At 55.7% G+C, this 58,707-nt stretch overlaps 4 protein-coding genes and 1 long non-coding RNA gene across 12 annotated transcripts; 2 read left to right on the top strand and 3 right to left on the bottom strand.

Moving 5' to 3' along the window:
- Positions 1–4,321: 4,321 nt before the first annotated feature.
- On the bottom strand, positions 4,322–13,130 carry LOC129127821 (opsin-5-like). Its single transcript, XM_077187501.1, has 6 exons — positions 12,569–13,130; positions 9,980–10,067; positions 8,500–8,662; positions 7,869–7,996; positions 6,491–6,834; positions 4,322–4,842 (listed from the first exon to the last, which is right to left on the bottom strand). The coding sequence occupies exons 2-6, from the start codon at positions 10,065–10,067 to the stop codon at positions 4,324–4,326; spliced, it is 1,242 nt and encodes a 413-aa protein (XP_077043616.1). The 5' UTR covers positions 12,569–13,130; the 3' UTR covers positions 4,322–4,323.
- A 1,387-nt stretch (positions 13,131–14,517) lies between these two features.
- LOC129127813 (uncharacterized) lies at positions 14,518–23,986 on the bottom strand. 7 transcript variants are annotated; one of them, XR_013184572.1, is made up of 4 exons: positions 23,719–23,986; positions 23,501–23,597; positions 16,004–19,504; positions 14,518–14,895 (listed from the first exon to the last, which is right to left on the bottom strand). It is a non-coding gene; the product is annotated as an uncharacterized LOC129127813 (long non-coding RNA). The 7 variants fall into 7 exon arrangements; XR_013184567.1 differs by lacking the exons at positions 23,501–23,597; positions 23,719–23,986 and adding an exon at positions 20,529–21,301 and having other exon boundaries at positions 16,004–16,399; positions 19,219–20,113; XR_013184568.1 differs by lacking the exons at positions 23,501–23,597; positions 23,719–23,986 and adding an exon at positions 21,332–21,643 and having other exon boundaries at positions 16,004–20,113.
- A 131-nt stretch (positions 23,987–24,117) lies between these two features.
- Positions 24,118–32,205, bottom strand: SPATA2 (spermatogenesis associated 2). The gene is made up of 3 exons (XM_054644675.2): positions 31,787–32,205; positions 29,168–29,605; positions 24,118–27,807 (listed from the first exon to the last, which is right to left on the bottom strand). Exons 2-3 carry the CDS (start codon positions 29,483–29,485, stop codon positions 26,554–26,556), a joined length of 1,572 nt encoding a protein of 523 aa, XP_054500650.1. The 5' UTR covers positions 29,486–29,605; positions 31,787–32,205; the 3' UTR covers positions 24,118–26,553.
- Positions 32,206–32,277: 72 nt separating this feature from the next.
- Positions 32,278–37,536, top strand: RNF114 (ring finger protein 114). Of its 2 annotated transcripts, none has more exons than XM_054644677.2 (6): positions 32,278–32,447; positions 33,084–33,234; positions 33,691–33,797; positions 34,300–34,414; positions 35,261–35,368; positions 35,525–37,536. In XM_054644677.2, the coding sequence occupies exons 1-6, from the start codon at positions 32,329–32,331 to the stop codon at positions 35,588–35,590; spliced, it is 666 nt and encodes a 221-aa protein (XP_054500652.2). In that variant the 5' UTR covers positions 32,278–32,328; the 3' UTR covers positions 35,591–37,536. The 2 variants fall into 2 exon arrangements, with proteins under 2 accessions (XP_054500652.2, XP_054500651.2); XM_054644676.2 differs by lacking the exon at positions 32,278–32,447 and adding an exon at positions 32,936–32,958.
- Positions 37,537–40,926: 3,390 nt separating this feature from the next.
- Positions 40,927–43,642, top strand: SNAI1 (snail family transcriptional repressor 1). The gene is made up of 3 exons (XM_054644650.2): positions 40,927–41,015; positions 41,540–42,043; positions 43,213–43,642. Exons 1-3 carry the CDS (start codon positions 40,937–40,939, stop codon positions 43,392–43,394), a joined length of 765 nt encoding a protein of 254 aa, XP_054500625.1. The 5' UTR covers positions 40,927–40,936; the 3' UTR covers positions 43,395–43,642.
- Positions 43,643–58,707: the final 15,065 nt, after the last annotated feature.

Raw genomic sequence — 58,707 nt, 5'->3', positions numbered from 1 at the left:
GCCCCCCGGTCCCTCCCGGCCGTTCCCGGTGCCTCGGCTCGGTCGCGCCGCGTCTGCGCTGTTCGCTGGCGCCCTCTGGCGGCGGCCGGCGGTAGCGAGCGGAGGGAATCGCTCTGAAGCGATGCCGGTGGAGACGGCGGGGATTTAATTTAAACTGGGTTGGGTTTAAAACCAACTATTCTAAAACTTAACATAATATTACGCTTGTCAAAACTTGGACTTAAGTGTGTATTCTGAGAGAGCAAAGCTAACTCACTCATTTTGGAACCAAAAGAGGTTTTTACCATAGTGCCCAATGGTTATATTCATTTATCAATACAAATACTGGCTTTTCTGTCAGTCATTTCACAGTTTGGAGCTGTTCACTTAATATGCTTAGAAAATAAATATTCTTCTTTATTGACTTGCCTGGCAGTTACTTTAGAACATTTCCTATTTTATCAGACCAGTATTAAACCCTAACCCTCTTTCCACAACTCCTCCATCCTAACTTGGATCTGCAAGCCTGTGCCAGAGGAAACTTGATTTCTTAATGTTCTCAGCTAAGCACCCCAGCAGCTGAAGCAGAGGCTGCTGCCTGCAGAGCCCCAGGTGCTGCTGGGGGAGCTCTGGCTGATCCTCCAGGCTGCAGAGATGCTCCTTTGCTTTACCCACCAAAGCACCTCTGGGCTGTTTCCACAGCCTGATTCCAAAGCTGCCACAACCAGGAGTCCTTACCTGCCCTTCAGGAGCTCAGCCTTTGGGAAGCCAGAGCAGAACTCTGACCTGTGCTGATTAAACACCTTTGGGCTTTTCCCCATGCCTGTGTCCCCAGGTGAGCTCACCCACCTGTGGGGCTGCAGTGAAGGCTCAGTGGCACAGGCTGAGGCTGCCCAGCCCTTGAGAGCAATGGGGCCACAGGAGGGGACAGCACAGGACCAGGGGCCTGGGCACCCTCAGCTTCGTGCAGCAGCCAATTCTGGAGGTGCAGAAGGCCCTGACTGCAAAGCATCACTGGGCATTACTGAGGGCAGCTCTGGTTTGAGCTGATGGGATCTTCACCCTTCAGACTGGAGCAGGAGATGGATGAGCTTCGGGGGCCCTGCTGGAGCACAGAGCTGCTGGGGAGGCTGGTCCTGCTCCCAGCCCTGCCCCTGGACAGCACCAGGAAAAGAGCTGAGAGCCCCAGCTGGAAGTATTTTTTACCTTCAATTAACCACCACAGGCAGAAGGAATTAAATCATTTGAGGCAATGAAGCTGGAGCAATGGGGGGTGGGGGAGCTATTTAAAAATCAACTGCACTAAAATATCACCACATTTGCACAACTCAGAGTTAAGACTTCACTTTCCCTCAAACTACACATTAACCTCCATTGCTCAGAACCACTAGAAGAAATTTCTACTGTCTTATTTTCACACTCATTTCTGATTTTGCTGACTTTCCTTGACAGTCACCTTATCCCCCATTTTTCCTTTCCTAGGACAGATGGTGTCCCCACTACCCTGGAGTTGTAGCTGTGCCCTCGGACTCCCGAGTGAGCCAGCACAGAGTGGGAAATGCAGCGCCCACAGTGCAGCCCCCTGGCACCAAGCCTGCCCCAAGGCAGCCTGGCTCTGTTCCTGCTCCAGGGCCAGGCTCTCACTGAGCAGCACTGCAGCCCTCAACTCCCTTCCCTCCACTGCAGCACCACCAAACCCAAAGAAATGGGTTCTTGCAGTCAGGAGCCCCCTTCCAAACCCTGCTGGGCCTCAGCTCCGAGGGCAAAGCCACCACCTCTTCTCAGGCTCAGCCCAGCAGCAGCACCGGGGGAGCTGCCCAAGAGAGAGGGGGTTGTCTCTGATCCTCAGGTAATTAATTGATGGCAGCTGTCAGCACATTCCCAGCTGGGGACATGGCTACATTGGCCCCAGCTGTGCTGTGCCCCAGGGGATGGATCCAGCCTGGCAGAGGAGTCCCTGGGCAGTGCCAGACCCTGGGCTGGTTCCACAGCATATGGAGTTCATTGGAATGGTTGGGGTTTGCTGGGTGCCTGCAAACGCTGGCCCTTGGCAGCAGGAGTGTCTGAGAATGGAGAATAAACACCCCAGCAGTGGGGCTCTCAGTGCTGGGCACACTTACACTGACCTGTGGGATGGAAACACTGATCTGGAGCTTTTCTGGAGTAATAAAGGACCTGAGGGATTGGCAGGTCATTATCTTTCTCCCTGTCTTCTTTAGATGATCTCTAGAGCACTGGATTTTTAGGCAGCAGGGCCAAAGCCATCAGTCAGGGGCTGGCAGGCGGAGCAGGGACCGACCCAGTGCTCTGTCCCCAAGGCTGGCACAGCCCAGTGCCCAGCCTGGCTGGTCAGTCCTTGTCCCTGTCCCTCCCGGGGTGGCCATGCCCTGAGAGCCCCCAGGAGATGGCAGCAGCCCTTCGTGTTTGTGTCCTGCAAGGGGAAATCAGCCCCTGGTCCCTTTCTGGAAGCTGCTCTTGGAGGGCAGTGGCAGGATGGCCCAGGATGGCCCCGGATGGCCCCGGATGGCCCAGGATGGCCCAGGATGGCCCAGGGTGGCCCTGGATGGCCCAGGATGGCCCAGGATGGCCCAGGATGGCCCTGGATGGCCCCGGATGGCCCAGGATGGCCCAGGATGGCCCAGGATGGCCCAGGGTGGCCCTGGATGGCCCAGGATGGCCCCGGATGGCCCCGGATGGCCCCGGATGGCCCAGGATAGCCCAGGATAGCCCAGGATAGCCCAGGATGGCCCTGGATGGCCCAGGATAGCCCTGGATGGCCCTGGATGGCCCAGGATGGCCCAGGATGGCCCTGGATGGCCCTGGATGGCCCAGGATGGCCCAGGATGGCCCTGGATGGCCCTGGATGGCCCAGGATGGCCCAGGATGGCCCAGGAAGGCCCAGGAAGGCCCAGGATGGCCCTGGATGGCCCAGGATAGCCCTGGATGGCCCAGGATGGCCCAGGATAGCCCTGGATGGCCCTGGATGGCCCAGGATGGCCCTGGATGGCCCAGGATGGCCCAGGATGGCCCAGGATAGCCCTGGATGGCCCAGGATGGCCCGGGGGACACGCAGGGGTGTGGCAGGGTCCCGGTGCTGCCAGGCACAGCGTGGCTGTGGCACTGGGCACGAGGGCAGGGGAGGTTTGCTGGTGCCAGCTGCCCAGCCGGTGGGCCGTGCCCCTCTCTGTGTGGCTGCCCTGTGGCACCCAGCCTGGCCCTGCTCTGGCCCCGGCCATGCTCTGCCCCATCCCCATTCCCATTATCCTGGGGCGCAGCTGCCAGCACGGAGCTGAACTGAGTCGGACACTGGTTTTGCATGAGTGAATTTACTTTAGAAATGACAAGTGGAACGTGGTGAATGATCAGTGGAGACACTGCGTGCTCCCCTCGTGTTCCAGAGGGCTGGGGATGGGGCACAGGCAGCTTTCCAGGTGGGGTTATCCTGTGCATGGCTTTGCACCAGGCTCTGGCACAGCTTCTTGTTCCTTTTTGTCCCAGGCTCTGCCCATGGGTGTGCTGCCCTCACTGATCTCCAAAGGCCAGCTACAATCCCTCAGGATGCTGCAGCCCTGGCAGCTGCTGCCCTGTGCAGCTGGCACAAGCTGCCCCACTGTCCCAGCACCAGGGACACCCTGCAGCCACTGTCCCTTCTCCAGGGTGCTGCTCACCCACAGATTTGCTGTTCCCAGCCTGCTGATCATTCCCTGGGACTGCCACTACTCACTCCATGATCACTGTAACCCCAAATCCTTGCTCTAAAGGCAAGCTCCCATTTCTGTCTGTGGGACAGTGGTGGCTTTCACTCCAGTGGAGGGAACAGGGTAGCACAGCTGGCACAGAGAGCAATCCCAGGGACCTGTAGGGAGGTGCTTCCTTACCCCAGGTGAGGTAGCTGTGTGGACAGTCCCACTGTCCAGCAGGACAGGAGGTGGCTGTGGGGGCTGTAGGATCTGGCACTGGAGGTAGATTCCCCTCGGGGCCTCCTGGCCTCCAGCCTGCCTTGCTAGGCTAGGCACAATTTTTAAGACAACCAAGTTCCTACTTGGCCATCAGAGCACCAGCTTGGAAAAACAAGGGCCAAGGGCCCAGAGAGCAAACTGCAGGAGAGACTGTACCCTGGGCTGCACCCTGGGCACCTCTCAGGCACTGGGGTCTATGTGTGTTCTTGCAAGTGCAAACACCAGGCCCAGAGCTGCAGGAGCCAAACCAGAGGGGTTGGTCTGACATCTTCATGTCACTTCAGGTGTGGAACATCTGGGACCCACTGGGCACGGGGGTGAGAGAATGCAGCGCTTGGGTTTGTGTACAACTGCTCTGCTAGGACAGAGCTGGGCAGGGCTGGGCTCAGAGCAGCTCCTTGGTGATGGCCGAGGGCAGGGCCTCCCCTGCCACGCTGGCAGTGCCCAGGCCCGAGCACGTCCGAGTGAGCAGCACCATCACCCGCACCTGCCCCGCGGCTCCGCCGGCCAGCACGGCCAGGGCCCCGCGCTGGGCAGAGCTGCCGGGCAGCCGGGGGGCACTGCAGCACCTGGGGCAGGTACTGAAACACTCAGGACCATCCCTGCAGCTCCTGCAGCCCCGGGCCGGGCCGCGCTGGAGCCCGGTGCCCCGGCAGCCGCAGCACAGGAGGGTGCGCAGGGCCTGCAGGAGAGGACCCCTGTCCCTGGAGAGGAACCCCTGGAAGCTGGGCTTGAGCAGCAGGCACACCAGCGGGTTGTAGAGCGTCGAGGACTTGGCAGAGACGGCCGAAAGCACGAAGGCCAGCACTGGCACCTGGCTGGTGTCCCCGAGCAGGGCCCACAGCGCCAGCACGGCATAGGGAGTCCAGGCAGCCAGGAACCCCAGGCACACAGCGATGCTCAGCTGGAGAAGGAGCAGAGGCAGATGGGGACACCCTGAGCCTCCTGCAGCATTCGGGGGACACTGACACCCCCCAAACACAGCCACATGCAGCAGGACCCTGAGCAGCCCTCACATGCCCAGGGTAAGGTGCTCAGCCTTCTGGACCTGTACTGGAATGTCAGAGAACAGGGCAGCAACTCAGCACAGCCCATGAATAGACCTGGGCTTCAGGCCACTCACGCCCTGCCCCACCTGGGGAATTGGGAACAGCCTCTGCCTGCTGTGGCACATGGGTACAAAGGACACAGTGACCTGGTGGGACCAGCTCAGCTTTTGGCAGCACTGCAAATCCCTCCAGCAACCTGTGTGGCTTGGGGGGCTTGGAAATGGGCTGTGCTCAGTCCCCCTCCCCTGAATGGCTGTGGCTGTTTCCTTTGAAGCCAGGCTTGCAAGTTGTTTTCTTTCATGCTGTGTTTTTAAAAGGTTATTTGGGGTTTTTTTACATATTCTTGGTAAATTATAGTATTAGCTTGTAGTCTGGGGAACAATGACTCATGCAAGCTCCTTTATGATCTTTTCCAATGTAATTTAAAATGAAAACTCCTCCACCTAATGACTTTAAATGAGGAGCAATGTGTTGTTACCCACACTGACACAGACACCTGGAGAATTCATCAGGAGCAGCAGACGCCGGGCAGGAGGGGCCCTGCTCTTCACCTGCCCATGGGCAGTGGGTTGGACAGGGCACCCAGTATCCCCACAGCCTCCCGTTCCCGTTCCCTGAGGAGCAGCCCCGTTCCTGTATCCTGAAGAGCAGCCCCTGTACCCATACCCTGAGAAGCAGCCCCGTTTCCCATTCCCTGAGGAGCAGCCCCGTTTCCCGTTCCCATACCCTGAGGAGCAGCCCCGTTTCCCCATACCCTGAGGAGCAGCCTCATTTCCCATTCCCGTACCCTGAGGAGCAGCCCTGTTCCCATACCCTGAGGAGCAGCCCTGTTTCCCCGTACCCTGAGGAGCAGCCCCATTCCCGTTCCCGTTCCCTGAGGAGCAGCCCTATTTCCCATTCCCCATACCCGGAGGAGCAGCCCCATTTCCCCATACCCTGAGGAGCAGCCCCGTTTCCCCATACCTGGAGGAGCAGCCCCATTTCCCCATACCCGGAGGAGCAGCCCCATTTCCCCATACCCTGAGGAGCAGCCCTATTTCCCATTCCCCATACCCTGAGGAGCAGCCCCATTTCCCCATACCCTGAGGAGCAGCCCTGTTCCTGTACCCTGAGGAGCAGCCCCGTTTCCCCATACCCTGAGGAGCCCCATTCCCGTTCCTGTTCCCTGAGGAGCAGCCCTATTTCCCATTCCCCATACCCGGAGGAGCAGCCCTATTTCCCATTCCCCATACCCGGAGGAGCAGCCCCTGACCCCATACCCGGAGGAGCAGCCCCATTTCCCCATACCCTGAGGAGCAGCCCCATTTCCCCATACCCGGAGGAGCAGCCCCGTTTCCCATTTCCCCATACCCGGAGGAGCAGCCCCGTTTCCCATTTCCCCATACCCGGAGGAGCAGCCCTATTTCCCATTCCCCATACCCTGAGGAGCAGCCCCGTTTCCCCATACCCTGAGGAGCAGCCCCGTTTCCCCATACCTGGAGGAGCAGCCCCATTTCCCCATACCCGGAGGAGCAGCCCGTGCAGGCCGCGCAGGCCGCGGTTCCCGTGCCGGGGGGACGTGTGCCTGTGCCGCCTCAGGGCTCTGTGCGACGCCCACACCGTCCACAGGATCAGCGCGTAGGAGGCCAGGATGAGCAGGCAGGGCAGCAGGTAGCAGCAGATGAGGAGGGCGAGGATGTAGAGCGTGGCCTCCGTGCTGGAGGGCTCCCAGGTGATGCAGCAGGCTGTCCCGTAGGGCTCGGGGCCGTAGCTGCCCCAGCGGGCCAGGGGCGCGGCGGCGAAGGCCAGGGCGTAGGCCCACACGGCCAGCAGCAGCCCCGCAGCGTGGCCGTGCGAGAACCTGCTCCCTGGGGATGGGGAGGCTCCCGTGGGCCACGGGCAGCGGACAGGGAGCTGTCCCCGAGGTACACACTGCCCACAGGAGCCAGAGAGACCCTGGGGTCCACCATGGGGCCAGGCATGGCCCCTGCGGCCTGCTGAGCACTGCCGGCAGCTCCTGTGCTCACTGCACCATGCCAGGGCTCCTCCAGGCCACCCATACCCTGCCAGGGCTCCTCCAGGCCACCCAGACCCTGCCATGGCTCCTCCAGACCACCCATACCCTGCCAGGGCTCCTCCAGGCCACCCAGACCCTGCCATGGCTCCTCCAGACCACCTACACCTTGCCATGGCTCCTCCAGACCACACAGACCCTGCCATGGCTCCTCCAGACCACCTACACCTTGCCATGGCTCCTCCAGACCACACAGACCCTGCCATGGCTCCTCCAGGCCACCCAGACCCTGCCATGGCTCCTCCAAGGCCACCCAGACCCTGCCATGGCTTCTCCAGGCCACCCAGACCCTGCCATGGCTCCTCCAAGGCATCCATGCCCTGCCATGGCCCCTCCAAGGCCACTCACACCCTGCCATGGCTCCTCCAGGCCACTCAGACCCTGCCATGGCTCCTCCAGGTCACCCAGACCCTGCCATGGCCAGAGCTCCTTCAGGAGCCTATGGCTCTCCCACCAGGGAAGCAGCTCTTGCTGCTCTGCCAGTTTGTGGCTTCCCAGCTGCAGTCTGCTCTAGCCTAAGCTCAAGTCTGTGTGTGGACATTCAAAAACCTGCAATCTGCTGTGATACAGCCACACAGATGTGACACTTGGGGACATGGTTTAGTGCTGGACTTGGAAGTGCTGTGGTAACAGCTGGACTCAATGATCTTATAGTATTTTCCAGCCTAAACTTGTTTCTGTGACTCTGTGACTAAATATTGACTGGGAATAGGTTGCCCTGGGGCAAAGCTTTCCCTGAAGAGGTGGATCTGGCTCATTAAAAGGAAAAGGGCCCTGTCAAGGGAGAGGGGTGTGAGTGAGGATCAGATGACACATCCCAGCACCTACCATATGCCGGGTAGCAGACCTTGAGGCAGCAGACCGTGCTGAGCACCGTCAGGCTGGCCAGGCTGCTCAGCCCGAACAGGACCCTGCAGAAGGCGTAGAGCGTGCACACAGCCTGGTCAAAGAGCCACCTGCAAGGAGAGCCTGCCGTGAGCCCGTCCCTCCCGACAGCCCTGCCCCCGGCTGCACTCGAGGCTTCTCCGTGTGGGAGTTTGCCGGCGGCTGCTCCCATTCCTGCAGCAGAGCTGGGCTCGTGTGGGGAGGTTCCAACGGGCTGCACAGGTACCAGCACCTGGCCAGACACATGGGCATGACCTCGCCCCTGAGTTGTTCCCTGAGCACCCCAAAGATGCACATGGGGGGAGCTGCGGGTGCAGGAGCTGCCCTGACCCCCAGCAGCTCCCACCCCTGCAGTGCCAGCTTGGACTGCCACCACCAGAGCCCTTTGGCAGCGGGTCTGTGTGAGGACCTGGAGGGACAGGGAGCACAAAGCACACACTGTGGGATGGCTGGCAGGGAGCTCACGTGTGCCCCTGTGCCACCCTGAGTCCCTCTGCACTGCCAGGCATCTCCTGGCTCCCAGGCAGTCTGCAAACCGGGCCACTGGCCAGTGCAGAGCTGCTCCAGGAGGTACCTGTGTGCAAAGAAGGAGGAGGTGGCCAAGGGGAAGAGCGTCACCGTCATGCTCAGGTCACTGATGGCCAGGTTGACGATGAAGAGCTCGGCAGGTTTCAGCAGGGACCTCTTCTGATGGGCCACCAGCAGCAGCAGGGAGTTCCCAGCCAGGGACATGATGCCTGTGGAGGAGGCAGAGAATGGTGCTGAGTGTGACAGAGCCAGGAAAGGAACCAGGAGCATCCTGAGGTGTTTGGAAGGAAAACTGCAGAAGTCTACAGAGGGCGAGAGGGCTCCAGGCTTCCCTCTCTGGGGTGGGCTGAGCAGGGGAGCCCACGGGACCCACAGAGCTCTGTGAGCACATCTGGAGCTCCTTTACATTGGATTGGATGCCTTCCCCTTCCTAAGATCTTACAGAGGCGTTTGGTGGGAGGGCCGAGATGGGGTGAGACTGCAGAGGGCGCCGGGTGCAGGATCTGGCCACAGTCACTTGCTGCAGCTGGAAGGAGCAAGGGACACTTCCTCCCAGCTAGATAAATAATGGGAGCTCTGTGAGACTGCTCCTCTGATGTGGGGCCAGGGAGCTGGGCCCCTCGGCCTTCCTAATTTCTTCCTGGCAATGTCACTCCTGTGAGTCTGCACTGTCCCATATCATGGTAACAAAATAAACAAGAAGAAAGGCATTATGAAGATCAAGGAAAATCCAGACTAAACAAAAGGAGGCTCTTTGTTTGCTATTAGTGTATTTAAATCAACAGTGGTGATTTAAGTTTTATAATAAGGGCTTTCTCTTTTTCATTACATAATTGTGATTTCATGGAAAAGAGGTTTCAGTGTCCTCAGAAAGGGAATCTTTGCTGCTTTTGGGGCAGTTGAGCAGGATAAGAGTTCCTCCCTAGTGGATTATACTGCAAATTAAATCTCATGGTAAGAACCCGCTTCCAAAGCCACTGAATGGCCAACACTAAGTTCCCCTCAGGGAACAGGACTCCCACATGGAATCTGGGCAAATCCAGAGCTCTGGAGGCTTTGGAGTCACTGGAGAGCAGAGTATTGAGATGTTTATCCTTCTTCCCAGCCTTAGAAGGCATTTTTTCCCACAGAGCAAGTCTCACATCTGTGCTAAGTACACTTTATTAGCTTTTCCAAGTCCTGCTGAAATCAAGGGCCAGCTCAAGCTCCAAGTGCCCTTCAATGGACCTGAAGTGGTACCAGCAGAGCCCTTGCCTGTCTCACCTCCAGTGGCTGTGGGAGCAGTTACCGGAAGCTTCTCTAAGTTATTCAACATTTCAAATATTTAAAACCATAACAGGCACTTGAAATTCACTTGAGAGGGAAACGCAGTCACCAGACCATACTTTTGGGTAACATGGGAAGGTCAGTTTAATTAATCTGCTAATGACTGGACTCTTCTGGAAGCACCAGTGACTGAAAAGGCCTGACTGACTCTGCAGGCAGCTGGGCAGGGACATGGGGATCATGAAGCCATCTTTCCTTACCAAAGACCAAATAGAGAGTGCCAAAAATCAGGTCTTCTCTCTCCGATAAGGTGGACGTGAACACTGAGGTGTTGGATGCATTTCCCATCTGTAAAGCAAGACACACATGGAAGTGAGAGTGAGTTCTGGCTGATGAGGAGTGCCCAGCTCCTTCAGGTCCCCAGAGGCCATGGTGGCACATTCCTGGCCAGCAGGATCCTCTGGCCAGCACTGCCTGCGGCACTGAGCAGCCTGCGATGGGATCAGGCCACTAATGCCACTTGACTGTCATTCCTTCAGCCACAGATTTCACTGATGAGCATCTGCCTTTGCATGGTGGTTCTCTGGGCAAGTCCTGGCCTTGTGTGACTGCAGCAGGCACGGCGTGTTTGGCCCTGCTTGGACACAGGGACTGGCTGCTTGGAGCAGCCCAGAACACCCCTGAGCTGGCAACCCCCAGGGGTGGTGGGTGCCATCAGGACACAGTGCCAGTGCTGGAAGGGGGCTCTGGGCTCCTCTCCTCCCACCCTGGATGCTCAATGCTTCACAGCCCAGTGGAAATGATCTTTACACTCCTGTGCTTTTCAGAGTGTCTGTGTGCAGGGACGGGTGATTTATATCTCCCTGTACAGACCGAGTGACTCTGGACATGAGAATGATGTTCTTCATTAACCTAATTGGAAACAACCTTCATTTAGAGCTGAGCAAATCACTCCTGAATTTCTCATAATGCACAGTTCTCCCCTAGGCCATAGCTGATCTTCCTCAAGAGCCTTTGGAAGCAGCACATGCACATCACCTCTCCAAGAGGCCTTAGCAAAGCATCTGTGTATCCAGAACACAGAGCCAGGGGAAAAGGAGGGACTGTGGCCACACAGCTGCATTGGTGATGAGACAGGGCAAGGCCCAGCATAAACAGTCTGGAAGGAATTGTTCCTGCTCCTCGTCACACATGCAGCGAAGGAGAGAACTGGCAAAGCTTGTAGGATTTGATTTCCTTCAGATCCCTGGCAGGTCTCCATCCTGCAGTACATCAGGGGAGCTGCAAGTGTCCTGTGAGATCAGGCTGGCACAAAGGACCAATAATCACAGGAGAGGAATTTCTATTTCTGACATATTACAATAAACCCTATTTTTATGATTGTGCTTGAGCTGCCTGTGAAGCACACATCTCTCATTCTAATACAGAACTGATGAAAATGCATCTCTTGCTCTGGTCAAGGTGCTGATGTCACTGACACATAGATGATAAATTAGTTTTATAGAAATATGGAGAGCTCTCCCTTTTATGTCCAAAAGTAAATCATAAATTGGATCCTCCCATCAAGGTGCTCTCTCAGGGGGGTGTGTGGTGGGGGATGCCTGCACAGGCACATCCTTCAGTGGAGAGCCACAAACTGCAGAAATATCAGCACAGGTACCAAACACATCCACAGTGATTTCTGACAGAAACAGCTGCAGGAGTTTTCTTCCAACTCCGAAATATTCCAAACACATGACTGTGCTCAGTCAAGACTAAATCTGTGACTCCTCTGGGAGGGATTCAGCCCAGACTGTCCTCGGGGATGCAGCCAGCACTGAGCAGCCCTTCAGCATCAAACTGCTGAGCCACGTAGTCTCTGGGTGCACAGAGCTGCTGAATTTGATTTAAGCTCCATTGCTCAGACGGTGTTCTGAGAAGAGACAGACTGTGAAAGCTCCTTTCCCCTCAATTTAATCAGACTTCAAAATGAGATGAAGTTTTCCAAGCAGCTGCTGTCACAGGTACATTACGAGGAAACCCTTGTATTTTACATCCTAGCCCTAATTCCTGTGTTCACAGGAAGAATCAAACCTAAACCCAAACCCACACCCCACGTCTGTGTCTGGCACCTGGGAGGACACTGGCATGGCTGGACTGGCCTGATCACATGCACTCTGTCTGCATGGAAAACCCTGCTTTCATTTGTGTCATTGTCAGCTTTGCCCTTTTCTCCTCCAGACTTGAACAGTTGCTTTCCTTCAGCAAACGTGCTACAAAGCCAGAGTCTGCCTTGGAGAGGAGGAAGAAACCCGATGAGCCTGGAAACTCTCCTGACCTCCAGACTCTTTCAATAGTCAACGGCAGGAATCAATTTCTGCAATTCCCAGCACAGGGGAAGCTCAGACACTGTTGCCTACCTAGCAAACAGTGCAGGCATTAGAAAGTCACAGAATAGCAGAAGTGCACAGCTCAGGATGGAAATCACAGAGTTCTGCTGTGCCAGGGCTGCCCATCCCCACTGGCTACTGACAGTAAAATCTGCTTTCTGCCTCGGTTACCCACCCGGGACTCCTGCAAGCCCCTTTCAGGGCAGTTCAACCCTGCTCGCACACCCCAAAGCGTGTCACTCGCTCACACACACCACCGGTGCCCGGGGCAGGCCGGGACACACAGCCCGGACCGCCACTGCCGCCCCCGGCTCCGTCCCCACAGCCCCGGGCCACCCGCGGGGCTCCCAGCCCTGCTGCACCCGGGGACACCCGCGGGACCCGTGTGCTGCCCGCACCCGGGGGTGCTCGGGGCTCCGCGTCCCTCCGGGACAGCGCCTCGCCTTCCCCGGAGGAGGAGTCCCCGCGACAGCCGCTTACGGGGCTCCGCTGGGCTCCGCCACTCGCTCAGCACCGCCGGCGACGGACAGCTCCGCTAGGAAACCGCGCTGGACCGTCCGCGCCGCGCTCCGTCCTGTCCGCACCGCTCTGTTCTGTCCGCACCGCTCCGTCCTGTCCGCTCCTGCACCGCTCCGTCCTGCCCGCACCGCGCTGGACCGTCCGCGCCGCGCTCCGTCCTGTCCGCTCCTGCACCGCGCTGGACCGTCCGCGCCGCGCTCTGTTCTGTCTGCTCCTGCACCGCTCCGTTCTGTCCTGCCCGCACCGTTCCGTTCTGTCCGCACCGCTCTGTCCTGTCCGCGCCGCGCTCTGTTCTGTGCTGCCCGCACCGCTCTGTTCTGTCCGCACCGCTCCGTTCTGTCCTGTCCGCGCCGCGCTCTGTTCTGTCCGCTCCTGCACCGCTCTGTCCTGCCCGCACCGCTCTGTCCTGCCCGTCCGCGCCGCTCCGTGTCCCTCCCGCACCGCTCTGTTCTGTTCTGCCCGCACCGCTCTGTCCTGTCCGCACCGCGCTGTTCTGTCCGTACCGCTCCGTGTCCCTCTCGCACCGCTCTGTCCTGCCCGCACCGCGCTCTGTCCCTCCCGCACCGCTCTGTCCCTCCCGCACCGCGCTGTGTCCTGCCCTGCCTCAGCTGGCCAGGCTCAGGGACAAGGGACACCGTCTCCACCGCCGCCCGTCTCTGCTCCGCAGCCCGGTCACCCCTGCCCTGCCCTTGGAGCCACGATTTTCACAGCAAAGGAAACTGAGGCACCAAGAGGGTGTTTTAAAGCAGCACTCCGTGGTGTCAGCATTCCCGGGCTCGTTTTTAGCTCTGCTTGGCCACCCGTCTCCTGTAGCCCGAGGAAAACAGGCTGGTCACTCACTCACCTGTCCCTGCAGACCGGCTGGCCAGGGCAGGACCCCGTGGGGAGCTCTGAGGTGCTCCAGGGACACGCTCAGAGCGACAGTGGGGACAAGGACATGGGGACTGTCACACTGAGTCTGTTGTCAGTCGGAGCTGGGTTTTGTTTTCCACCCAAAGCATTTGATCTGTCTCTGCTTGGCAAAACACGAGTCACAGCCCTCACTTCATTTTGCCAATATCCTCCACACCAAGAGCATTCCCCTGGTTGCCAGTAAGAAATGGGAACAATATCAAAAATCCTAATATTAATTTTTAGAGTTCCAAATACTGCCAGAGCTGCTGGTCAGCTTGGATCCAGGTGCCTAAATTTGCTTCAGAAAGGAAATCCAAAGCTGGAGAAATGCACAGCAATAGCTTTGTGTACCTACATGTGTGAAAGAGAATCATTTATGGACTCACCAGCTATGTAAATAGATGCATACTGAGATTGTCATAAACTGAAAGTTATTTGTTGTTTATGTTCCAGAAATACAAAAGGCCTCAGCCAAGTCTGAGGCCCCATTGTGCAGCCTCTCCACATGGCCAGAGTTAACCCAAAAATCACAACATGCCCAGGGAACGTGGCCCATTTCCTCCCTTTCACCTGGAAGGGACCTGAGGGAAGATGTTCAGTAACACCCACGGGACAGGAGCAGCAGCACTTTCCACTCCACAGCTGCTGCACTTTGTGGGCACACTTGCAGCACTGCATTTAGCATGCTTTTCCTTGCTTTAACATGCTTTTCCTTGGGAACTGACCTCCCTCACAGTGTGCCTTTCCTCAACAACACCTCTCCTACCCAGCGCTCCATCCACCAGCCCTTCTCACCCAGGCTGGGAAGAGGGACTGAAGCCTTTGGGATAATTGAGCTCCCACTTGGTTTGTGTGGCAGGGGAGCTGTCTGACAAGGGCAGGAAGCTCAGGGGAGATGCCATAGAGCAGACACAGACCCCAGTTTGCTGCTTCCCTTTGTGTCTGCAAGAGTTTTCTTAGCAGAGATGGAGGAGCCAGGGGTTATGGAGGTGGTGGGACAGGAAACCAAACCTGCAGGAAATCAGACTCTACACGCTTTATTGTCCATGGACCAGCTTTTTCTTCTTAAGCCTAAGCACAAAGAGAGCTGTGCTCAAGCACAGGCCCATCACCCTTTCAATATTGCTTTTTATGGCAGTGGTCAAGGCACAGAGAGTCTTCAAAGGAGTCCTTTTGACCTGGGAATTAACCAACAGATTGTTTTCTGGAAACCAAAACTGACATGAAGCGTAATTCTTTGCTGTGAATCCTAGAGATGCTGGTGTAGTCTTTGTTATCTCAAGCAACTAAGTTTGTTTTCTAAGTTCTCCCTTCTTCATCCTTCCAGCAGCTGGAACATCTCCTTTAACAATGCCAGGTTCCAGATCCAGGAGCAAGCATTCTAAATTCCACCTCTGAAATGAAGATTATGGACTCTCTTGGTTACAAAGAACTTGAAAACGGAAACAAAAAAACCCACAAACTACTGTGGCTCTCCAAAATGTGTATCTGGACTCTTTTCAGCCAGGGGAAGCTGGCAGGGGGATGAGATGCACATGCACACACAGGTGTGCACATGCCAGACCTTCCAGCTCTGCCCCAGGGCTGCCTCCCCTGCTCCCCAGCTGCTCCGTGGGGATTGGTATCACTCCTGCACCAGGGGAGGCAGGGACAGTGCAGCCCAGCTGCTCCTCAGCGCTTCTGAACTCCAGGTGGTGGGAGAAACCTGAAACTCGTATCCCTCTGCCTTTGAGAAACCACCAGACACAGGACCCTTTCCTGGGAGCACCCCACTGAAATGCTGGCAGCAAACTCTGCAGTGTCAGAGAAAAGAAGATGGGACTTTGAGAAGCACCAAAGTCTGGCTGAGTTTGGACCTCCCGCCCTGTGGCTCTGCCCGTGCTGAGAGGCACTGGCCACTGTGCCTTCTTCAGTTTGAGAGGTCTCTGAGCCAGGCAGCTGCCACTGAAGTGTTGCACATTGCCACCCTTGGCTTCCACTCAGAGCACAAGAGCATTCAATTCTAGAGAGCCAACAGACAGCAGAGGCTCAAAGCACCAATTTCAATTGCATTCATAAAGCAGACAATGTCCTAAGCTTTGGAACAGGCAGAGCTCGACATAATCAATGAGGGCAAAAATATTTCCCTAAAAGCATGCTCCTAACATTTGACCTCAATCACAGCAGATTGAAAGGTGGACTAGGTCAGATTTATTAACACAAAAATGATCACCATAAATAGGCACAGAGGAAGACTCTGAAAACAATTGCCTGAATGTAAAATGATGTTCTCTGTGAAGCCTCCTCCCCTCACAGGACCCTCTGGTTATTTGGCTGGAGCAGGGATGTACCAAAGCAGCCACAGTACATCACACTAATGAAATTAATCTGGAAAGCATTACTCCCAGTTCTATTGCACTGGCTTATCATGAATCATGTCACCTCCCCAGGCCCCTGTTCCCCACCTGCAAGCAGCATTAATAGTATTTATTTCACACTGTGTTAGCAGGTTCTGCTCATTACCTGTCTGTGCACGGCTCTGAAATCTGCATGCAATGGGTTTTTCAGCACGCCAGCCACATTTCCTGCTTTAGTATCTCCCAGGCACATTTTGTACCTGCTAATCCAGCCCATCAGTCTGCTGGGCCTCACTCTCAAGTGACTCACAGGTGTCCGTGTCCATCGCCTCCTGTGTCTGACCTTAAAGGGAAGGGAGAAACCCCACACTTGTCTGACAAGATTTAGGCCCACTGGCTGGTTTTATCAGCCCATATTTCTCCCATTGCTTTGTGCTCTCACCTGATTTTATCATCACTAGATTCTCACCTAGCCCAGCTGAGGCCACACACCCATAATTTCCTGAGCACTCCTGTGCTGAAGAGGCAGTTCAGCATCTTTGCAAGTGGGTCAGGGATGGATCTGCAGGGTGACATTTAGTGAGAAACAATGCTGGGTGATGGCATTCACGTAGGACAGATCCAAGCTACACATGCTGTTGCCCGACTTCCTACCATCTGTACACCAAACTTTCAGCTCTGTGTTAAATAGACACTTATTCCCATGCTTGTATACTTAGCAGGAGGCATGAGGTAACACATATGTTGCTCTTGAGATGCACTTCCCCCCTCACAATTTGTGCTTGTGACTGTAATGGAAATATATATTAAATACACGTATTTCTGTTCGTGTATTTGGCTTTTCAGTGCCACCCACAATTCCCCGTGCCTGCAAATTCTGGCTTCTCACATCCCACTTGTCCTCTCTGCTTTGAATGCTGCCTGTCTCCTAAAGTCCAGCTGGCCATAGCTTAACCCTTAACTTTCAGGATCCTCTCCAGGCTGAGTGAGCCCTGCTCAGCTCCACAGCCTGACAGGGCACTGCAAAGTACCCCTGGTAGCACCTGGGGGCTGGATCCACCTCAGCACAGCTGAGGGTGCTCCCTCTGCACCTTCCCCTGCCACGGAGGGAGCCTCACCTCCTATAGAAACTTCAGGGGACAGACTGAGGGGAGCAGGGAGATGATGGAGTGCCAAGCTGCAGGTCCTGGAGCAGGCTCTGATGCTGGCAATCAAGGGTTGGCCTTGGTGGCTGAGAGCCTGGGGAGCAGAGGGTACAAACCCCAAATGCACCAAGGCAGCACTCAGAGCAGCAAAGGAGCACCCACAGAGCCCGTGGTTGTCCCACTCACAGCAGACACTGACAGCTGCCTTCAGACAGCACTGCAGAGCAAACTCCTGCAGCTCCCAGCCCTTCCAGAGCCAGGATAAGGGTTAGGGCTGGCTGCTGTCAGTGGTGCAGAGGTGCCCGTGTTCCAGAGGTAACCTCAAAGGAGCAGCTGTGCTCAGATCAAAGAGCGCTCGAGTTCAGCCTTTTGCAGCCCAGCACAGCACAGCCTCCCACTGTGGTGCCTCCTCCACGCCACACCACACCACACCCCTGCCTGCTTTCCCAGCAATTCCAAAAGAATGGCACACCTCCAGGCTGCCACCACACACAGGAGCCACCCATTGCACCCGTGAGTCTGATTTTCTGCAAAATCCCTGCATGTGTGCAGCCAGATCCACCAGCCTTCAGCACAGCTCTCCTGGCCCTGCAGAGTGGAGCCAGCTCAGCCTGGCACTGCGAGCCCCACGGCCTCAGCACACACGGGAGCAGAACCCCTCTGGCACCGAGCTGCACACAGCCTGGGCCCTCTCTTAGCACACTACAGAAATCTCTATTTTGCTCAAAACATCGTGGAGAGACACAGGAACCTGCACCAAGCCCTCCTGTCTCCCAGCTCTGCGTGTTTCCCAGCTCTGAGAGCAGCACTGCTGGGAAGGGCTGCATGCCTGATACTCTGGAGTGAGTTCCTTTAATTATTGGTTTATTCTTTTCTAATGTTCAAAGTCTACTTTGAACATATACAGACTCAGTGTCTTACCAAGCTATTTTATTTCCAAGTTATGGAAGATTAACTTCCATTAAAAATGCATCAATTTAGACAGATCTTTAGCTAGACTTTCAAATTATTCCTAATTAATATTCCCTTTGAAATCTATCAACTGTCTTTGCTGCTACCTAGCTTTTCTGCATTAGGTTATGAAACTAGTATTTCAAGGAACAGTCACTTTTGTGTGTAGTAATCAGACACCATTATCAGGCTCAATTTTTAAACCAATTTTTCCTCCTCTTGACTGAAGGACTGTCAGGCCAATAACTTTCTCCCCTTATCTTCCTACTCATTCTACTTCTTGGCACTGGTGTAATTGCTTTCCCACATTTCTTTACTCCATGTCTTGACAGTTTTAAATGAGCCTTCCACACCTGTGGTTTAATCTAGCACGAATTCTGTCCCTCAGTTCCTCTCCCTGTTGCACAGGTCAGGTTTAACCACGTGCACTCAGTGCTCCCCACACAAACCAGGCAGGTTTGGGAGCCTGCCTTGGTTTTGGGAATGAAGCTGTGATTACAAGGCAGTGCCTGGATGACAGGTCCCTAGGGCAGCTCAGGGTCTCAGGCAGGTTTGTAACTGAGCATTTTCCCTAAGCACAGCCCCCCCTGGAACCCCTTTGCTCGCTGGCAGCAGGGGAGCTCTTGACCCACCAGCACAGCTGGGAATCAGGCTCCCCTCAGCAAGGTCCTCGTGGGGCAGAGCTGCTGCCAGTGCTCTGGGCAGGAGGGTGGGCTCTGACCATGCTGCACCTGAGCTGGGGCTCCTCAACAGCACCAGGCAGGTCCAGGCAGTGCCAATGGGGAAACTGGGACGTGACCTTCAGTTTGACAGGGAAGGTGTCTCCTCACAATGAATGAGTCTCATTGCTTTCAAGCTTTGCTGGGGAAAAAAGACAAATTCTAAGTGCCATGGAAATAAAAATACCTGATCAGTTCATTTTACCCTGTCACTCTGAACAGTGCAGTGCTTGTATTTAGGACTACTTCTCACATGTCCATCTGATTTCTGAGCAGAAACCCACAGTGCCAAGCACTGACACAAAAATCACAGCCCTTGGCCATTATTTAGTCATATGGAAAATATTCCACCGAGGAAATAATGTCCTTCACTGGAGAGCCTGAGTGAAAACCTTCAGGCAGAAAAAGCAGAACCAAAGCAGTGTCAAATCCACATTCACTCCAAAGACATGTGAGCATCCTACTTGTGCTTGGTAAAAGTCATTTTGCCAACAGGCTTTGAGCCTGTTGAAAAGCAGGAAGTACAATAAAGGGGAAAAGGATTTTTACATCATGCTCAAACTTACCAGAAGATGCCTACAACCTGCCCTGAGATGCAGACCCCGGAGCAGCCAGGAGACAAATACAGGGATTATACCTGGCCTTGTACAACAGCAGGAGCATTTCTGTTTGATCCTGCCGAGCAGAGAGAGTTCTTGGTGGCACAATCCTGTAGCTTTTGCACTTCTGCAGCTGCGTGTTTCTTCCTAGGGTCTCCCATCTTTCTTTCCCTCAAATCTTGTTAATAGACCTCGCAGCGTTTCAGCACATCTCAAAAATTCTTCCTCAGCTTCTCATTGAGCTGCAAACCCCCTGCAGAGCAAGACCAGACAGACAATAGGTCCCAGAGGTATCTGGGCCATTGCAACATTTAACAGGTTGTAGTTTCAGCTGTGAGCACTGGACCAGGGAGAAAGAATTTAACTCCAGTTGCAGGCAGAAAATCTGCACCAAAGACAAATTTGGGCAGAAAGTTTTTTGGTGTTACCAACGTCTGAATACTGCACCTTCTTTCATTATGAAAGAGAGCTCTTGGAGAGGAGCAGCATTTTATTAAGCAGCACATAATGCTCACTGTAGTACAGACAGCAGCACAGTTATCACGCTCTATTTCACAGCATTAAAAATGAGCTATTCTCCAAGCAGGAGAAATCTTCATATCAAAGATTCAAACACCACAGGTTTCAATGCTGTCAAAAGAGATTATTTGAATTTTTGATATGCCTCTAAGTAGTCCAAGACTTTACGAGTCACAATGGAAAGCGAATCAGACTTTGATTCCTGAAGGAGGCAGAAGTCCTAGGGAAGGCCAAGTGAAGGGAGGTTTGGAAGATCCACGAGGCAGACTCTGCCCAGAGCCCAGCCATGATCCTGGCAGGAGAGAACACATTTCAAATGACTCAGCGCTTCTCCACCTGAATCCTGAAATGCAGGAGTAAGAAAGGGGGAAAAGGGATTTCTGAGACTGACCTTTCAAGCCTGGCCTCTGAAGATGCAAAGCTCTCCCTGGTAGGACAAGGACCAAACTTGCTCTTTGACCCCCCAGTAGTGACCCATTCTAAGCCCCGTTTCTGTTACTGATTTACATGAAGAGTTTTGTGTTCTCAGGCTGAAATTCTCCACTGGAGACCCAGGAGTGGGTGACAGAGTGTAAGAGCTGTAATCCTCTGCTCAGCTCACAGCTCCCCAGCGCCCACAGCCTGTCCCTTGGCACCACAGCTCCCCCAGCACTGCCGCGGGCACGGGAGCGGGGCACAAGGGAGGAAACAGCCCCTCGAACAAGGTACTAAGTTTCCTGAGATCCTTTATCAACACAAGACACAAAATATCAGCTCACCTAGGCGGAGCAGTGCCTGCAACAATGTGTGCAGCAGGAAACACATTCCTGGAGAGGATACTCCTCTGCCCCTAGGCTTCCTCTCCTTGAACGGAGCTCCCTGCCCTTCCTCCCCCCGGCTCTGCTGCTGCAGCAGCAGCAGCTCACAAATCTCCCGGCGGGCTGAGCTGACCCTGCTGCCCCCAGGCTGTGCTCTGGGCCAGCACAAACAGCCACGGGCAGGGACCGGCCCCAGAGAGCCACCCACAGCCGCTGCTGCACGGGACTGCCCGGAGAGCAGGAGCCAGACACCTCCTCTTGTTCCTGCCATTGGAATTACCCCTCAGAGCAGCTGCTGTCCTGGGGTCTGAAGAATGAGTGAATCTGGTCGCTAAGAGGGGTTTTACTTCTCCAGGAGTGAGAGGCAGAGTGTGGGGAACTGAGCCCCTCTCCCCCACTCTCCCCAAAAAAGGAGAAGCAGAACATATGCACACAGCCCACTGATTTCTGCTGAGGTGGCCCTAAGCCAGCACATAAAGCAGGCTGGGAACAGCTCTGAGAGCACATCTCAATTAATACCACGGGAAACAATGCCACAGACGTTTGCAGTTCGAGGGCCAGGAACAAAGTATGGAGCAAAAAGAGCTGGAAATGGCAGTGTCTCCTCAGAGCACAGCCCAAGAACAATAAATGAGCCTTCACCAGCACTTCCCAAGGGTAACTGAGCTCCTGGGGAGGGGTTTCACAGCAGTGCTGAGCTGAGCCCAGGTAAGGCATTAAATTCAAGCACATTGACACAAAGCTACAGAGCAGATCTCACTTACTTTGGGAGAAAGCAGCATTTTTCGCTAAGGAGCTGATGAGCAGTTGTGGGTTGATTTTTCTTTTTCTTTTTTTAAAGCAGGTTGATGATGAAAAATCTCAGAACAGTATGACTATCATGAGAATGATTTCTAAAGCAGGAAGCATGACAGCCCCACACCCACAACAGCAGAAGCAGCTGCTACACACAAGTTGCCAGGGCTGCTCCTGCGCCACTTACAGCCATTGGAACTCTGACACTGCCTTCAGCACAGAGACTTGCACAGTGCAGAGTTAGCTCAAAGCCCAGATAAGACAGGAAAAACAAATGGGAGCTATTACCCAAGTCAGAAGGTATTTCACATCCTCATCTCAAAGCAGGAACTGTGGATGATAAAGCCCAGCCTGAGCAGAAGCTCCAGAATCTTCATCACTCACGTTCAGGATTTGCAGCACTCAGAAAAGATCTCATCAGTAAGAAATATTAATAATTAAAGCAATCTCTAACCTCATGTAAAGTACCCTGCAAAATTACTTCAGTGCCTCCCAGACTCTGAATGCTGGAAGAGAAATTTCTTCTTGATGCCAAGGGGAAAAACAAAATCAGAGCGGGTTGTTTCATTTTTATCTGGAACATTTCCACCTGTCCACCTTTTTCCCGCACAAAGCTTTTCCACATTCACTGCAAGCCTGACAGAGGAGGCTGCTGGGTGTCACGATGACTTTCACAGCCCCTCTGCTCCGTCACAGCAGCAGGAGCCAGAGCTGCTGCTGCCAGCAGAGAGGATGGGGAGCAAAGCCCCTGAGCCTGCTGCTCTTGGGGTGAGGAAACGCAAACGCGGCTCAAAAAGAGCCTCCATGGCCAGAATCATTCTGCCTGCCTCTGGAAAAGCCTGGGCAGCTCTGCCTGGGGAATGGCAGGAGCCAAGGGGCAGTGCCTGCCCTCCTTCAGGATCCCCTACGGGCAGCAGATCCTTTCTCCTCCGGAGGTCAGGGCAGCAAAGCAGCTGGTTCCAAAAAAGCGACAGCTCCCCACCATGCCCAAGCTCCAGAGCCTGTCTCAGTGCTAGCAGCACATGCAGGTTCCCAGAGCCTGTCTCAGTGCAGGCTCCCAGAGCCTGTCTCAGTGCTAGCAGCACTCAGTGCAAGCAGCACTCCGTGCAGGCTCCTAGAGCCTGTCTCAGTGCTGCAGGAGGGCAGCAGGCAGGGAGTGTCTGCTGTGGGCACTGCTCTGCCAGCGCAGAGCCCTGTGCCCGGGGAGCAGCCCCTTGGCACTCACACAGTGAGAGCTGGGCAGCAGCTGCTCCCTGGCTCTCCTACCCTCTCCTCACATGGAGCAGCCTGTTCTGTGGCAGTCTGCAGGGTTTGGGAGGCAAAGGAGCCGCTGCCTCATCAGGGGCCTTAACCCTTTGCCTTCCTCCCGGCACTGTAAGATGTGCTGCATCCTCTTCATCTCCACGTTGCCCCGAGCTGTTTTTTCACAGCGGGGTGCAGGAGTACAAAACCACAAACCAGCTCAGGTACTGATCTCCTGCCCCTACATTTTCAGACTGGCAAGACCAGTTACAGAAAACCTTCTCCAGGGGAATATGATCAACTGTAAAACAGAAAAGTACTTATAATCTTGGACAAACACAGCCACATTCTATGATTTTCAGAAGGAATCACAGAACACCCTTCAGAAATAACAAACAGGGACATTTGCAGCCCAACCCAGTTGCTGCTGAGATACCATGGTAGAGATCATGCTAGAAGGCCTAAAATTCACTCTGATTTCAGAGCCAAACCAGGTACATCAAGAGTCACCTCCTGCTTTTCTCCCAGTCACTCTGTCAGTGTATCAATTCTTACCATGCTCAGGTTAGCTCCTGTTTCTAAACAAATACAGGAAAGGTGAATCTCTTCCCTGAAAAACATTCTACAGCATAGTTAGCAATGTGCACTAAATGCTTGTCACCTACAGTCATCTTAAGGAGCTGTCAGTTCACATCATCAAGTCTAAACTACTTAACCGTGTATGGAACCTTTAAGCTTCTGTTGAAAGCCAAAGCAGCAAACAAGCTTAGAGGTCTGTAACCAGAGATGCCAGGCAGCAGACAGCTCACAGCCTGGTTTTATATGCACTAGAAATATGTCAGCTCAAGAAGCATCATGGTGTGAGGCAAGATTTCCTGCAAGAACATTTGAGTTACCTGGAGCCTGATTTCCACAATCCTCCCCGGTACTTCCAGCAACCACAGCAGACCATGGAACACTTCAGAATGGGCACTTCAGCATTCACCTGACATGCTTTTTACACGAGGAACAAACAAAAAGAATGATCTAGTTTGGAACTTGAGGAGTTCTCCTGCTCCAGAGCTAGCAGGATGCAAAAGGAGCCAGAAGGCCTAATTCAAGTGCCAAAATGTACCTCAGCAGTATCACACATCTTCTGGGAGATGCGGCTTCGCTCGGGAAGCTCGTCAGGCAAGGAGAGCCAAGGCTGGGATCCACAGAGGGAGCTCCACATGGCCCAGAAGCTGCTGGCACCCCACCTGAGCCTGCTGCAGACGGCTGCCAGAGCGGCTCCCATGCTCCAGGAGCACTGAGTCATGCTGCTCAGGCTGCAAACCAAGGGGGATTCGTCTCAGCAGCCCCAGCCCGCACGGAGCCCGCGAGCAGCGGCTCAGGGCATGCAAACGCACCTGGAACAGACAGCCACATGCACACGCCACTTTAAGAAAAGAGTGAAGCCTTTTCTTAAAGGCCTCTTTATTTTTAAATTCCTTCAAAACATAAATTAATTTAAACAAATCAGATGCAAAACACCTGCATTTTAAATTCGCATATATTTTACTGTATCAATCACAGCAACCTCATACAGTAAGATACACAAAAATAGAGCATGGTATCACTTCAATTCAACACAGGCTTGTACTACAGGATTCCATGACATATATACAGAGGACTTCTCTTTTGCAGAGCAGGTAGAGCCCCTACCCTGGTCACCATAAAAATTACGTGGCATCACAGTTTTAGTTATTCACTGTAGTGTGAGGAGCCATATGGAAATTGAACTGGTGAACTAGAAGATACACTGTAGAGCAGCCAAACAGGCATGAAACTGCAGAAGGTGAACAAAACCCAAATAGCCACCAAAATTAAAACCACCCTTAGACTGCATTTTAATAGTAAAATTGTTTTTAAATTCTTCACTATATACATAATGTATCTACATTTGTGTCATATTTATATATATATATATATATTTATAAAAAACATACAAGATTGAAAACCTTAAAATCATTCACTTAAACAATATTAACCCCAACCTTCAGAGTCAGCAAGGCAGTACTTGCCCTTGACATTATGCTCAGCTGCAGTCCCTTGATTCAGAATTTCCCTGATTGTTAAACACACTCTGTTCACTTTGTTTCTTAGTGCAAACTGGACAGTAACTTATTGTTCTCAGCCCTCTGTAAGACCCAGGTTTCATCTTATTTCCATAATGCTTCTGACACCCAGTTATGGCTAAAATTATTTTAGCTATTTTACAACACTAGCCTATGTAATTTTCCCCTCTACCTACCTGAAGCCCCCCCACCCCAAAAAATGTAAGACAAACGATCATTCATGCATGTTCCTGTCACACAGGGAGTGATGGACATTGAAGTTGAGAAGCCTAGACTCTAACAGTGATTAAAAACCCCAAAGTGAATCATTTCAGTGCAAAGTGGACTACAGTTTACATCTCAGCTAGAGTTCTTTACAGATATTTTAAACACATTTAATTCTGCACATCAGATTAGGTTGCCTGATACTTTGTGCTAACTAGCTACAGTTGGAATAAGGGAGTTAGGATTCTTAGGGGTTTTCTTTTAATAAAAAACTAAAGTATTCATAGCCAGGTGGTGTTTGGGGGTCAGACTGTACAGAGCCCAACACAAGGGAGTCCTGACTCTCAGCCAGGGTTCCCAAGTGCTACAGCAGGAGACAAAGGTCATCATCTGATTCACATCCATAACTGATGGGTTCACCTGAACAGGAGTCACAAATGAGCTCTGATTCTAACCAGGCCAGTGCTTTAGTTGCTGGACTACACTACAGATAGATTGGCAGTGAATTTGGGAGCAAGCAGAACATTGATACTTACAATTTCCATAACCACAAAGAAAAAGCGTGCACTGAGAGCAAAATCCTGCAATTCTTAGACAAGACTCCACTCAGATGAGCGCCAGCCTTATCAGAGGGAAACAAAAATGTCAGATTAAAACCCAAGAACTGATCAGAGCCAAGAACATCATTCTGCCACAGTGGCTATAACAAGCTATGAAATACAGTACAAGGAAAAACAAAAAGTCACCTGAACAAATAACCCAGAGAGACTTCATAGTTATAATGATTCTACCACTTTTAAGAACTCAACATATTAAATATTTATTAAAAATAAACTGTTTCCAAATCACCTATTTACAGTACAAAGAACAGTACTTAAACCATGTGCAACAGAAAGAAAACGGACACTCATCTGAGAGGACAACACTCCAGGCATCATCTGAGTGACACAGATACAGGATCACCTCTTTAAAATACCACACAGTGAAACCCAGAAGGATGATATTGGCAACACTGGAAAATAAAGCACATATTGTCCAGATTCAGGTTATATAAGCTCGAGATAAACAACCAGGAGAGAAGGGGAGAAGGAGGAAACAAAGACAAAAGGAAGAGAGGTTACGGTGTTTGCATTTTGGAGATCAAGAAATGCAGACACACATCAAAAAATAGTCCTTGTTGGCAAAACAAGCCATTCTCGTATTTCCTGCACATTTTGAAGTCATACTTTATCAAAAACTGGCAGTGGTTTCATCACTCATAGAAAACAAGAATCTTAATTCTCAGATTTTGTTTTCAAATACTGCCTGGTTTTATTTGGGCAAGATATGATATAATAGGAAGGTATGATGTCACTTTTTAAAAATACAACAGCTGCCAAGTTTTAAGGAAAAATGTGCTCTTCTCCCCCATGTAAGTTAAAAAGCAATGCTCATTTAGGATTTACCTAAATTATAGCAGCATGAAATCTAATGGATCTGCAGCATCTGTGAAGCCACAAAAATCAAGAACTGGCACCTGATCACTGAACCATGGTTCCAAATATCTGGACATGTGATTTTGGCAAGAGGTCAGTGTGGAGTCAGAACATTAGTTAGGATAGCCCTTTCCTCTCCCCCTTCCCCTCCCTTCCCAAAGAGACTCTTCCAGTCTATCTGTAAACCACGTGGGACAGCTGGGACGATTTGTAGTTCAGCTGGTTGTTGGGCAGGAACCTGTGCAGGTCGCTCTTCCTGCAGCAGGGGTCGTAGTAGTAGGCGCTGAGGCAGGAGTCGCACGAGACCTTGGAGCAGAAGGTGCACGTGTTGGCCGCGCCCGAGCGGTTGCAGAAGCCGCAGCGCGAGGTGCCCGAGGGCTTGGGCTTGGAACCGAACTGAGCAGCTCTGTCTTGACTCTGAGTCTGAGATGTGTACTGAGATTTCTCCCTCAGAGCCGAGGCAGGGGCCAAGCCGTCGCTCGGGAGGCCTTTGATGGAGTAGGAGCTCTGCTTCACTGCTGGGTACTCCTGCCTGGAGCCGAAGAGGCTGTCACACTTCTGGCACACAGAAGCGCCACAGGGTATGCCACAGTTCTGGCACTTGGAGGAAGCTGTCTCTTTGGCTAGGTGGGTGCGTTTGTGGTAAACAGGGTTGGCATCGCTTTTTAACAGCCATACATCGGGCTTAATAGCGTCTTGTCTTTTAAAATTTAACACGCTTCTAGAATCAGGGTCAGTATATAAATCTAAGTCCTCTTGCGCAGAAAAATAGGAGCTGTAAGGGACATTTGTTCTTAGCATGCCATTGTGATGAGAGGAAGTTGGCAAGTATTCATCTGAACAGCCGTGAGGGGAGCTGGACATGGTCAGCAGAGAGGGCGAGGGCCGGATGATTTCATCTTTAATGTCATCTTCCGCATCGACCAGAATGGGCTCCTTCCTGAGGCTCAGCGAGCTCATCAGAGGCGGTTTCTTACTCTCCCAGTAGCTGTCATAGGCATCCACTGACTTGGAGGGCTTGCTGACCTTGGGCTTGTAGTAGTCCTTGGAGGCGCGCTCGCTGGCCGATTTCTGGAGCACCATGCGCGCCATGGACGCGTTCAGGCTCTCCTTGCACTCCAGGCGCCGCCGCATGGCCTCCGAGCAGCCCCGCACGTCCTCGCTGCTGCTCTTGCGCTCCTGCACCACGTCCACCTCGGAATAGCCCTTGTCCTTCACCTGCAGGTGGATCTCCAGAAGCTGCTCACACTCCACTTTGGCCAGGAAGAGCTCAAATGAAATCATTTTCACCTGAATGGCGTCAACCTGCTCTTTGAGCTTAAACGTTGTTCCCAGCTCCTGGACATAGCCCATGTAGTTCAGAATCTGCCTCACGTCATCTTCCGTTAGAGCAGACTTCACATAATAAACAAAGGGTCCAGTGTAGGTCTGAGGGGCCCGGGGGAATAAAAGGAAAACTAGGTTACAAATTCAGTGGTGGACGAGATGTTCAGATAATTCAGTGACAGAGACCATATAATTAAATACAACAATAACGACTCTGAACGCACGCAACTGCCTTGGCAAGATGAGCTCCATGTCCGCGTCCCTCCTGCTCAGCAGATGGAAATTCCACATGAGGGAAATTCAAAGTAGGAGAGTTTTCATTCAATTTAAAACCCTGATTAGCATAATGTCCTCCCTGGTGATTTAAATCGCTCTGCTCTGCACTGACATTAACTATAATGCATACCAGACATACTTGAATTTACAGAAAGTGTACCATGAAAGGCAAAAAGGCCAGGATTTGGGAACTATCCCACGCAGGGACAAGCTGGAGCTAACAGGAACTCAGAATTACTGCAGGAGTGCCAAAGTCCAATTCAGCTTTAAATATACTTGAGGTGCACCCTTCTTTGTGTACTGTTACTATGCAGTTTCAAATGTTAGTTTTATTTAATTTAATTCAAAATCTTTGACTAAAAGAGCCCCAAAAGCAGAGACATGAGTTTCTGCAAGCTGAAATCCCCTCAGCATCTGGCACACCTGAAGGATGTGCTTAGCCCAGTCCAGCCTGTTCTGAGTGCAGGCAGGAGCAGTCTGCCCACCACAGGCAAAAGATAAAACACAAAACTCAACTGCAGAGAGCTCCCAATGGGACTGCAGCACCCAATACCAGCAGTGAGATCCCACTTCTCCCTCTGGGAACCTGCCTTGGGTAGATACATTTGAAAGCACCTAAAAATCAAAACATCAGGAACTGAGCACTGACAAGCAGATCAAAGATACTCTGAAAACAACCCCTTTGCAGAAGTTCCTTCACCATTATCATACAACTTGTGGGAACCTCAGCAAAACATCCACTTGAACACGCCCTGGGTTTAATACTTGTGTCCAGTAACAGCTGTGGCAAGACAAATCAAACTCTGAGTCAGCTCAAATCCAGCCTGACCACTCACCATAGTGAAAGCCTCTCCAAGTAGAAATAAAACAGTGCAGGAGGGGAGGCTGAACAACAACCTTAAATAAGCTTTTCTCCTACTCTACACACACTCTAATTGCAGAAAGTGCTTGTACTTCTGCTCTGGGGATACTCTCATCAGCACAAACTTCACTTATTTTACACAGGAACTTTCCTATGGCTTCTGTTTAACTACTGTAATATATAACCATATATATATATATATATATATATATATAAAATGCTGTAAATGGAAAAAAGAGAAGCCGTTAAAGGAAACAAATGAAATGCGTTCACAGAAAGAAAAATAAACCATGTTCTCGTGATGGCTACATAGAAAAGTCTTACCTTAATGTTCTTGAACTCCTTTTTCCAGGGGTACAGAAAGAGATTAATCCCAACTGTCTCAAGCATGTTGAATGCATTATGGAGACAATGTAAACTTGAGGATTTCACAGATCTCAGTGAGTTTTCAGCCATCTCGTAGAATTTGATCAGCCGGAATCGATAAAAGGGATCAATTTTGGGAAGGCAAAGTAAGGCTGCTGCTGCCACTCGCAAGTACTCATCGTTAATAGGACGCTGCTTGTTGTCAGAGGCATTCAGCTTGCACTCGTGGAACTGTACATACTTCCTAAATAAATCGTCTTTATATTTTGTATCCATTGAAATCAGATTTTCCCTCTGCTGGGGGCAGCTACCTCCTCTCGTTCATGGTTGTTTGGCAGCGGGTTGGGTATCTGGCATTACGAGTCTTCAGCAATGGCAGCTGGCCTGGAATAAAGACTGAAAACAAGCACAAGTCATGCCAGGTGCACACACCCCAGACATGCCCTGCCCCTCGGGGCCCTGTAGCACAGCTCACAGAGCTGCAGCTCCCTCACAGCCTCTGCAGGACCCTCGAAAGGCACAGGAGCCACAGAAACGCCACTGTCCTGCTTTCCAACACCATTTCCCACGCGTTTTCCAGGTCCCTGCCCATTTTGTGAAAGCATCTGCTTTTCCCCCTTGCCTCTAGCGGCACAGGACTGTCCCTGGGCTGAGCAGGTTTATTGACTCTGCCTTTCGATTTCTAACATTTCAACTGACATTCCTGCTGCTGGTACCCCAGTGCAGCCAGGGCAGCTCTGCAGCCACTCCAGAGGACCCACAGCCCCAATTCCAGCTGGAAGCTGGCAGCTGCAAACACCACTGGGATCTTTGCAGCAAGGGAGCTACACCTGTCACCTTCAGCTGCGTTATGGGAACTGAGAAAAAACATTCCTGTGCTCCTGTCAGGTATGCTCCTGTTTGCAGGGATAGCTGTTCTTGTGGATATACTGATCTGCATCTCCAGAGCACTGAGCTCACACACTGAGCTGAAATAGCTGGCGACAAAAGAATCTCCCAAATGCTGCTTTACCAGAACCAGGGTAATTCACAGGCCAACAGGCTCCACCTGCAATGCCTCAGGAACCTGTGATCACAAAGCAGACCACAGGCTTTATTTACTACATGAAAAGACAAACCAGCTTTTGACCTGAGGGGAGAGGAGCTGGGAGAACTCAGTGCACTGTTTCAAATGTAGTCAGTCTCAAACAGCATTTCAGAAAAGACTCTTCACCCAGTATTAACTGCAGCTGCTAGAATGCCGATCAACACTCGTGTTAAATAACTTCCCAACTGAAGGGAAGGAGCCAAAACACAAAATACCAACAACCAAGAGGCCAGGGAAACAAACAAACAACAAAATCAACAGCCTGGCAGTTAACATTCCTTGATGAAAGGCAGTGCTCAGTGCCAGCCCCGTGTGGGGAAAGTTAAGCAGCAGTTCTGCTTCTCCTGCAAGGCACACGCGCTCCTGTCAAGAGACAGGCTGTGAATCACAGGAAATGTGGAGTGCTAAATTAACATCTGAGCATAAGGGCCAGGAGCAGCCCCTTCCCTCCCCACGTTCCTCCGCAAGTTGTGCAGGATGAAGTCTGTGGACAAAGACAGCAGAGCCTGTTCCTTGGCAAGGAGAGCTGCACCCGAGAACTGCAGAAAAAGATCTTTGTCTGGCACGTCAGCACAACACCCCCAGGACACGGAGTGATCCTGTGCTGGCAGGGAGCTGCATTCAGCACCACAGCCCTGCCATCCCCACTGCCAGCAGCCACCAAACAAAGCTCCTGGCCACACGCGAGGCAGGCATGGCAGGGTCAGCGAGCCCCAGCTGATGGGAGAGCCTTCATCGAGCTCCCAGAGCCCTGCCAGCCCTGACTGTGCCCCGTGCCTGCCACCCGAGCCAGGGTAGCCAGGGCACAGCACACAGTGCCAGAGCACAGCCTGGCCGCCCTGCTGGGCTGCTCCACCCCGAGCCGCGGGCAGCACGGCCTCCCCGCGCCGCAGCCCACCCAGCAGCAACATCCATGGTTACGGCTCCGGAGAGCTCACGATGCGAGCAGGCACGGATAAATATAGGTATCAGCAGCTCCCCGAATGGCAGAACGCACAGAGGAACGAGGCTGCTTTGCCGCAAGGTGCTCACGCCAAAGGCCAGCGTTTCCCGGAGCTGTAAGAACAGAAACTCCTGACCAGAGCGCAGTGCCGGCTGTGGAGACAAGAGAACGTTTCTAACCGTGACCGTGTCCAGGGCCCAACCTCACCCGAGAGTACCAACTGCTCTGGCCGCGGGGTTGTACAAACCCCGGGCAGCAGCGGGGACCGACAGGGCAAACCCGCCCTGCTCCCGCCGCGCCCGGGGCCGCGCCCGGCCGAACCGCTCCGGGACACGGCGACTGCGAGCGGGGCCGCTCCGTGCCCGGGACACTTGTTGCAGAGCCGGGGCGAGCAGCCCCGGGCACCGCCTGGGCCTCCACGGCGGCACCGGCCCCAGGAGCGCCCACCGCCCCCGGCCGCCCCCGCTGTGCCGCGGCCGCGCCGCCCGCCCGCCCACCCGCCGCGGCCAAGTCCCCGCTCCGCGGCCTGGCCTGTCCCGTCCCTCACCGCTCCGCGCCACCGCCGGGACCCGCCGCCGCTCCACCGGAAGCCTCCGGCGCCCGGGAGGCTGCCCCGCGTCCCGACGCGCTGCCCCGGCAGAGCCGCGCAGGCCCGGCCGGTGCCGCGGACGGAGCGCGCCCGCCCTCACGGCTCGGGCAGGGCCGCGGCGGCGGCAGCGGCGGCCCGGAAGTGAACGGCGGGGCGGGAGCACTTCCGCCGCGTGATGTCATCGGGGCGGGGCGCGAGGGGCGGGGCGGTCCCCGAGGGCCGCGCTCCGGGGAGCGCTGGGAGAGAAGCGGCCGTGGAACGGCTGCGGGGCTGTGACACCACCGGCCGTTAGGGCACCGCCGTGCCCGGAGCGGCGCGGGCACCGCGCGGGGCCCCGCCCGCCGGCAGCTGCCCGGGGATGGCGGCCCCGCCCGCCCGCTGCGCCCCGCCCACAGCCCTGCCGCGCCCACATCGCTCGGTCACGCCCCCAGCGCAGGGCGCGGGGAGGGGCCGGGAGGGCCGCGCGTGCGCAGGGCCGCCCCCTGGCGGCGCGGAGGAAGATGGCGGCGGGCGGGCCGTCGCGGGCCCTGGAGCGGCGGCCGGACCCGCTGTCCCGCCTCACCTGCCCCGTGTGCCTCGAGGTGTTCGACTGCCCGGTGCGCGTCCCCTGCGGACACGTGTGAGCGCCCGCCGCCGGGCCGGGGCGCGGGGGCCGGGGCGGGGGCCGCGGGGCCTCGGGAGAAGCGGCGGCTCGGGCCCCGCCGGGGCTGAGGGCAGGGGCTCCGCACGCTGCTCTGCGCCCCGGCAGCGGGGCTGGGCAGGGCAGGGCAGGGCACGGCAGGCTGGAGCGGCCTTACACCGAGAAAACGAAAGCAAAGCGGGGGAAAGGAAGCCAGTGTTCTTCCACTTTCGCTTTTCGTCTCCCCTGAGAAATGCGGGCATGGAATGGCTGGACAAGGGGCAGCGGCCTCACTCCGTCAGAGGGCAGGCTGAGCTTGGGTGTTGGGATCAAATTGCTCCCTGTGAGGGTGGGCAGGCCCTGGCACAAGTGCCCCGAGTGGCACTGGGTGGGCTTTGAGGGCCTTTGCAGCCCACACTATTCCATGATTCTGTCCAGAAGCCGAGGGCACAGAGCCCTGTCCAACAGCAAACAATTCTGGGTGTGACAGCCTGGGATCTTTCATGCCCAGGTGCCAGCAGCTCTTTCTTCCCTTTCTTTGTATCAGAGTCTCAAGGCTCTGTTCCTCCTTTGGGCAGAGGGCACTGTGGGTGCCCAGAGGGCTGTGTCACCACCTGCTGCTTTTCTTTCTCACAGCTTCTGCACACCGTGCCTGCAGGAGTGCCTGAAGCCCAAGAAGCCAGTGTGTGGGGTGTGCCGCAGCACCCTGTCACCCGGGAGCAGGGCTCTGGACTTGGAAAAGCAAATTGAAACGACAGAAACCACTTGCAACGGCTGCAATAAAAAAGTATGAAAGGGTTTGGAAATTCAGTACACGAGATGTGTCTGCCTAGGGGAAAATAAACTGCTTCCTCCTCAGCTTTCTGCAAAATCAGGTCAAAGTGTTTGTTCTGATATGTGCTGAAGGTGTTTGATATAGACAGCACCCAGATGTTGACATTCTTTCCACAGTTTTTTGTTGTTACCTCTTCAGGATCTGAATTTCAAATGAAAGATTCTGATTTTAAAGTTGCAGTGGGACGTTGCTGCTGTAGCAGGGGTGTATGGTAACATCCCACAGACAGCAGCTACAGCTTAGCTGACCTGTTGTCTCCAAAGTTTTCTGCTTGGCCAGCTGAACTATTTGGAGTTCCTGCTTTAGCCCTTCTGCTGAAAGCTGCTGGGGGTTACATGTTAGCTGCTGCTGTTTAAAGCTGTGTCAGGAGGTTTGGGCTCACCTGCTGTGCTGTTGTTGCCTGCACAGATGTTCCTGTCCAAGATGCGCAGCCACGCCGCCTCCTGCTCCAAGTACCAGAACTACATCATGGAAGGTGTCAAAGCTGTTACTAAAGAGCCCCTCCACAGCACCAGGTAACACCTCTGCTCTGAGATCCTGGGCTTCTCTGCACAAGAAACAATTTTGAAGTAGAAGCAGAATTTACCACTTTGCTCAGTTTGGGTGCTAGTTTTTATGTAGTTAAAAACTGAGCCTTGATCCTGCAGCTGGCTGTGCCCAGGTAAACTCAACTGCTTCTCCTTAGACATCTCTAAGATCAGGGCATTCTGTAGATGCAGCTGGTTTTTAAAATACCTTTAAAATACCTTTTAAAATACCTCCTGATTGTACTCACCCACCAAGGAGGGAAGTGGGAGTTGGTGGCAGTGCATTCTTGTGGGTGGTGCCCTGACAGAAAGGTGATAAATGGCACTCAGAACATTTGCAGAAAAACTGTAATTCAGTCTAAATATTGAGTTGCCTAAAATACTGTTAGGAGTTTACAACCTGATTGTTAAAATTAGCTTGTCTTAACTGGATATGTAAATTATTGCCTTGAATGATCTGTATTTGTAAATGACCTTTTCTCCCCCACAGGAGCTTCCCAAATCGCTTCACCTTCCCGTGCCCGTACTGCAGCGAGAAGAACTTTGATCAAGAAGGGCTGGTTGAACACTGCAAAGCTTTGCACAGCATGGATGCAAAACAAGTGGTAATAAAAAGTCTTGGTGCAAGAATTGCAGTGAAGTCTGCTCTTAAAGCCCTTTGAAACAATGAGTTAGGTGTAATTTCTGCTGTTCAGTCGGTGTGGCTGTGCTGGTCATGCCTCTAAGCCTGGTGTGGTTCTGCTGTCACCTTTCTGTGGCTCTCTGGTCTCCACACCCACTGCAGCTGGGCCACATCCTCTTTTCATCCTTGAAAAATGGCACACATTCAAAGTTAATTAGGGACAGCAAAGCAATAAAATATAATATTTTTTTAAAAGTCAGACATTTAATTTTCTCCTCGTTTTTCCCCTTGTTTTCAGCAAGAAAATATTATAAACCGTTGGGGGAAATGCTTGCAAAAAGTAGTGTATCATTCTAGTAACCTATCTGTGTTACTTCCTCTTATGTAAGAGGAATTGCAAAATATGGAACTGAATTGGAAACTTTCATTTTTCTGGGAAGTTTTTCGGAATTCTAAATTGTTCAGGAAGATAAAGTTCCTTTTTTCTCTGGGAGAGAAGTGAACTTTGCAGAGAAGACCAAGGAAACTTTCCTGCCACTGTGAAATGAAGGCTGAAATCTCCTAAAGCGAGAGGCTTTAATGAGTTCTGATTTTCAGAACGTGGGAGAAGAGTAGGCCATTCCATTTCAGGGATCTAAGACATGAATTAAAATTATTCAGGGTTATCTGAGGCTTTTGCATTCAATGTTCCAGCAAGTTATTGGCCAGCCCTTTGCATACAGAACAGTGACAGCACAAACCCTCAGCTCCCCTCCCCAGGCTGTCCCTGCCCTTCTGCTGTCAGCATTTAGGCACTGAAGCATTGGCCCTAACTGTTTTTCCCTTGAAGGTGTGCCCAATTTGTGCCTCAATGCCGTGGGGGGACCCCAACTACAGGAGTGCAAACTTCATGGAGCACCTGCAGAGACGCCATCGCTTTTCCTACGACACCTTTGTGGTAGGTGTTGGCTCACCCTGCAGCACACCTGGGGCTCCCTGGCTCTGCTGTACAGCCCCAGCCTGCCCTGGCTGCCCAGGGAGCTGCAGCTCTGCAGTGCCACGGGCACTGGCAGCGTGGCTGCTGCAGTGAGAGTGCTGCTGTGCTCTGTTGCAGGATTATGATGCTGATGAGGATGATATGATGGCGCAGGTTTTGATGCGCTCTCTGCGGGATAAGTGATCTAGCCAGAGGATTTACTGCAAACCCAAGCTTCCACAAGGGGGAAATGCCCAGCACCCTTGCACTTCTCCCTGCACATCCCAAGATTAACTCAGGCATCCAGAAGTACAGAAGACTTTAATCCTATCTCAGTTTTGAATCCTGGTTTGATATTTCTGTGCCATTCAGTCTTTTGGTATCATGGTCTCTGACATTCAGCCCTGCCAGCTCCATTTTTCTACTTGCTTAGACTCAGTTTCATTGTAGATCAACACGTGAGAACCAAGGCTTTTTCTTTACCTATGCCTATAGGTTTCTTTGGAGGTCGTGTTTATTTGACTGTCTAAAATCAAAAACATTCCAAATGGAATGGCCTGAACTAGTTAATGAATATCCTCCTAATCTCATTTACATATCTCAAGTGGTTGTGTGTGAGGTGTACTGGTAGCTCTGTTCCCCTTTAGTGAGACTTCAGGTGCTAACTGTAACTGTCAGACCAGCTCTCATTTAAGTGACCTCTGATGCCTGTGATTCCATGTCTCCCAGTGTTTCAATCCTTACAGGCAGCCTCCCAACTGTAGGGAAAACATATCCTCAGTATGAGTGTTCAAACTGCAAACTTTTCCTAGGAAATCTTTGCACTGTGTAAAAACTAGTTCAAAATACTTCAGTTCTATGCATGATGATTACTTTCCTCCATACTCTTACTATAATTTCTAGCCTGGAAAATGATCTTTAGTGTTGGTCTTAGTTAAAATGCATAAGTTTTTTAACTATCTTAGCAAATATTAATCAAAATTGCTGGCTTTATGATTAAATTGGTGGGTTTGAAACTGGTGGCAAATATTAATCAAAATCACTGGCTTTATGATTAAATTGGTGGCTTTGAAACTGGTTTCCTAGTAATTCTAAGCCTTATGCTGATAGGGGAATTCAGAAGGATTTTTTCAATACCTCGGCTTTCTATTTAAACTAAAATTTTCATCTATGTTCTTGGGTTTTCCATCTCTCAAGGCAAGCTGGTGGGAAAATTACAAGTAATTCATAGCGTTGGCATAGCACTTCCTTTCTGCATCACAGATTTTATCAGGTATTTTGAATTCCTGTTCTTCATTGAAATGTTCGTGAAGTGGCTGAAGCTGTACTTGGATTGTTTGCCATCGGGCAGTGTGTGTGTAGAGCCAGGTGTAGCTTCCAAGGAAAAGTAAAATACAGCCCTGAAAGCAGGACAGTTCCAGCCCCTAGTCAGTGGATACTCTGTGTTCAAGCCTACACTTTTACCATGGAGATTCCTTAATTTTAGTGTGATGCTTTCAAGAAGTTCATAGTGGAGCTGCTGAGATCTAAGGCACCTGACCAGAACCTGTAAATCAGTGTTGAGATGTCAAATGCAAGTGTTGTAATTGGAGCAGTGGGCCTGCACCACCCCAGAACTGAGTATTAATTAATTGTTTGAGCAGTAAGCTCCTCCCATTGTGCTCTGCAGACAGCAGCACAGCCTTACCCTGAAAATAATGAAACACACTGCAGCTAAAACCTCATGGTTCAGCCTTGTGTGCAGGCACCTCTGCTGCCCTTGGGGTTTGTGTTTCTGTGCCCTGGTAGGAGCTGTTACACTCCCAGCCTGAGCTGGGGTGGGCACTGGGAGCCCAGTGCTGGGGGCTGGGAGGTGTGGAACCCCCTGGCTGTGTGGGGAGGGAGCTGTGCTTGGGGTGGTTATTGCAGTGCTTGGCCTGCAGAGAGCTGAAGGGCTCGTGGGCTTGGATGGGGATCTCTGGGCTCTGGTCACAGTGCAGTTTGGTGATGCCCATTGCCAGGAATCCAGATTCCTGCTGCTGTTCTAAGTGCACTTCCATGCAACTCTGATAAAATGTTTAAGGAGCAATTAGAAGCTTCCAAGCAATTAATTTGTCATGTTTTTGACTTTTGAAGTTACAAATAAAGGCCATTTAATTTATAAAATCCTACCTTTGTGTCAGCTCTTGTCATTTCTCCCTCACGGTCCTCATGTTTCCTTTGAGCAGGCAGTGTTTGCCCTCTCTGGGTGTGCCCGACTGACTCCTGATGGATTTAAAGGCACTGGTGGGAGGCACCTGTGTGTGCACAGCCTGGCTCATCTCCTTTGGGTGCTGGGAAAGCCTCGGTGGAGCACAAACCAGCTGGGGCTCCCAAGGGCCGTGGGTGTCCCCATTTGGGGCTCCCAAAGGCCCTGGGTGTCCCCAACTGGGGTTCCCAAAGGCCCTGGGTGTCCCTATTTGGGGCTCCCAAAGGCCCTGGGTGTCCCCATTTGGGGCTCCCAAGGCCCTCGGTGTCCCCATTTGGGGCTCCCAAAGGCCCTGGGTGTCCCCATTTGGGGCTCCCAAGGCCCTGGGTGTCCCCGGAAGGGCGCAGTGCTGCTCGCGCCTAGTCAGCAGCTGATCCTGCCGCTGCATTGTGGCGATAATGCAATCGGGCCAGCCCAGAGCTGTGAAATTCCCCGTGTCTGGCACAAGGAGTCAGCCCGAGGAGCGCAATTAGCACAGAGACACACAATGGGAGGAGCCGGGCTTGCAGCTGAGCTGTTCTATCGAATTTGTCTCCAGACAACGACTGGTCTTAATAGCTGTGATAAATTGTTGTCAGCATTAATTTCCTAATGCACAGGCATTGCTCCGTGTGGAATTGTAGCGGTAAATCCCCATGGTCTCCTTAGGCTGGGGGATGAGATCTTGCCAAAGCTTAAGTGCTGTATTCCAGGTCTTCGTGTCACCGGGCTGAAAAGAGAACAGCAAATTTTCTTCCAGGCCTTTGCCCAGCCGTACTGGACACTCACTGGTGAGCCCACCTCACTAGGGATTAACCAACCAAGGCTGTGTCAAGTCATGGAAAAGCAAATGAGGGATGTGTTTGCAGCAAAACAGCTTTGTGTTACAGTTGCATTGGTCTGTGCTTCATTCAACTTCATGGGCAAATTACATTATGCTCTGGGTGGTACAAATGTTGAAACCACTATGAAAACTTTCTTTTCCTTCCTTCTCTTTCCCCAAAGCTCCAGAAAATACTCAGCACTTAGTGAAAAATTGGTGTCGCTGCTACTGGCCTAGATCTCTCTTCTAGTTCTTCTCACGTTTATTCTGTCTTTACAGATGCCGGGGTTTAAAACAATAATTCCGTGGGGGTTCAGGGAGCTGCCTGAGTGCCCGTGCAGTCAGCGAGGGTGCCCTGCCCGGGATGAGCCCGGAGCGGCGGCTGCTCGGAGCTGCCGACGGCAGAGGGAGGTCTTGCATCTCGGAGAGAGCGGGGCTCGCTCCTCCCGGCGCAGGGCTCGGCCCAGCCCCTCCGCCGTGGGCTTCAGGGAGCTCCTGCAGCCCTGCCGTGAGGGTTCACGGCCCGTCCCAGGGCCAGAGCTTCTCTTCTTCCCAGCACGGCCTCCCTTGGCGGGAGGAGTCTGCCCTGCAGCCAGATATTCATGGAGACGTGGGGCCAGGGGAGTAAAAAGAAGTCTTTTCAACAGACTTGTTGCCCTGGAGGTGGTTGAAGTGTATTTGTGAGCTCCTTGGGCCGGTCCTTGTGTGTCCGGGACCGGAGCTGTGCCGCGGGCTGGTGGCAGCTCTGCTCTGAGCGCCCTGGGGCTCAGCTGATGGTGAGGGTGGGACGCTCGAGAAACTCACTGCCACTTCCAGGCCGTGAGGCACTGCCGAGCCGAGCCTCCCCTGCGTCCTGCTCTCTGTGCCCTGTCTCGCTGGCTCACAGGCACAGGTAGGTCAGGTCGCTTTCTCCCTTGATCTCGTTTTTTCCCCTAGCACAGGCAAGTTTCCACACGCAGTGGTTGGAACAGATCCGATTGTGACCATTTCAGAAGGAACAGAAAACCACCTCTCTGCGCCCCTCGTCCCCGCTGTAACCACATCCGCGGCAGGTGGAGCGGCCGGGCCGGGGGAGGCACCTGCACAGCCCCGCCCGGGGAGCGGCGCCCCGAGAACGGCAGCACCCGAGCTTTGTGAGCTGTGTCCCCAAGGCCTTCGGGGGCGCTTTTCCCCCTGAACTTCAGGCTGATCCGGGGATGAGTTTTGCAGATAAACACCTGCTGAAAGCCACGGGCAGTTGGACAGCAAAAGAGGGATGATGCAGCAGCAGAGCACATGGCTGCAGGGGAAGGGTTTGCAAATGCGTCTGGTCCGGGCAGGATGCGCGTGGCTGGCAGGACAGGCTCTCCGAGCTGTTCCTGCCCTGAGGACAGGCTGACGGGGAGCTCAGTCCCTGCCTGCAGCCGTGCCAGTGGAAAGCTTTGCTCCCACTTCTGCATTTCGCGTCGTTGTGGCTAAACAGTAAGACGCGGTCAGCAGGGGCTGGCGCAGCGCTGTGTGATGTGTGACGGCCGAGTCACGAGTGGCCCGGCACATGGCCCTTTTCCGAGTGGCAGGGCCGGAGGAGCGTTCCCAGCAGGACCTGTTCCTCCTGCGGCAGCCGCCAGCAGCTGCCTTGGCCCGGAGCTGAGCGCGGCTCTGCAGCAGGTGGCTGGAGCCGTGCCCTGAGCCCTTCCAGCGGGGAAACCCCCGTGAGCCCGAGGGGAGGCATGAGCTGGGAGCGCAGGCTGCGCCCTCTGACCGCCGCATCTCTGGCCCAGCGCCCGCTGCCCGTGCCTGGGCTCCTTCCCACGGGCACATGGCCCTGGGAGCGGGAAGCCACAGGGAGCGAGTGCCTCAGCGGGGCTGCGTCACCCGCCCTGCCCGGGGAAAAGAGTCAGGGGAAGGCAGCAGGGAAGAGAACTGAGAGCTAGCAGTGGGGATGGCTGCGCTACCCAAAACCTTCCCGGCAGAAAACAAAATGCGTCTGGGCAGGTGCTCCTGACCCCGGCAGCGGGAGGGAGTCACCGAGGGCTGTGCCGGATCCATTCCGCTGCTCCAAAAGTTACTGCCTCTTCCCAGAGGATTATTAACTGTGAAGGGTGCTGCCCCGCAGGGGCACCGCATCCCGTAGCCGTGGGGAAGGGGAAGGACAGGCAGCAGGGGTGCGGGGATCCCCGCCAGGCACAGCGCCTGCCTCCAGCCCGCACGGCCGCTCTGCCCGCGCTGGGCACGGGCTGTGGGTCGGTCCAGGCTTCCGGACCCGCGGGAGCACCGGCCGGACCCGGAGCACCGGGAGCACGGCCCGGGGAAACGCCCGGGCGAGAAGCCGGGAGCGGCCGCTCGTGCTCCGGCACCGTGGGAGCGGCCCCCGGGCTCCGTCCCCGCGGCGGGGCCGACACCTGCCCGTGCCCGCCCCGTCCCTCCCGGCCATTGGCTGCGGCCCCGCGCCCGCCCCGCGCCGCGCCCCCGGCCCCGCGCCCATATCAGCGGGAGCGGCGGCTCCGCGGGCCCGCGGCGGCGGCGGCACCGGGGCTGCAAGATGCCGCGCTCGTTCCTGGTGAAGAAGCACTTCTCGGCCAGCAAGAAGCCCAACTACAGCGAGCTGGAGAGCCAGGCCGGTGCGTGGACGGGACGGGCCGCGCACGTGGGGCGCTCCGCGGGTGGGGCGGGGGCTCCGGCGCGGGATCTCCCTAAGGCTCCACACAGGAGCCGGCAGGGACTGACTGGTTTTTTTCCCGGGTCGCGGATTTGTTTGTTCGTTTCAATTTCGTGCGTCTCGTGGCGCGGGATCCCGTGTCCCGGGATGCTGAGGCGCTCCCCGGTACCCCGGGGATGTCGGTGGCTCCCTCGGGGTGCACATGGGTGCGTGGGGAGCTCCCTGTGCCCGTAGCGGGCGGGAGCGTGGGGGTCTCTTGGCCCCATCCCTCGCGGCCAGGCGGGCAGGGGCGCGGGGTCCCCGTGGTGTGAGGCCGGTCACCTTTGCCCTGGGGCGGGCTGCGGCTCTGGGCTCCCGTGATGGGGCCGGGGTCCCTTTGCTCCTCCGACTCAGGGGTGCGGCGCGGGGCTCCCGAGGGATGCCTGGGGATGGAGCCCCACTGAGCCCGCGGGGGTGGGCCCCGCTGACCGCCGCTGTCTCCCGCAGTTCTGGCCGCCCCGCTGCTCTACGAGACGTGCCCGCTGCCCGTGATCCCCCCGCCCGAGGTGCTCGGCCCCGGAGCCTACTACCCTCCGCTGGTGTGGGACGCGGGGCTGCTGTCCAGCCTGTTCCCGGGCGGCCCGGGCAGCGAGGCTGCGGGCGGCGCCGCGCCCGCCCTGGACCTGACGGCGCTCTCCAGCGAGGAGGATGAAGGCAAGAGCTCGGGGCCCCCCAGCCCGGCCTCGGCCCCCGCCGCCGCCGAGCGCTTCCGCTGTGCCCAGTGCGCCAAGGCGTACTCCACCTTCGCCGGGCTCTCCAAGCACAAGCAATTGCACTGCGACGCCCAGGCCAGGAAATCCTTCAGCTGCAAGTACTGTGAGAAGGAGTACGTGAGCCTGGGGGCTCTCAAGATGCACATCCGGAGCCACACGCTGCCCTGCGTCTGCAAGATGTGCGGGAAGGCCTTCTCCCGGCCCTGGCTGCTGCAGGGCCACATCCGGACGCACACTGGTAACGTCCCCTCCTGTCCCTCTCCCTCCCTCCCTTATCGCCTCCCGCTTCCCTGCTCCGCTGCCCCAGCGAATCGGCGGGCCGGCTGTTATCTGGGAAGATAAGGGCTTCCCAGACCCCCTTGGCACATCTCTCTGAAATGTCCTTTAAATATCCTCCTGGCTGGAACGGAGCGCAGGGTCAAGGCCCAGCCCGTAAATCTGCGCTGCTGCTGCGAGTGCAGGGCCTGCCCGGAGCCGGCCCGCCAGCCACGGCACAGACTTCACCGAAATACGGCCACAAAGGGGGCCGTGAGACTGCTGGAGCCCCCCTCCCGTGCCCAAAGCATTCCCCCGTGCCCGCAGCGAGGGCTCCCCAGCCAGGGCAGAGCTGCCCATGCAGCGCTGGGCGCTGAGCCCCGCTCCGGGCGCTGCCGGGATGTGCCCGGCCCGGCTCGGCTCGGCCCGGGCAGGTGCTGCAGGCGGCACCTGTTGGCTCGGGGCCGGGCGCGCAGCTGCAGCCCACCCCACTGCCGCGGCCCCACAAAGCATCTCCCGAGCATCCTTTGTGGGGCCGTGGGACGGTGTAATTGTGACTTGGCACTGATTTCACACCCTCTTAACGTACTAAAGATGATGGCTGAAGGAAGCCGTGTAGACTTAATTGTGCTTTCCAAATTGAGCATACACATTTGTTTCCTCCGAAAGAGTCTTTCTGGGAGGAATTCGCCCTGGCCAGGCTTTTCAATGCGAGCCGGGCAGGAGAAGGGGGAGCGCAGGGCTCGGCAGAGGAAATAGCTCCACTCACCCTGGGCTGGCGCCTCGCAGCCGCTGCCTGCTATGATATAATTAACACACAGCGCTCGGCTTTCCTGCCGCGCCGCGAGCTCCTCGCTTGGCTCCGCGCAGCAGACCAGGATCATGTCTTCGTTTGTCTGCGCGGCTGCCGTGCTACTTGCAGATGTTTCCAGCATTAATTTTCCGTGGTTCACAGGAAAGGTTTTTCAGGAGCATACAATTCCCAAGCTGGCAGTTCTCCCCCAAGCAATGCGGTACATACCCGAACAATGACAGCCAGCACTTCTTTTCACTGTGCTCTGCACAAACTTTGGCTAATGAATGGCTCCTTCTTTGATATTCCCCATGTGTTGATGCACTGGTTAATTGGGAGCGTTTCTCTTTGTCCCATAGGTGAAAAGCCCTTTTCCTGTACACACTGCAACCGGGCCTTTGCTGACCGCTCTAATCTCCGCGCCCACCTGCAGACCCATTCAGATGTAAAGAAGTACCAGTGCAAAACCTGCTCCCGGACTTTCTCCCGCATGTCGCTGCTCCACAAGCATGAGGAGACAGGCTGCTCCGGCTCTCGCTGAGGACTCCGCTCCCCAGGCCTCTCTCGTCACAAATTCCCATGTTGTAACTAGTTTCTGTAGGAGTTAGTTTCCTCCATGGCCATTGCAGTGTGCGCCGGGCTGGACGCTGCTCCTCTGGCCCTGGACCCTCACACTCCTCACTTGGTGCCTCCAGTGCAATGCAAGAGCCCGACCATGAAGGATGCTGGGTTGGAAGGGACCCGTCAGGATCATCGAGTCCAATTCCTGGCCCTGTGCAGGACACCCCAAGAACCCCACTGTGTGCCCGAGGCCTGGTGGCCGTGACCACTCCTGGCACCCTGGCACTGGGGGTGCAGCCTGCACTCCGTGCCAGGTGTGTGAACTCGGGGGTCACGGTCCTGCCCCAGCCCCTCGGCAGGTGCCCCCCAGCCAGAGGCACTCGGCACCTTGCAGGGCTGGACCTGCACCCTCGAACACTGCCGCCATGTAGCTGGGGGGGTTGGGGGGTTTGGGTTGGATTTGTTGGGTTTTTGTTGTTTTGTTTTTTTGGGTCTTTTGTTTTGTTTTTTTTTTTTTTTTTTTTTTTTTTTTTGTAGCACCATAACCACTTGGTAACTTTTAAGAACCAGTATTTTTTTAACGAAGGGCAAGACACTCCCCCCGTACCCCGAGTGTATATAACCCGCCTGTAGAAGGTGTAACTATGCAATAATACAGTATCCCAGTAGTTGTGAAGCAGCTGCTTCTCCCCAGCACAATGACAATTTGCAATGCCTGCGAGATTAACAGTGTCCATGAAAGGCAGGGGTAGCCATTTCAAACCCCAGCCCTGTTTACAGAGCAGCTATGCACTCAAGCACCTGTTAATATGACTCTTAACAACTGCTTTTCAAGAGAACTGTGACTAATAGCAGGCACTTGTCAGCTGATACAATGGTGGCCTGTCCCAAGGCTGTCCATCGACAGGTGTGTGCCAAAAGCCCTATTTATGGGTATTGACAGGTGCCTCCTGAATGCATCTTTCTTTGGACATTGTTTTCATGGAATCATTACAAAGAGGATGTTTACATTTCAAAGGTACACTGGTATTTATATTTTTGTGCCACGATTTTGTACTGATGAAACTTTTTATATAATGATATACAATTTATTGATATTCAATAAAATCGTTAATTTATTATAGGGTTTTGTGGGTGCTTGGGGTGAACATGCAGCTGGAAGGGGGGAGTGCGGTGCGTCCCCGGCTGCTGGGCTCAGCTCTCCTCCCACCCTCCGGCTGCTCTTGGCCTCTGGCTGCAGGTGCCTCGAAAGTGGCGTTTGCCGGAGGGGATGTGTGGAGAGGAAAAGGCAGTTCCTGCCAGGCAGCTGTGCCCCGGGGCGGGCTGGGCGTGCAGAGATCTCCGGGTTCCCGGTGGAAAGCAGAGCTTGCCGTGTCCCTCCCAGCCCGCTCGGGTGGGCGCTGCTGGAGCCCTGAGCACGGCCTGGGGAGCAGGAGATCTCCAGGTTCTGTGTCCCTCCCAGCCCGCTCGGGTGGGCGCTGCTGGCCCCAGGAGCTGCTGGAGCCCTGAGCACGGCTGGGTGCAGGTTCCTGCTGCGGCACAGGGCTCTGTCCCTCGGGGCTGGCACAGCTCCCCTGGCTCTCGGCAGGAGCGGCACAGGCTCTGTCCCTCGGGGCTGGCACAGCTCCTCTGGCTCTCGGCAGGAGCGGCACAGGCTCTGTCCCTCGGGGCTGGGAGCTCCTCTGGCTCTCGGCAGGAGCCAGGGCCGCCCCCAGCCCCGGGGGTGACCCGGTGTGGGTGGTGCGGCGGCAGAGCTGCTGGCACATCCCATTGTCACCGCAGGGCTCCAGCGCAGGGGGGCTGTCCCCGCCGGGGGGGCACCAAGGGCCAGCCCTGCGGGGCGCTCCAGCGTCTCTGCCTCCAGGATTCCCATGGTGAAACTCCCAGTGCCCCAAAGCACCTGCCCCGCACCTTCCCAGTGCCCCGCACCTTCCCAGTGCCCCAAAGCACCTGCCCCGCACCTTCCCAGTGCCCCGCACCTTCCCAGTGCCCCGCACCTTCCCAGCCTCCCCCAAGCCCGGGGTGCTTCAGAGACCGCAGCCAGGCTTCCTGCCTGCCCACCCCAGGGCCGGGGGTCTCGTCCTGCCCGCATTCCCTCGGTGCCCGCTCCCGGACCTTGCTTCCAGCCGTGAATGAGAGGACACTCGTCCTCCGGCCCCCCTCCCCTGCGGCCCGCAGGCCCCGGCTCCCTGCCTCCCCCAGGAGCTGCTCGGAGCAGGAAGATGTGTGTGGCTGTACAAGCCAGCAGAGCTGCTGCTCGGCCCTTCTTTAATTAAGAGCTCACCCGGCATAAACTGACTTTCCCAGCCGAGTTGGACTCATTACTCGATTATTAAGCAGGGCAGGAAGTTTTGGGTTTGCTCTTGTGTGTGCTTTTCTTCCTTTTCCCAACAGGAAGCGGGGGAGGGGCACTAATTACTTTCAGCTTTCCATCCATAAAATCCTGGAGCCGCAAAAGCAGCTAAACAGTTAAAAAAAAAAAAAAAAGGAAAAAAGAGAGCAGTTTTGGGAAGGGACCACCTGCAGGAGCTGGGAAGGAGGGTCAGGAGTGGGTGCGCTGGGAGCGGCAGCCCCGCAGCCCCGGCCGGGCTGGCTGTGCAGCTCTGACAGCCGCAGCAGGGCCCGCACGGCGCTGTCCCCGCCCCGCGTGCCAGGGCTGTCACCACACGGGGACCCCGACCCTTCCCGTGTCGCTCAGGCTCTCGCTCCATCCCGCGCTGGCCCCGGCCGGCTCCCCCTCCATGGGCTTCAGCTGATATTGGCCAGGCCGGCGGTGAGAGCTGTGAGAAACCTCCTCAGCGAGCTTTGCTGCTCTCCCTTGTGCTCCCGGCTTTGTCCAGCGCCTGGCTGGGACGCCAGGCCTTTAGAGGGAAGGTAAAAACCGGGTGGAGAGCAGCCTAGGCTCGACTGACAAATCCCGCTGGCATTCAAACACAAATGCAGCCTTAAAACACTGGAAAAAAGAAATGCTGCCTGTTCTGAATCACAAAAGCACAGCCCACTGGCGCTCGGGCTGCTGCTGCATCTGCTGCCTGCCCTGCCCAGCCCCGTGTGCCCTGGGGACACAGCTCTCAGGTGATGTCCCGCCCTCGGGCCTCCCCAGGTGCCGCCCAGCTCTGCACCAGCTGCTGTCCCTTGGCAGGGTGATGAATGCGGTCCAGATCACTCCTTTGCTGAGCAGCTGCTCCATTTACTACTGTAAAAGTATTTCTTTTTCTCTACCTGAGGGGTTTGGGGTGAGCAGAGGGTCGAGGACCATGGCCAGGACACGCTTGGGTCCAGCTCCACACATGGTGATCCTGTCCCGCCTTTCTCCGCCCCTGCAGCACTTTGGGGCTCTGTGATGGAGAAACGGCCCCGGGAGCTGGGCCTGAGGGTGAGTGGCAATTTCTTTTTCATTTCTCTTTCTGAAGGAAAGCCGCGGAGCAGCACCCCTGGCCACAAAAAATTCCCACTTTCTTCTCCTGTCACTGCAAACTATCTGATAGAAACGTTCTCACAATTCTGTGATCTCCTGCATCCCCCTCAGCCTCTGCAGGAGCACTCCCAGCATCTGAGAGTGCAGCCCCCGGAGGAGGCAGCCAAAGCTCAGCCCCTCCAAAGTGTAGCAGCCTCATTCTTCTTTTGGCTCTTTCCTTACCTAGAGAAAGCTGAAAAGCAAACAGGAGCTGGGCAGAATGCAGGGAAAGAAAGGCACATTCTGGAAGCCAAGGGCAGGGCAGCCGTTCCTGATTTGGGACAGGGAATGACCAGAGAAGCTGGGATGGCTCACAGGGTGAGCAGCAGGGACCCTGAGGGTCTCCCACTGGCTCTAGCTGGGATGCAGGAGGCCTCAGGAGGTGGGTGAGGTTTTCCCTGCCCCGCCAAGGGCAGCAGGTGCCGTGCAGGACTCAGGCTGTCATCAGGCAGTGCCAGGAAAGCCTCTGTCCATTAACAGCTCTCCAGAAGGAGCAGGCTCACAAACAGACTGCAGGTGTAGCTATTGTTTTCCAGCCTGTGGGTATTGACATGAGCAATAATCTCAAATTAATCTTTAATCGGCTGATGAACTGAGAGCGTGGGGCTGGGGAGGTGCGAGCCTTCCCGTGCAGATAAAGCACAGCAAATGCAGAAGGAAGGGCCTAGGCAGCCCTGGGGAGGCTGGAGGCCTCAAACAGAGGTGAGGTCCCTCCTGGGATGCAGGTGGTCTGGGTGGCAGCACCTCCATGGTCCTGCAGTGCCTGCACTCACCTTTCCAGGCATTGCCTCTCCCAGCCTGTGCCCCCTGGCTGCCCCCAGAGCAGCAGGGCAGGGGCACAGGGTGACTCCCACCTCACCACAGGGGCACAGGGTGATGCCCACCTCACCACAGGGGCAGGGGCACAGGGCGATGCCCTCCTCACCACAGGGGCACAGGGTGATCCCCTCCTCACCACAGGGGCACAGGGCAATGCCCACCTCACCACAGGGGCACAGGGGTGATGCCCTCCTCACCACAGAGGCACAGGGTGATGCCCACCTCACCACAGGGCAGGGGCACAGGGCAATGCCCACCTCACCACAGGGGCACAGGGGCGATGCCCACCTCACCACAGGGGCACAGGGTGATGCCCACCTCACCACAGGGGCACAGGGCAATGCCCACCTCACCACAGGGGCACAGGGTGATGCCCTCCTCACCACAGGGGCACAGGGGTGATGCCCTCCTCACCACAAGAGCACAGGGCGATGCCCACCTCACCACAGGGGCACAGGACAATGCCCACCTCACCACAGGGGCACAGGGTGATGCCCTCCTCACCACAGGGGCACAGGGGTGATGCCCTCCTCACCACAAGAGCACAGGGCGATGCCCACCTCACCACAGGGGCACAGGGGTGATGCCCTCCTCACCACAGGGGCACAGGGTGATGCCCTCCTCACCACAGGGGTACAGGGTGATGCCCACCTCACCACAGGGGCACAGGGGTGATGCCCTCCTCACCACAGGGGCACAGGGCAATGCCCTCCTCACCACAGGGCTGCCCCAGCACAGCAAAGGCCACCTGTCACAGAGCTGCTTCATTATTTCATCACCTGAGGATGGGCACAAGGGCCAGCAGCAGTGACTGCTGTCCTCTCCACCAGCCTGTGCCCGCTCTCCAGCAGCAATGCTGTGCTGTAACTCATTGGAGATGTGCCTAGAAAATCATCAGAAAGTGTTTGAAATCTGGCATAATGCACGTAAGTATGGATCACCTCCTGTTTTACTGGGCTCCCTGGAAGCAATGTGAGGCCTGTTTTACTTTCCCCAGTAAAAAGGCTCACGTTTCACATGGAGGAGATTGGCGGCTCCCGAGCTAATTAGCCCGGGTTTCCCTCCACCTCCGCATTTTCCACGCAGGGTTATGCTGGCGGCGCGGTGTCTGTGGCTGCTCGGGAGCTCGGGGCTGCTCATGGAGCCTCCTCTGCCCCATGCGCTGCCGGCAGAGCGGAGCAGGGCGAGGAATCCGCGGCGTGTTGTGGCACGGAGTCACGGCCGCTGTGAAGAGCTTCAAGGGCCTGCATTATGTCATTACTCAATTAGCCTGCTGGTAATAGCACTTCATTAGAGAGACAGCTCCTATTCACTGGCCTTAATCCACTTTCTAAAGCCAGGGCCAGAGCCATTGATCGCTTTTCCCGCTTTCCTGGTGAGGCAGAGAGTGGTTTTGGAGAGCGGCCCTGTCCGGGCAGAGCGGGAGTGACCCTGCTGCAGTGCCAGGGCAGCGTCTCTGAGGCAGGGGTGGCAGCAGGCAGCCCTGGCAGCTCGGGGATGCTGGGGATGGCAGAGCACCTGCCCCTCTCGGAAATCAGCCCGTTACTGAACAAGGGGAACAAGGGGAACAAGGGGAACAAGGGGAACAAGGGGAACAAGGGGGCTTTGCTGTGAAGCCATTGCGGATGGGCTCTGCCTGCCCAGCCTGAGCTCGCCTCGCTCAAGGGGGGCAGAGGAAAGGCTGCTCGTTTTATTTCTGATTTCTTTCCTCCCCGCCGGCGGTGAGAGCTGCAGTGCTCGGTGACGCCGCAGCTCGGTCGGAAGCGGTGCGGGGCCGGGGGCAGGAAGCGCCGAGTGTCAGGAAAGGATGTCAGGGACCGAGGGACAGCAGGGACAGCAGGGACAGCAGGGACAGCAGGGACGGCAGCGCCGCCGAGCTGCCCCGCCCTGGCGGCTCGGGCTGAGCGGGCAGGAAGCGCCCAGAGCCCTTCCCGTGTCTGTGAGGGCATCTGCTGCCATGCCAGGGGTGCCCGAGCAATGCAGAGGCGCAGGGAGCTCCCAGCCCAGCCCAGGGCAGCCCCACAGTGCTGGGAGATGTTCCCTGTGTCCTGCCCCTCCAGCTGGTTTCAGGGCTGTGGGTCCTGCAGGGACCTGGTCCCCCAAGTCCCCCCACCCCAATGGCCAGAGCATCCTCAGGGGTGGCCTCAACCTGCCACAGCCTCACCCACACAGAGCCACAGCCACCTTCCCCAGGGCATCCATCAGCCAGGTGCCCCCTTCGTGCCCTGCTGCCATGGCAGGAGCAGGGCTCCCCTATCCCATCAAAAACAACCTTTGCTAGACTTGTGGAAGATTCATCTCAAGACAGAAGTTACTTCATGTCAAAAGATGTACTGGGGTAGAAAAGTTTACTGCCCTGGTTACAGCAGCTGTGTGTGTGATCAATATAACCTAAATTTTCCCCCCTAAACCTCAATTCACAGCAATAACCTTCCATCATCAATTCCACAGAGCTGGAGGGCAGCAACGTGGGGCCACACTTGCTGGAAAAATTCACAGTTATTAGTAGCTGTGACTCAGATGAGGGCCTGAATGCAGACACTGGTGGATGGCAAATGGTTTCCTTCATCTGCAGAGCGTCCCGGGAGGCAGAACTGGCGCGTGCCTGTGGGACAGTCCCTGCTGCTGCTGGGGACAAAGGGGGGCTGGCACGTCACACACCGTCACCCACGGAAACCTCAGATCTCCCACCATTTAAACAAACACCTTGTTTTCATTCAAGGCCTTTTGCCATTTCGTGCTGCTGGCTACTTCTGTGCGAAAGGAAATAGCTGTCCCATAAATAAAGGGTGCTGGGAGGGAGGGAGGGAGCCTGGGGGAGGCTGTGAGCGCAGATTCAGGAGCTTTTCCTGGTGTGCCCCAGCCCAGGGCTGCACAGCCCCGGGGCAGAGATGCTCCCTGGTACACAGGGTGTGCCAAGGAACTGCTGGGGCAGCCCCGGCCTCCCCTCCTCACCCCTGCACGCTCCCCCTGCAGCTGGGGGCTGTGCTGAGGGCAGTTCCTGTGTGAGCCCTGGGCTGGGAGAGACCTGCAAAAGCCCCACGTGGCACTGAGGGAGGGAGGGCAGGAGCAGCTGGGTGCTGCAGGTGTCACACTGCCAGCCCTGCTCTGCCATCCCAGCAGGGACAGACACAGCTGAGGGCTCACCCTGCGGCCACCGTCCCGTGCCTGCTTTACACCAAGGAGCTCCTCACAGACCAAAGCGCTCTGAGGTTTTCCTCGAGCAGCTGAAGCGCTCTCAGAGCTGCTGTGAGCCCCCCTGGCCATGGGGACGGGCTGGTCCCCTGCGTGTCACTGCCACCTCCTTGTCACTCACCCTGCAGGGAGGCGCTCATTGGGGTCCCTGGGCCCTCAGCATCCCCAGCACTGAGCTCCCTGGTGGGTTTGCAGCAGAGCCAGGACTGCAGCACACTGGGGTTTAGAGCAGAGGCAGCTCTGCAGCGCTCCCTGCCCCTTGCCAAGGCCAGAAGGGACAGTCTCTCACTCAGTGTCACCCGTCCTTGCAGTGCTGGCACCCTGGTGGGATGCTCACAGTGTGGGAGCTGGGGGCTGACAGTGTGTGGCCTCTCTGGGAGAGCATGAAGATCTTGGATGTCTGTTATCACTGGGGAGCAGGGAAAACACTGTGATTAAACAGAGGGAAAATAATAATGGCTAATGCTTCCAAAAGTAATTTGGGGAGTCTCAATTTAGAAAGCCAAAATTGAGCTCCCTTGAAGAGACAGTTTTCCAGAGGCTTCTCCAAGGCGTCTGGAGGAGTCATCCGTCGTCTGGCACCAGCAGGATTTGCCATTTCTAGGAGCTGTGGCCGGGAAGTGATGGTTGGGATTCCAGCCTGGCGCTGGGGCTGCCTGTCCCCACAGGAGGAGCTGCCCCACCACCAACCCTGCAGCTCTGGGGGGCTCAGGCTGTGCCAGCAGGGCCGGTGCTCCCCGGCCTGGGGATGTTACCATGAGAGAGCTTTCCCAAAATAGTCCCTGGCAGCCCTCCACGCTCTGTGCCGGGCCAAGTGTCTCTGAGCTCGCTCCCAGCTCCCTGCAGCCCCGGGCAGGAGGAGCTGCTCCCCTCTCCCCCTGCACCCCCTGGCCCCTGCTCCCCTCCCTGCCCGGGCAGGGCCCCTCCCTGCTGCTGCTGCTGCTGCTGCTGCCCGGCTCTCCTGAGCCTGTGTACATAAAATTATCACCCTGGCAGGAGCCTGCCCGGGAAGCTGCCCTGGGAGGCTGCAATGGGAAGCAGATGCTCCCTGATTAGACCCACATGGGCAGGGCAGAGCTGCCCCCCAGGCAGGGCCACCGTGCCCGGACCAGGGCCAGGGGACACTGCCCAAGAGGGGTGGCTCAGTCTGGCAGCCAAGGGAGGGAGCAGATGGGCAGGGCTAGGAGGGCTGGGAGCTGCTGCTGTGTGCCCACAGTGATGCTCAGGGAATGGGCTCAATGCTCAGGGAATGGGCTCAGTGCTCAGGGAATGGGCTCAATGCTCAGGGAATGGGCTCAGTGCTCAAGGAATGGGCTCAGTGCTCAGGGAATGGGCTCAATGCTCAGGGAATGGGCTCAATGCTCAGGGGAATGGGCTCAGTGTTCAGGGAGATGGGCTCAGTGCTCAGGGAATGGGCTCAATGCTTAGGGGATGGGCTCAATGCTCAGGGAATGGGCTCAGTGCTCAGGGGATGGGCTCAATGCTCAGGGGATGGGCTCAATGCTCAGGGAATGGGCTCAGTGTTCAGGGAGATGGGCTCAGTGCTCAGGGAATGGGATCAGTGCTCAGGGAATGGGCTCAGTGCTCAGGGGAAAGGCTCAATGCTCAGGGAATGGGCTCAATGCTCAGGGAATGGGCTCAGTGTTCAGGGAATGGGAATGGGCTCAATGCTCAGGGAATGGGCTCAATATTCAGGGAATGGGCTCAGTGCTCAGGGGATGGGCTCAATGCTCAGGGAATGGGCTCAATATTCAGGGAATGGGCTCAGTGCTCAGGGAATGGGCTCAATGCTCAGGGAATGGGCTCAGTGCTCAGGGAATGGGCTCAGTGCTCAGGGAATGGGCTCAATGCTCAGGGAATGGGCTCAATGCTCAGGGAATGGGATCAGTGCTCAGGGAATGGGCTCAGTGCTCAGGGAATGGGCTCAATGCTCAGGGAATGGGCTCAATGCTCAGGGAATGGGCTCAGTGCTCAGAGAATGGGCTCAGTGCTCAGGTGAAAGGCTCAATGCTCAGGGAATGGGCTCAGTGCTCAGGGAATGGGCTCAGTGCTCAGGGAATGGGCTCCTACACCAGCACAGCTCCCTGGGGCAGCACCCCACACTTGTGGGAGCCAAGCTGGACTTTTCAGCTCCATCAGGCTGAGAGAACTGGGTGAGACGAGGGCTGGGAGCAGCAACCCAATGGCTCATGCTGCCAGGGATGACACCCTGGAGGCCAGGAAGGCAAGAAGAGGCATCCCCAGAGCAGCTGCAGCCCAGCATCCCCAGCCAATGCCAATTGCAGCCCATGGTAGCTCCTGGCCCCAGCAGCAGCCGGGCTCCCCGGCACTGCCCCAGTGCCTCAGACACTGCCTCTCCTCCCTGCAGCAAGGGCTGCAGCCCAGTTCCAAAGTGCAGGGCCTGGTGACCTGCAGGGCCCCTGTGCACGGGTGGAGCCGTGGGCTCAGCCTGCAGGGACAGCCCTGCAGAGAGCTCTGTAACCCGAGCACCTTTCCCAGGTAACATCTCGGCCAAGGGGGGCCGTGTGCCAGGGCAGGTCCCAGGGGGCTCCCTGACCCCTCTGAGCACCAGCCCAGGCCCTGGCACAGGGGCGAGGGGCAGACACTCGTTGGTGCTGCCAGCTCTGTTTCTTCTTCTGTTCTTCCCTTTCATGGTTCTGTCCCTGAAGGGGGGAAGTCCTCACTTATCTCCTGCCCTTTCCAGCCTCCCCAGTGTGGTTTCTCCAGCCCTGCAAGAAGGGATGGCCATTTCTGTTTCTTCTCAAGGCATTTTTCCACCCACCCTCTCTGGCCCTGGTGGGAATTGTCAGCTTTGAGATAACGAGAAGGATGGATTGTCGTACAGGATGTTGCACGAAGCCCAAGTGCTATTTGCAGGCAACTTTAATAAGTAATAATAAGGAGAGAGAACTCCAAAGGAAGTAACCTGGTACAGCAGACAAGGCAGATTTATCAAGGCAGGGAGGAAATACTCCCCAGAAATGAATCTGGCATGAGTTCCTGCACACCAGTCCCACGATCCTGTCTGCCACCACAGGCAACTCTTATCTGAAACAGTCCAGTGTTTAAAATAGACTGGAAAATAAATAGTCTTCCAGCACGACTGATCCTCCAGAGCCTGCAGTTCATCCCAGCAGCATTTACAGTTTTCTCTGGAGTGTTTCCGACATGTACTTCAAGACCTTCCAACTCTTTTCTGCTCCCCTGCTTGTGACATTAATGAACCTTTAGGGATTCTTAAAGCACATTTTATGTGGATGTATTTTTAAGCAGGAGAAGGAGAGGGGTTCCCAGCCCGGGGAGGATGCAGAGTGGCTTTGTGAGGCGCTCTCCAAACAGGAATCCATCAAGGGCCGGGGCTGAGTGTGGCTGCGGCAGCTCGCTCGCGTGAAGTTGTTTAATGTTCATTGTTCACAGCTGTGTCACCCTAATAGAGTATTTTATTGTTTTTCCAGTTGTACTTAAACCCATCATTCATTATCCTGCCCAGCCAGCCAGTGCCTCACCTTTCATTGATGACACCAGACAAGAAGCCTGGTCAAAGTTTCCGGTGTCTCCACCACAACTGGGACCGGCTCCCTGCCACCCCAGACCCTGCCAGAGCAGCCTGGCCCCTGTGAGTGACCTGCAGGACAAGGGGGACAGGGCCACCAGGAGCTCTGGCTCCCTGTGGTGCAGCTCACGGGAGCAGGGGCTGTGGAGCAGACCTGGCACGGGGCACTGGGTGTCCCTGGGATGGGACATGAGCCCAGGCAGAGACACCCCGAGGGGCCAGGGTGCCACAAGCCACACACTGGGGCGAGGGGAGGACCAGGCTGGGAGGCAGCAAAGCCCCTGGGGCCATCCCCACCCTCCTGCAGAGAGAGTGCCCGGGGCCACTGCCCTGGCTTGGCTAAAGCAGCAGTGAGCCCTGAGCAGGGCTGCAGAGGCAGAGGGGAGGCCCCAGGAGCCCCAGCTCTGGCAGCACGGGTACCTCACACAGGTAGCCCTCGCTGGCTCTGACCGCCCCCAAATGAAGCTTTTTGGCCAGCAGAGCCACGTCCCCAGGCTGTCCCTGTGAGCCAGGCTGTCCCTGTGTGCCAGGCTGTCCCTGTGTGCCAGGCTGGCCTGTCCCATGTCCCACTCCAAGCCCCCACAATGCCCACAGCCCCATCGGTGACAATCTCATATGGAAACAAACTGAGTGACCAACTGTGTTTTCTGGAAAACAGGCAGGCAGGGAAGGCTTCCTGCTCTGTGTAAGGCCTGACAGACTCTCTACAGTAGTTAAAAGGGACAGCATTAAAGAAAAAGAACTTAAACAACCCCAAAGTGAAGGGCCTGTAATTTATTTACTCCCCTCAATGAATACTGGTTGCAAATCACTGTATAAAAATAACTCCTTTCTCCAACTTTTGATCTCTGATATTCCTGTATTTCCCTGGGGAAAATGTAAATCTATGAACTTATTACTAATGTTTCCTGTCCCTGACAGTGGAGCCAGTTGATATTTTACTTGAGAAGCTGAAGAAAAAAAAAAAAGCAGCATAAACTTAATGACTGCAGACTGTTTCCAATCTTAGTTTCACTTTTCAGATGTAGAGTTTCCATCTTACAACAGGGAGAAGGAGATTTTTAAATAAAACATGATTTAACTTTAGCCAAACTTCCTCCTAGTGTTTATGCTTTTGGCTCGGGGTTTGATCCAGTTAAAGCTGGTTCCCTTTGAAGCAGCCCCGGCTCATCACTGCTCACCATCACCACGGCTTGGAAATTGTCTGTTCCGCTTCTGGATCCCAGAGCCCCGGCCCTGGCTCCTCCTGCCCTGCCCTGCCCTGCTGAGCCTGGGCAGCAGCACCAGCTCCTGCTCACCCCCGGGGGCACAGGCACGCTGGGTGACCCTGCAATGGCACCTGCACCGGCTGGCATCCCCTGGCACTGCTGGGCACCCACCCCGGCCACTGCATGCCCAGCTGGAGAAAAGCAGCTCCATGGCACTGCTGCCCCAGCCACGGTCCTTTTGTAGCCCCAAAGCCATATGCAGGAGTGGCCAGTGGGGAAGTGCAGAGCAGGAACTCAGGGATTCAAAAGATATTTGGAAAGTTTCCAAATTGTCTCGTTTTAGTGTGTTCCCCCCCAAAATGAAACATGTTTCCAGTTCACAGCAGGCTTGGCTTGGAAGTGCAAGCTCTTTAGTGGCAGCTCTGCTGCCCAGGTACAGAAAAATCCCCAGGCTTGTTCAGGTTTTTTCCTATTTCTGGATAGAAAAAAATCCCCAGAAATGTCAGAGCAGAGGAGAGAGCGTCCTGGCAGCAGCAGTGCTGGGAGCTGCAGGCAGGCAGAGCAACCCTGGCGCTGCAAAAACGGCACCTCCAGCATCGGCCTCCTGTGCCCACCCTGCAGGGCTGGGATGGCCCCGGGGCACCCTCAGCTCCTCTCCTGCTCTGTGCCCACCCTGCAGGGCTGGGATGGCCCCGGGGCACCCTCAGCTCCTCTCCTGTGCCCACCCTGCAGAGCTGGGATGGCCCCGGGGCACCCTCAGCTCCTCTCCTGTGCCCACCCTGCAGGGCTGGGATGGCCCTGGGGCACCCTCAGCTCCTCTCCTGTGCCCACCCTGCAGGGCTGGGATGGCCCCGGGGCACCCTCAGCTCCTCTCCTGCTCTGTGCCCACCCTGCAGGGCTGGGATGGCCCCGGGGCGCCCTCAGCTCCTCTCCTGCTCTGTGCCCACCCTGCAGGGCTGGGATGGCCTCAGGGCACCCTCAGCTCCTCTCCTGCTCTGTGCCCACCCTGCAGGGCTGGGATGGCCTCAGGGCACCCTCAGCTCCTCTCCTGCTCTGTGCCCACCCTGCAGGGCTGGGATGGCCTCAGGGCACCCTCAGCTCCTCCCCTTGCTCTGTGCCCACCCTGCAGGGCTGGGATGGCCCCGGGGCGCCCTCAGCTCCTCTCCTGCTCTGTGCCCACCCTGCAGGGCCAGGATGGCCCCGGGGCACCCTCAGCTCCTCTCTCTGTGCCCACCCTGCAGGGCTGGGATGGCCTCAGGGCACCCTCAGCTCCTCCCCTTGCTCTGTGCCCACCCTGCAGGGCCCAGGATGCCCCCAGGGCACCCTCAGCTCCTCCCCTTGCTCTGTGCCCACCCTGCAGGGCTGGGATGGCCCCAGGGCACCCTCAGCTCCTCTCCTGCTCTGTGCCCACCCTGCAGGGCTGGGATGGCCCCGGGGCACCCTCAGCTCCTCTCCTGCTCTGTGCCCACCCTGCAGGGCTGGGATGGCCCCGGGGCGCCCTCAGCTCCTCTCCTGCTCTGTGCCCACCCTGCAGGGCCCTGTTCCTCAGCACTGCCCGCTCAGGGCTGGGAGCTGCCCTGGCCATGGGGAGCTGCCCGTGCAGGGAGCTCAGCTCGGGGGCTGCTCCAGCTTCAGCCAAAACACAGGGAACAAAAGGAACTTTAATGGGGTCTAAGCTGAGCTGTGCACCCTGGAGGATTCCCGGCTGCCTCTGCTGGTGTCAGATAAATAGCCCTGTGACTGCAGTAATGTTTAACATCTCCTCTCATTATCTCTCTGGCATCCCGGGCTCCTGCAGGGATTGCAGCCAGGCCCCAGCTATGTCTTCCCCCAGTCCCATCCCTCTGGCTGGGCTTCAGCAGCACTGGGACAGCCATCCCACTGCTTTTGGGGGCATGGTAGGAGACAGTTGGAAGCACTGTACTTTTATTTTCACTTCCCCTCACAGTGAGCACAGCACAAACCCGCTTCCCAGCCAGGGCCAGCCCATGGGGACAGGGCCACAGCAGGTCCTGGCAGCTCCCTCGGGTCCAGCAGCACCCACAGCCCCTGCCCCACGCCAGCCAAGCTTCCTCCACTGTTCCCCACATGCCTCAATAGGCCAAAGGAGAGAAGGAAAAGCCCTGGGGAGGAAATGGCCCATCCCCAGCAGCCCTCAGTGCACATTTCCTCTGCCCAGTGGCCAGGAAGGGCTCGAGTGGGCAGTGGGGCCATCTCCATGCTGAGTCCTGCAGCTCTGGCTCCCATTCCTGTTTTCCAGTGCTTTGACATGCCGTGGTGCATGGAACACATCAGCTACCCAGGGCTTCCAACACCCTTTGTACCTTACCCACCTGGATCTGCAGTGGGAATGGCCAGAGAGGTCTCTCTTCCAAGGCTGCCAGGCTGTGCTGCAGCCACATGTGGGCTCATCCCCCAGCTGTGGAATTCCCTCTGGGGCCATAAAGGGATCTGGGAGCCTGGCTGTGCTGCGTGGGTTTGGGATGGGGCTGTGATTTCCCTGGAAGGTGTGGGTTGGCAGCCAGGCAGTGGGGAGGTGTCACTGCACCCGCTCAGGGGAAGGCCTGGCTGCTGGGGAACAAAAGTGAAAATTCCCCTCCTGGCTGCCAGCCTCAGTAGCTGCAGCACCACCACAGGAGCAGGGGAGCTGTGAGAGGTCTGGGATGTTTGGGCTAATTCAAGCTGGGGCTTTTGCTGGGCACTGGGCACTTAGAGAACTCAGGGCTTCACAGGCAGCCCCGAGGGGCACAGGGCACCACGAGTCATCTGAGGGATTCTCATGTTTCCCCCAAGTCCGGCGCTGCCCGTGTAGGTGGAGCAGGGCGGGGGGTGAGCAGGGACCCCCCTGCACCCCTGGGTGCAGCCCCACAGCCCCCGCTGCGCCCTGGCCCTGCAGCCCGATGCTGACGGGAGTGGGGAGCTGGAAAGTTTCCCGCATACCAGCGTTAGCAGGAATGTTATTTACTGAGCGAGGGAGAGGTCTGACAGCCGAGAGCGCTCCCGGCCGGCTCTTCCCCATGTATGGCCGTGGCCCGGTGTTACTCAGCAGGATGCGGCACAG

Source organism: Agelaius phoeniceus, chromosome 17 (assembly GCF_051311805.1).
Source record: "Agelaius phoeniceus isolate bAgePho1 chromosome 17, bAgePho1.hap1, whole genome shotgun sequence".
Taxonomy (NCBI): Eukaryota; Metazoa; Chordata; class Aves; order Passeriformes; family Icteridae; genus Agelaius; species Agelaius phoeniceus.
This window is presented reverse-complemented; position numbering and strand designations above follow the sequence as displayed.

What these genes read in the sequence shown, in the direction of transcription:
- LOC129127821 (XM_077187501.1), bottom strand. Translation starts at nt 10,067, where the DNA reads ATGGGAAATGCATCCAACACCTCAGTGTTCACGTCCACCTTATCGGAG. An exon ending in CACTCTCTATTTGGTCTTTG is followed by an intron (nt 8,663 to 9,979) that starts GTAAGGAAAGAT and finishes CCTCCTCCACAG; the next exon opens with GCATCATGTCCCTGGCTGGG. An exon ending in GGTCTGCTACCCGGCATATG is followed by an intron (nt 6,835 to 7,868) that starts GTAGGTGCTGGG and finishes CCCCATCCCCAG; the next exon opens with GGAGCAGGTTCTCGCACGGC.
- SPATA2 (XM_054644675.2), bottom strand. Translation starts at nt 29,485, where the DNA reads ATGGATACAAAATATAAAGACGATTTATTTAGGAAGTATGTACAGTTC. An exon ending in AGGAGTTCAAGAACATTAAG is followed by an intron (nt 27,808 to 29,167) that starts GTAAGACTTTTC and finishes CGGGCCCCTCAG; the next exon opens with ACCTACACTGGACCCTTTGT.
- RNF114 (XM_054644677.2), top strand. Translation starts at nt 32,329, where the DNA reads ATGGCGGCGGGCGGGCCGTCGCGGGCCCTGGAGCGGCGGCCGGACCCG. An exon ending in GAGCCCCTCCACAGCACCAG is followed by an intron (nt 33,798 to 34,299) that starts GTAACACCTCTG and finishes TCTCCCCCACAG; the next exon opens with GAGCTTCCCAAATCGCTTCA. An exon ending in TTTCCTACGACACCTTTGTG is followed by an intron (nt 35,369 to 35,524) that starts GTAGGTGTTGGC and finishes GCTCTGTTGCAG; the next exon opens with GATTATGATGCTGATGAGGA.
- SNAI1 (XM_054644650.2), top strand. Translation starts at nt 40,937, where the DNA reads ATGCCGCGCTCGTTCCTGGTGAAGAAGCACTTCTCGGCCAGCAAGAAG. An exon ending in CGAGCTGGAGAGCCAGGCCG is followed by an intron (nt 41,016 to 41,539) that starts GTGCGTGGACGG and finishes TGTCTCCCGCAG; the next exon opens with TTCTGGCCGCCCCGCTGCTC. An exon ending in CCACATCCGGACGCACACTG is followed by an intron (nt 42,044 to 43,212) that starts GTAACGTCCCCT and finishes TTTGTCCCATAG; the next exon opens with GTGAAAAGCCCTTTTCCTGT.